This window comes from Azolla caroliniana, unplaced genomic scaffold (assembly GCF_043228905.1).
Source record: "Azolla caroliniana isolate FFs.n. ecotype wild unplaced genomic scaffold, voAzoCaro1.0.p SCAF_21, whole genome shotgun sequence".
In the NCBI taxonomy this organism is placed as follows: Eukaryota; Viridiplantae; Streptophyta; class Polypodiopsida; order Salviniales; family Salviniaceae; genus Azolla; species Azolla caroliniana.
The window spans coordinates 9,841,315-9,913,403 of record NW_028230456.1 but is presented as its reverse complement, the minus strand read 5'-3'; the positions used below and the strand labels follow the sequence as shown (position 1 = coordinate 9,913,403).

Here is a 72,089-nt window from a genome sequence, read left to right as displayed (position 1 = left end):
CTCATCCGCCACGACCACAGGGCTGATCCATTGTCGTGTACAACATCTTGTTGTTGGTGTGCGTGCTTGTTGATGCACCCACGTGGTTCTCTTCTACTAGGAGCATCGATTGTAAGTCAAAAAATGAGGGTGTATTCTCCCTTGTATAGACTGTTGTCTAGACTGTTCCAAACTTCGACGGCAAGCCCTCGAGATAGACCTGAACCATCTCATCTTCCTCGACGATGACGTTGATAGAGGCAAATGAGTCACAGATCTCTTTGATCTAGGCCATATAGTTGCAGCTTCTGGGCCATGGTGCTTGCGGCAAAGACCTTCAACTTTCCCCAAGCTTCCTTCGGCATCTTGGCATCCCGGATATGGCTCAACAACTAATCGCTGATACTAGACGCAAAGCAGTACATAACTTTGTTTGCTCCCTGTTCCCAAGTCAGGACGTCCCTGTGTGCCGCATCAAGTGTTGTATCGTTAGCTTTGTCGACATAACTCCAGTAACCATGCTCGAGCAGTTACTAGTGCATCTTGTACAACCAAGATGCGTAGTTGGATCTATCGAGTTTCTCCGTCGAGAGCAAGCTAGCCATTCCTTGGTCCATATTTTTCTTCTGTCTATTCTTTACCAGGTATAGGGTTTGTCTTCAAAAAATGCTTGTAACACGTTCGCGTTGACAAGTGGAAGGATTGCGCATTCCACTTGTAGAATCTTCTTGAAACTATCCAAATACACCCTCTCTACAAAAATTGGATGCACTAGTATCACATGTTCCACAACTTGATTAGAATTTGCAAATATAAAAAAACATGATAGGTCTACGAGTGGAGATCATTAGAAATCATGCAAGTTTCGACGTGTTGATAAGTTAATGTAGGCATAATAAAGTTCAACAATGGCTCAATATGTCACTAAGGTGCGACATGGGAAACACTAAGTTAAAGATTTATATTAATTTGGTAAGTTTTACAAAAATATGAGGTGTACTTGTAACCATACTAATAAAATGAGTTATAATTTATACTTTGACCCATACGTGCATGTATATAATTGTGGACAATGTAGGATAGTGCACTTTAGGATAATGTGATTGGAATAACTAACTTATTAAAGTATTCAATACTTGTATTTAAAGTTGATCTCATCTATTCCTTAGTTTGTTCGTATGGGATCAAACCATATGTATATAATTGTGGACAATGTAAGACAGTGAACTTTAGGATAATGTGGTGGAAATAACAAACCTATTAAGGCTTTCATACTTGTATTTAAAATTGATCTACTCTATTGCTTAGGTGATTCACACGGGATCAAAATCCGAACGATAACGCTAGTGGAACTACAAGTGTATGAAAACATGCGGATAACACTAGTGGAACCATTATCAACACTCTACACAATCTAAGCAGCAATGGCATAGAAACATAATAGTTTTAACAATACAAGACAAAGATCCATAATAACAACATGGACAGTCATGGCAACAATTCTACGACCATGTTATGTTAAGGTAAACTTGGACCAAAATCAGCCTCAATTTTAACTAATTCATGTTTCTCCATAAATTTGGTAGTCAGCTATGCACACGGTGAAACCAGTGTCATAAGTCTGCTAACCAAGTATATAAAAATAAAATTGAAAAATATAGAAGATTATAAAGAATAGAATCCACCAAGTAAAACCCAAAATTTGTATTAATAATGTGAAATCCAAACAAATTGTTAGAGTCTATTACATAGCAATCAAATCGTCAATGTTATTTTCTTCATCATCCTGTATAGAAGTCTCTTCGGCTATACGTGCATTGGCTTCCCCTGTTAGCCGAGCCAATGAAATATCTTTTTTAAGCTCATCATCAAGCTCTATTACCTCCCCCGGTTCCCCGGCTAATGGAGGAATAGGCTCTCGTGAAGCAGGTTGAAACCTTTCTGTATCCGCGAGGTTCTTTGCACCGACCTCCTCGTCCTGGTCAGGGCACTCGAGTTCCTGTATAAAATAGGAACTTTATACAGGAGCTCGATACGTCGTATCGAGTCCATGTATAAAACACAAACATAATGCAGGAGCTCGATACACTGTCGCGTTGTTACACGCATGCGTATAGAACGAGGCGGGACCACGGGGGTCTTGGACCAAGGGATAACCGATCAAGGGTAGCAGCAAGGAAGACAACAGTCGTGCTTCCACACACACACACACACACACACACAGATACACAGAAACCGCAACCGAATGAAACAACGGAATTGAGACGAATGCGTATATGTATATATATATTCTGATGGAAAGGGGGTTACAATCGGTAGGCTAGTGAGTGACAAATCTCCTACGCCTACGCACACGCACACAGAAGAGCGAGATGGAGACTCTACCGGAAGCACTCGGGCATTCCGCGGAGCAGATTTAGCCTCCCGAAAACCTGCACAGGGCAAATACAGAGAAAGACGGAGGAGAAGAGCTCAGTCCTTGTTCGACAGCACTTCGTCCTCGACTTCACAATCCCTTTTACAATTCCTCTACCTCTCTTTTATAGCCCAAGGAGGGAGGCCATTACAACTTGTTCCATCATCTTTATTCTCTGTCCTTCCGGACAGAGATATGCCTCGATTTCCCACCTATCAAATCCGTGCGACCTAGGATATTCACATCAGCCGACTTAAATATGTACATTACAACAAAACTTGTGCCCACATGTAAGGGCCGGTTCACGCACATCATTCTCCGATTCCGCCTAAGGACGGTTTTCTCCACAACATCCACCCCCACCTAACCGCGCATCCACTGGTATGCGTCAAAATAGACACTTGCCGGAGAACACCGGCCTGCGCTTACCCTTCGTCGTCCGGATCGCCAATCGCTCCGAACCGGTCATCCTCGCTATCCAAGTCGTCCGGGTCCGGTTCATCGTCGTGCCGCTTTTTGAACACTTTGATCCTTTTCCTCGTCATCCTCGTCCCGTCAAGCTCCACGAGATGGTATGTCCCGTTATCGTTGGCGCTTGTCACCACGTATGGCCCAAACCACCTCCTTGCGAACTTCCGCATCGCCTTCTACTGGTTGTCAAGGCTGCTCTCATATACCAGAACCCAGTCGCCTTCATCGATTTTCTTCGGCCTTAGTCAGTGAGTCTGGTCAAATCGCCCCTTGTTCTTTACCCTCGCGGCCCGCAACTTTTCCGTGGCTCGTTCCACATCCTCCGGTCTTCGCTAGAGCTGTCGGATCCGCACCGCTAACATTTCCTACCGGGTCATCTCGTCTCTCTAGTCCACCGTGGCCCATGAGGAGATCGTTCGCTCCATTGGCATGACCGGCTTCTGCCCGTACATTAGCTCCGCCGGTCGGCCCACAACACATAGGGTAAGAGCCGCGGTCAGTTTCCGACTTGGCCTCCACATGCCCGCACTAACGCTTTGACGATCGGCCCATGTCCGCATTCCACCTTCCCATTCGCCTCCGGATTGTACGCCGTGATGAGCGAGAGTTTAACCCCTAGCCGGTCAAACAACTCTTCAATCTCTTGTGCGTCCAATTCTCCACGGTCGGCTACGATTGTTACCGATTAGGAACACAGTCTACGGTCAATCCTTCGACCTAGACCTCCAAGCGATTGTGGGACAACGAACGGTGGCGTTTGTGCGTAGTACGTAGGGGGATGTTCCCCATAACCTAGCAGCGTATAAGGGAGACGGCTACAACCAAACTCCTTAGCAATGGCTACACGCTCACGTTTCTTACTTCTACACTCTCAGGTATTACAGAGACATATTAGATTAGTTGTAGCTATACACAGATATCAGAGATGATAGAATTCTATTTCGATACGCTTCTTTACATTCCAAAATTTACATGCTACCTCTATCCGAGGTTTTCTGCCCTTTATATACACAGGGTCTTTTAGTCGTTCACGCGGGAAGCGTGAACCGTTACATGCATTACAATCTTATACTATTCCCTATTCCTGCGCTCTTGTCCGTCAGTTACTATTCCGACGGACAACACCTGGCATTTCTTCTTTCTCATCCTGACGGGCCCCGCGTTGCCAAATGCCGTCACTTCCTTTGTGATATAAAATTCCTTCTACTAGGCAGAAGTTACAGCTTCAGACGGCTAATCGTTTTTTCTCGTCCGTGCGTAATTGTGGTGGAGGCAGTCCCGTAGTAAAAAAGTATGTCATTTCCATAAGCCACCGGTCCGGACAGGTCGATTCCGTTCTTTCTGCTAGTGCTACTACCCGTAGGATGTCGGCGTCCGGAAAATCGTCATCATCCTTCTGTACTATTTCTCAATTATCGAGTCTGCTCAAAAAATCTGCCACTGCATGTTGCGTCCCCGGCCGGTGCTGAATTACAAAATCGAATTCTTGAAGCAACAGCATCCATCGCGCCAATTTACCTGTCAGGGCTTGTTTCTCCACCAAATACAACAGTGCCGAATGATCCACGTGGAACGTGAATTTCCTCCCTAGTAAATAATGCTGGAATTTTATTGATGCTATAGATCATCCCTAACGCCTCCCGCTACGTTGTGGAATAGTTATGCTCTACTGTTGATAATTTGCGACTAGCGTAGTACACTGGCCGGTACCAGTTTGGTTCGGTGAGCTGCATTAGCGCACTCCCTATTGCTATGTCCGAGGCGTCTACGAACACGTGGAATGGCTTCGCCCAAATTGGTCGTTGTACGACGGGGGACTATGTGAGCATTATCTTAAGCGCCTCATAGGCCTTGTCCTCCATTGCGGTCCATTGGAAGGGAGTCCAATGGACGGCAGCATGTAACAGCGTGGCGAAGTCCGCCAAATAGCGTATCATCCGACTATGCCATCGTATTTGTCCTAAAAACCGGTTGAGTGATTTCGTGTTTGTTGGAGTTTTAGCTTGCGTAATCGCGGAGATCTTGTTTGGATCGACCGCTATTCCATCCTTGCTGACTATATGGCCTAGCAGAGTCCCGTTGGTCACGCCAGAGGCACATTTCGCAGGATTTAAGCTTAAGTGTGCGGTGCGGCAACGTTCCAGGCACAGTTGCAGATGTGTAAAATGGTCGATTGTTTTCCCATATATCGCAAAGTCGTCTAAAAAAACTTGCATGAACGCCGGAATATATTCCCCAAAGATCTCCGTAATTTTCCGTTGAAATGTTGCCAGCGCCGTTTTTAGCCCGAACATCATGACGACTGCTACATAGACTCCCCAGTCCGTGAGAAATGTCGTCTTCTCTTGGTCATCGGGATGCATGCGTACCTGGTTATACCCACTGAAGCCATCTAAAAAACTGTACATCTCATGTCCTGCGACGACGTCCAGTACACTATCGGTGAATGGTAAAGGGAATGCGTCCATAATGGTTACGACGTTTAATTTTCGGTAATCCATGCATACCCGTATTTTGCCGTTTTTCTTTGGAACGACTACTATTGGACTTAACCATGTGGCTTGTTTAATTGGCCGTATGAATCCCGCCTTTAGGAGTTTGTCAATTTCTTTCTTTATGCGGGTCACGTAGTTCAGGTTCATGCGGTAGCGGCACTGCTGGACGGGTTTTGCGTCGGTTGCTAAATTGAACTTATGTTCATAGAACTTGGGATCTAACCCCTTCATGTCCTCATGAGCCCAAGCGAACACATATTTATATTTCTTGAGTAGTTCGATCATCATGTCTCTCTGGTCCGGCCTTAATTCCTTTGCGATGGAGAGGAAACGGGATTTTAACTCCGTACCCACGTTTACTTCTTCCAGGGCGGAGGCGGTGACTCGTCATGAAATTTCCATTTCCCTCTCGAATGTCGCCCGTGCTCTGCTTAGTTCCAATATGGACTCCGGATTTGGTTCGTAAGACTTGTCGTGGAGAATAGTGGTCGTGGCATATTCTGCCGCAATTGCGATGACGTCGATTTTAGACAGCGGAATGATCCGAGGGTGCTCGTCTAGGGATGGCTCTAATTCTGCATCCTCCACCCCAGCCACCATATTTATATCTTCTGCTTATAATGGTGTTATACCCTTGGATTGTGTCATGCTTTCTTCCGTAGGTACGCAAACCTTAGTGCGTCCGTGTCGGAAACTGATACACTTGTGTTGCCAGCTCTGCTTGATATTTGTTGCCCGAAGCCACGGTCTACCCAGAAGCACGGGGTATGCCCCTGGGGCGTCCAGGGCGAGGACTACCACCGAGATGTCGAAGCGATGTCTGCCCACGATAATGCCTATCTTGCATATCAACCCCAATGGTCGTACTGAGCGGGTATCCGCCATATGGAGCCAGAATGGGCAACCCTCCCATTCTGAAATGCCTAACTGCTCGCATGTTTTCGCGCTAATTACATTAACCCCCAAGCCGCCATCGATTACGCATCCTGGGATTTCCTGTCCGTGTAATCAATGTAATAGCCGGGTTGTGGTGATCCACTACAGACGGTCCGTCGCTAACGTCCGTAAGGTTCGTAGCGACGCTCACCCCAGGTATGCCTGTCACCCGTTCTTCCATGGTCTGGCGGAAGCGTGGGACTAGCTGCAGCAGCTTCTCCATGGTTAACGTTATCTCGCAGCCTGCTAATGCTTGCCAAATGGGATCCGGGGCCGGTCCTTCGTCCTCCACTCGCTCCATCGTCTTCGCGGACTCCTTCCGCATGCGCTCTGTATTGGTCAAGTTTGCTTTTTCCACCCATGCTTGGGCTTCTCGTCTTATCTCATCTTGCGCGGCCCAATCAGCCGTTTTTTTTTTGCTGGCGTGGCGTGACTTGCTGCACTTTCGCCGTAATCGTATTGACGGCGGGCCCCTTGCCCTTGCGTGCTGGGCATTGCATGGCATAATGTCCGGGCTGCTAACAAACAAAACAATGGATGCTCGATTGGCCCTTCTCGGCTCCTAGTGGTGTGTGCCAATCCCCTGGTGCGACTTGCTCCTCACGGTTCGGCCTCGTTTGTAGAAACGCACTCGATGGTTGTTGTTGGTCCCGGCGTGGTTCTTGGTGTCGCTCATTTCCCGAGCTTTTGTCGTATCGCCGGTGGTCTCGATATTGTTGCTGCTTCCCACGATAACCATTGAAGCCGCCACGTTTGTTTGTCGGCCGGTGATTCTCATAGCATCGGCCCCCTTTAGCATAATTCGGGGAACCACGGTAATCCTCATCCTCGAGTTCGTCTTCCTCGGAATCGTTGTGATTCCGGCGATTCCGGTAGTGGGGGTCGTCACGTGGGTTGCGATCCACATACCGTGGTGACCGTCTTGCCTCCTTTGTTCAGTACGGGGGGGACGTTGTGTGTCCATGCTGCGTACTGTGGGAGCGGCTCTGTTCAGCATATTGTCTTCGCACTGTTCGACCGTGTGAACCTTCGAGTGGCAGATTGGGCAGTGGATTCGCATGTTGCACTCCACTACGGAATGCCCCGAGTTCAAGCAAATTGTGCACTGGATTGCTTGACGAAATTGTCATTCCTCGTCTTGGGGTAACGCTTGTCATAAGGAGGACATTGAAAACCTTTCCTCCTCCTCGTCCAACTCAAGCTATAATGCTCGTTCAATGACCCTATCCGCCGTTTCCCCTTTCATGCTATTGTTGTTGAGCGTTGTCCGTATGGGTTGGCGTAATGCTGCCAGAAATGTCTCTCGAGCCTCGTCCTCCGCGGGGCTCCGTTCTCGCTTCTGCCGTAAATTTTGGAAACATAAGCTGAAGTCTGCGATTGTCTCGGTCGGTAGTTGCTTAATTGTGTTGTGGAACCCTCCGATGGAAGAACCGCAAAAAGGCGGATTGCAACTGATCGAAGGTCGTGATTGCTGGCAAATCCATATGTGAATGCCAAAATGCCGCTTGCCCATCCAATGTTAACCCGAACTCCGTCATTTTAGACTAGTGCGCTACCGCCTCAGAAAGGCTCTGCACCATGTGATTTGCATTCCAGACATTGAGGAACATGTGAATATGGGTTGCGGCATCGGTTTCACCGATAAAGCGGGGATAGGCAAAGGCCATGCTGGGGGCTACGATAGGTCGGGAAAGACCACAATGTTGTTGTGGTGAGCGTGCTCCCCGCATATCATCGAGGTATTTGGAGAGCGAAAAATCACCTTTGTGATCACAATAGGTAGTATTGAGGTCGCTGAGGCGAGGCTTTTGCCGTGCGCATTCCTTTGCCTGGCATGTGATGGACCTTGTGATTGGCCGGTCTTGTCGTGTTGGTTCTCTGGGGCGTCTGCGGCTAAACATCCATTCGTCGTTGTTCGTTTGTGAGAAGACACAGATCAGCAAGCGTGCCAAAAGTGTTACCGATTAGGAACACGGTTTGCGGTCAGTCCTTCGACCTAGACCTCCAAGTGACTGTGAGACAACGAACAGCAGCGTTTGTGCATAGTACGTAGGGGGATGTTACCTGTAACCTTGCAGCGTATAAGGGAGATGGCTACAACCAAACTCCTTAGTAGTGGCTACATGCTCACGTTTCTTACTTCTACACTCTCAGGTATTACAGACACACAATAGATTAGCTGTAGCTATACACAGATATCAGAGAAGATAGAATTCTATTACGATACGCTTCTTTACATTCCAAAATTTACACGCTACCTCTATCCGAGGTTTTCTGCCCTTTATATACACAAGGTCTTTTAGCCGTTCACGCGGGAAGCGTGAACCGTTACATGCGTTACAATCTTATACTATTCCCTATTCCTGCGCTCTTGTCCGTCGGTTACTATTCCGGCGGACAACAACGATCTTTCCTACGCACCCGTACCGGCATACCACTTCTTCGATCATAAATCGGCACACGGCCATAGTCGTTTTGTTCAGCAACACTCGGCCTTCCACCTGGTTCGTCAGGTCCTCTCGAGCCAGCACCAAATATCGCATCTGCCCTAGCCCCATCGGCATCATCATCAGATCCACCATCCACTTGAAGTGGACGGTCAGCGGGTAGGTCGGGTGGAGCTCGTCCCGATGTTGAACTATGGAGTGCATCTAACAGCTTTCGCAAGACGTCACGAACCGATGCACGTCCCGGTATAGTACCGGCCACCAATACTTCCCGTTCAGCTTCTCGAATGTGACCCACATCCTGTAGTGTCCGGCCTAGGGACTCTCGTGGTACGCCGCCAGCAGTTCCACCTGTTCCTCTTTCTTCGCCACAACCCGGACCGGGATGCCGTTTCTCTTCTTTGGGTGCTTCCATATGCACCCATCCTATAGGAAGAATCGGTACGCTTTCTTCTGAATTTGGTTAGTCTCTTCCTTCGTCCACGCCACGTCCGGTGTCATTGTCTTCAGGAACCCGCCGATCTGGAGCCACTCCTCGTCGTACTTGCTCTCGTCGAACTTGTCAAGCGCCGGAGTTCTCCCCTTCCTTCTTGTTGTGTAAGCCGTCTCAAAGAAGTCCACGCCGACTTCTTCGTCCTCTGAAACCATGTCGTCCTCATCATCGAATCTCGCCCTGGAAAGCATGTCGGCCATGGCATTGTCCTTTCTAGAAATGTGTCCTATTTCGGGATTCAGGGACTTGATGTACACTATCCACCTAAGTATTGCCAAGTCCGGTGTCGCGCATCCGGAAACCATATCGAGAATCGGTAGGCAGTCCGTCTCAATTATCACCTCCGTCCTGATCAGGTAGTGTTGGTCGGCCTTGACAGCCGAAATGATACCCTAGAGTTCGCGTTTAATCTGGGTGTACCCTCTGTAGGGAATGAACAAGGCCGTCAGTGCGGAAGAGATCACACAGTATGAATCTGTGAGGAAGAAATAACTACGTATGACAGAGGCAAGAACAAAATACGTACAGAGAGAGAGAGAGAGAGAGAGAGAGGCACAAAGAATATATCTATATTCATAAAGGGGCAACCGTTACAACAATGAACAACCAACCTTTACAAAAGGTTACAAAGTCACTTTATATAGTGACTCACTTAGGGCAACTGCCAATTATGTTATTTACAGAAATAGCCCGAACTTGGGCTCTCTAAGAGGATAGTGTTAATACGTCCATTATACATTTGTATTCGACACTCCCCCGTAATGGGCGTATACATGGGTTATCTAAAAAATACAGGTATAGGCATAAGTTCTCGGACAGGTCGCTTTTGTTCGAATCGGCATAATCCGTAGACAGAAGACCGAACTGGTCGGGTCCTAAAAGCTGAAGCCGATCGTCAATGAACCGATGTCTATTGTCCGAAACCATCCTGCACTATGTCCGGCTTCAGCCGAAACGTGTGCGCCAGCCGACCGAGCCATAAAGCTTCTTTCGCTGCGTCGGAGGCAGCTACATATTCTGCTTCAGTCATTGAGGTGGTTGTGCACTCCTGAAGTTTCGACTTCCACGAGATTGCTCCATTGCCGAATTTAAAGCAATATCCGGTTGTTGACTTGCGACTGTCCACACAACCGGCGAAGTCCGAGTCGGTGTAACCGGCTACGCCTGAAGTTGAGTTCGGACCGAAAAGGATGTCGTGGTCTTTTGTGCCAGCTAAATATCTGAACACATGCTTGACTGCGTTCTAGTGAGATCGGTCGGGATTGTACATAAATCTGCTGATGACTCCTACGGCGTGAGAAATATCAGGTCGTGTCGCGACCATTGCGTACATCAGAGAGCCTACTGCCGGTGCATACGGTACCAACTTCATGTCTTCCCCCTCCGGACCGGATGTCGGGTAGTCTCGCTGAGAAAGCCGAAGATGAATGGGGAGCGGGGTCGAAGTAGATTTGGCCGATTGCATGTTGAAGCATTCCAAGACACGTCCGATGTAGTCAGTTTGAGATAGAAAAAGCTGTCTTTTGGCGCGATTCCGACTAATCGCAGATTTTAGCCGAGAACTTCAATGGCAAACTTCAATCGCAGTTTCCGAACGAGTTCGGTGAGCTCTCCGGTATGCCGACCGGAGAGTAGCATGTCGTCCACGTAGATGATGAGGAAGACGGGAGAACCGTCTTGAGCTGTTTTGGTGAAGAGGCAGTGGTCCTCATCGCTCTTGGCGAAGCCGACCGACTGGATGAAATCGTCGAACTTCTTGTACCACTGTCGGGGTGCCTGTTTCAGGCCATAAAGACTCTTCCTAAGTCGGCAGACTAGATGTTCCTGACCGGTGGCCACAAAGCCTTTCGGTTGCTCCATGTAGATTTCCTCCTTTAGATCACCGTGGAGGAATGTCGTTTTCACATCTAGCTGAATCAGCTCCAAATTGTCGGCAACCACAACACCGAGCATGAAACGAAGGGTTGTCATTTTCACCACTGGTGCAAAGATTTCGTCGAAGTCGACACCATATTCCTGTCGAAATCCCTTCGCAACTAATCTGGCCTTGTACTTTGGGGTGGTCGAGTCGGACGTCTCCTTTAGTCTATAGACCCACTTGCAAGGAAGAGCACGTCGATTCTTCGGTAAGTCGACCAGATCCCAAGTCTTGTTGGCGCAGATGGAGTGCATTTCCGACTCCATTGCCAGATGCCAGGTGGCTGAATAGGCAGCTGCCGATGCTTCTTCGTAGGACGTCGGTTCGCCGACGTCGGTGAAGAAAATTCCGGGAGAGTACCTCTCCGGAGGTTGCACAGTCTCTCGGATCTTCGAGGTATGACTGGACTGGTCGCACCGGTTGTCGATGTCGGATGGTCGGAAGCCAAGACATTCTGTGGATTCGGTGCGAGAGAGGTCGGTTACCCGTGAAACTGATCTCACGTTGTGTGTTGGGCCGTCATGAAGGGTTGGCACTTCGGAAAATATTACCCTTCGGACTTCAATAGGCCTTTTGGCCGTTTTGTGCATAGTTGACTCGTTAAACACGACGTCCAAACTTCGGAGGATTTGCCTGTGCTCGGGGTCCCAGAGTCGGTATCCGATCTCGCCGTCGGGTCCATACCCGAGGAAAACACATTTCCTTGATCTCGGTTTGAGTTTTCGGCGGTCGTCTTTCGGTATGAGGGCGTATGCCTCGCAACCGAAAATCCTGAGCTTATCATAATTCGACTTTCTGCAAGTCCATATTTCCTGAGGTATCTTAAGTCCTAGAGGTCTACTTGGCGACATATTGATTATGTGTACTGCCGTGAGTAGAGCCTCTGCCCAGAAGCCATCCGACAGTCCGGAGTGTTGGAGCATGGATACAACGCGTTCTTGAATCGTCCGATTCATGAGTTCTGCGATTCCGTTCTGCTCTGGACTATATGGTGCCGTATATTCACGTCTAATGCCGCGTTCTCGGCAAAATTTGATGAATTCATCAGATTTGAACTCACCTCCATTGTCGGTTCGGAGACACTTCAGTTTCCGACCGGTCTGGCTTTCGACCATTGCGAGCCAATCTGAGAAGATCAAGAATACCCGATCTTTGGTTCTGATGGGGTAGGCCCACACCTTCCGAGTCGAGTCGTCAATGAAACTGACGAAGTACGAGGCACCACCGAGTGACTGATGTGGCATCGGGCCACAGACGTCCGAATGGACCAAATCGAGCGGGCTCAACTCTCTTGGTGTTGATGTCGGGTGTGATGCGGCTACCTGTTTGCCGTACTGGCAATGCTCGCAAAACTGATGGTCCGAGAAGGAGAGTTTCGGGATGTATCCGGCTCTGGATAGGTGCGTGATGTTGGCCTTGCTGAGGTGTCCAAGTTGTCCATGCCATAAGGATGACACAGGGATATCTACCAGAAATAAGTCACCCTCTCTGAGTGTGACATACAAAGGGTACAATGAGTGTACCTTTGGTCCTCTAGCAAGCAGGAGGTTCCCTCTGTGGAGTGTCCACCCTCCTAATGAGAAACCAGCACGGATGCCAGCTTCATGAAGTTGTCCGACTGAGATCAAGGGTCATGAGAGCTCAGGAACGTGTTGGACGTTGTGTAGTATGAGTGTAGAGCCACCCGGAAGGTTGAGCTCTACGGTGCCGATTCCGATGATAGCACAGTGCTGCGAATTTCCGACCCGAACTGAGTCGGAGTACTGGTCCGAATATTGACGAAATTGTGATCGGTGAGGTGTCACGTGATACGACGCGCCCGAGTCCAGAAGCCATATGCTCGATTCCTCAGTCGTAAGCAGAACTTCTGATTCAACTGGATTCTCTATGGACAATATGTTCGGGTCGGTCGTTAATATCTCGGCTGAAGAGCCGACGTGGTTGACTTCCTCATGCTGGTTACTCCTCTGATCAGCTCTCTGAGCTTTGACTGTCCTTGACTTGAGTACCCGACAGTCGGCCTTGATGTGTCCCAGTTTCTTGCAGTAGTTGCAGATTCGGGTTTCCCGGGACTTGCTGCGGCTTCGTTGATTTGTAGGCGGTCGGGAAGAGCTTCTTCCCCGGTTGTTCGATCGGTCGGTCGAACCTTGTACTACATAGGCTTCTTCTGCTGAGTCTTTGGTGAAAGACTTTCTCCGAGCTACTTCAGTCAGGATTGCACTTGTGACTTTGGAGTACTTGATGGTAGTCGTAGAAGCGTTGCACACAGTTGTAACGAAGGTTTCCCAAGAGGAGGGGAGATTGCTCATGAGTATCATTGCTCTGATACCAAATGTAGGGAATGAACAAGGCCGTCAATGCGGAAGAGATCACACAGTATGAATCTGTGAGGAAGAAATACCTACGTATGAGAGAGGCAAGAACAAAATACGTACACAGAGAGAGACAGAGAGAGGCACAAAGAATATATCTATATTCATAAAGGGGCAACCGTTACAACAATGAACAACCAACCTTTACAAAAGGTTACAAAGTCACTTTATATAGTGACTCACTTAGGGCAACTGCCCTTTATGTTATTTACAAAAATAGCCTAAACTTGGGCTCTCTAAGAGGATAGTGTGAATACGTCCATTATACATTTGTATTCGACACCCTCGTTGTATTCGGCTAGCTGGAACTAATCGTAGCCCGAGTACAAATCACCGACTGAGTAAATTGACCTTCCGACAAAGGCCTCCATGAACTCGTCTATGGTCGGTCAGATTCCTGCGTTCCGAATGGTCACCTTGTTGACCGGTTGTAGGTCCTGAATGAAGCGCAATATGTCGTTCTTCTTGGGCACGGTAAACCACCGATTAGAATACGGGGCACTCGACGGTTCGAGGATGCCCATATCCACCTTCTGTTTCAACAACTCCATCAGCTTCGAGATGTGAGCTTTGGGTACTGGAATCGGTTTGAGATTCCACGGTACATGCGGTATCGTGAAGATCACCATTGGTTCCACAATCGTCGGGTCGGGTCTACGCACCCGATCTCCTCCGGCGAGAATGCGAAGGCCTTTCTGTGCCTCCTGAGCATTCTCTGAAACCGGTCCTGCTCCGCCGGCAGTAGAAAGCCACCCCCACCGACCTTGAGCTCTCGTAGCATTATGTTGGTGAATTGGTGTCCTATGCCAACCGGATCTCGTAAACTTGGGTCTGACGCGACCCCTTTCATCCGTAACTCACTGCCCTCCGGCAAGGGTGCTACGACTGGCGTGACCTTCCGGTCCACATTCTTGTACTTCGTATCCACTTGGGCCATCCGATCCGACTCGAGTCCTCTTCCGAAGTAGGCTATGACTTTGTACATCTTTTCCGAACATACCGGAATCGTCTAGTCTTCACTAAGGCCCTCTCCGAACATCTTCCGTAACTTCCCCAAGGTGTCATCAAGAGAGACCGTTGTCGTAGTGTATTTCGTACACTACATGAAAAACTTATAAAGTAACGTTTTAGTAAATATGAAGAAATAGAAGAAAATGTCAAAATAAATAATACATGCATAGGGCAAGATTCGAACCCTGCACCTCCATGATAATAATTTGAAACCTTACCATTACACTATCATTTCATTAGTGTTAAAATAGAAGTCCCACATAGAAAGGTAAGTTCACCTAAGATAAACTTTAGTTAAAAGAAAAACGCATGCTAAAAGAAAAAAGCTACGCATGCACATCTAGCGCACATGAACGCTATAGTCGATAAAAAACGCACAAGTTAGAAAAAGCATGATCACTTTAGATAAAGCATATAGTCTATCTATAGGAAAAGCATGGAGTCTATAGTTAGGGGAAAAGCATGGATTACTAAGACTCCCTCATCACTACATAAGGATGGGGAGCACAATGTAAGGGTGTGTGAAATATTTGGGAAATTGGATATATTTCCTAAAACACCAATTAATATAATCGTGGGATTCACGAAGTTTTATATAATCTATCTCTTCCAATCTATGATAAATTGTTATTAGGATTCTAAATATTAATAAATCTAATAATCTATACGTGTGGGATTCACAAGTTTCTATCTCTCTTTCTAATAATCTATACATAACTATAAACTTATCTCAAATTCTTCCTCCTCCGTGGGATTCACGAAAATAATATAATCTATACTTGTGGGATTCATAAGTTTCTTATATCTTTCTTTCAATCTAAATACATATTCTTATCTAAATACTGATTAATAAAATATATTATACTTGTGGGATTCGCAAGTTTATAATAATCTATTCATAATTAAAATCGTCTCAAATTCTTCCTCTACCTAGTCCAAAACCCCAACGGATCCCACACGACTCACACAAACGATCTAGTGTCAAAAGGCACGACACCGCCTCCACGGCTCCGTTGATTTCCTCTTCGGGGGCGAGGACTCCACATGCCCTGAGTAGCTCTTCTGCCTGCTTCTTCTCCCGGTCAATGACACTGGCTATTGTACAACCTCCGTTGTCGGAGAACCAAAACTTCCTACCTATGTTACAGGTTCTTCTACCTACTATACCGGTGTGGGGTTTTTCAGTAGTGTCCGGACTATCGCGTCCCCACGCCTTGATAGCCCTCTCTAAAAATCCCTTCGGCTTTCGCCACCGAGGGTCTCGCGGTTACGCTCGTGGTTCGGTCGTACCGTCAGAAACTGAATGGAGTGACGCCCATCTTGGCTTTTGACTCGGGCATACACCGAACCGTTGTCCATCACCTTCGTCTCCATGCGCGCCGCCGTGATGTACGGTTCTTCGAGTATCACCAAATGCGAGGACGTCTCCTGCACGAAGAAGTGTTGATCGATCTCAACATCGCCGATTTTCACTCGTACATTGGGATAGGCTCCGTGTAGCTCCTCCATGACGTGTGTTGCTGCCCGTATCTTCCACCCGTGCTTGGTGTTCATCGGCCACTTTCCCTTCTTGCGAGGACATCTCTTGCACGAAGAAGTGTTGATCGATCTCGACATCACCAATTTTCACTCGTACATTCGGGCAGGCTCCGTGTAGCTCCTCCGTGGCGCGCGTTGCTGCCCGTATCTTCCACCCATGCTTGGTGTTGATCGGCCACTTTCCCTTCTTGTAGAAGTCCATGGACATCAAGTTGATCTCCGAACCGTGGTCTACCAACGCCACAACCAGCTCCTGGACATCCCCGATCCGAACAGGGGTTTCCGTAGTGTCCCTAGCCCAATGTAGCCTCGAGTAGTGGCTTTCCGCCAACTCGTCCTCCAGGACCATGTCTTCTAGGTGCGTCGTTCGCACCTCCATCGGCTTCTCCGGCTTCGGCTCTGTTGTCGTGTGAATCTTCTCACACTATGTAAAAATAATAATAATAATAAAATAAGTACTTTATATTAGCTTAATGGCATGTTATAGAAGATGGATGTTTGAGAAGATAGGGAAAATAGAACTATTATTTATCCCACATAGATAGGAAACTTAAGGCCCTAGCTATATAAGCACCTTGAGACCCTCATTTTCATTTGTGCTAAGAGAACTTTGGCCACTTTGTCTTGATGGATGATGGTGGCCAAGTTCCCAAAAACCGAAACCAGTCGGTAAGCAAAACCAGAAACTGATCGGTAAGCAAAACTGAAACCGGTCGGTAAGCAAAACCGGAAACCGGCTGGTAAGTAATCCGGAACCGGCCAATAAGCAATCTAGAACTGGCCGGTAAGCAATCCGGAACCGGCCAATAAGCAAATTGGAACCAGCGAAATCGGCAATTGGATGGTGTCGAAAATCGGGCGGATTCAACAATCGGCAATGATCGAGACGAACAAATGATAGGATCATGTGGCTAATTAAAGTGAAGTGAAGAAAACTTAAGTAAAGGTTGTGTGGTTCACCCCCACCAAACCTGCACATCCACCGGTATGTGCCAATTTTGGTGAGGCTCCAATTTTGATTACTTTACTTTTTTATCGATGTACCCGAATCGCCATTGCCATCCGATCCACCATATTCTTCGTTCTGTCTTTGCATTTCCATGACCGGTTGTGATGGCTCTCTTTGCTCCTCTTGACAATAATGCTTCACTCCTTACGCATGTGCCACCTTCATCTCGGCCATCTCCTTGGTCATCTAATTTTCTCTTATCATTCTTTCTTGTTCCATGCATGTCTTTCAAAAGCCTTATCGAAATACTATTCTTGAGTACTCTAACAATTCGTTCTTTAGCGGCATGCTCTCCTCTAGGTGCTTAAGTGACCACACTGCATGTTTCTCACTTTGTCCACTTTCTTGGTATACTCTTGTTGTGGAATTGACCATGACTTCTACGCTAGTATTATCCTTGTTAGATTTTGTGATCACATCTTTCGTATCCGCTTGGCCTACTTGGCCCACATCTTTGCTTTTTGAGGTTTGCTTGGTCTCTTTGTCACACACATTTGCTTTTGTCTTCATGCTTTGCTTGACCTCTTTGTTGCACACATGGACTTTCGTCATTTTGCTTTGCTTTACTTCCTTGTTGCACACATTGGCTTTAACCTCTTCTTCCTTGATAACCATTTTAATCGGTTTTGGTTCCATTATAAGATTCTCTTTGGCCTCGAGTTTCACCTTTAATTTCTCATATGCCTCCTTTATGAACACCTCTATGTCGAGTAACATCGAACCTTCCCTCTTCAAGCTATCTTCTTTAGGTGGTAGTTTATTGTTGCTTCTTGTACTCCTTTCACCATCCGTCATGGGTTGTGTTGTTGCCGATGAGAATCTTGTCTTCCTCTTATCGTGAAGTCGACATACTCTTTCTACTTTAGTCCAATCTTCTATGAGGCCATTTGCACCATCGTCATCCTCAAGTCGGATTTCAATGGCATTCCTTTCATTCCGATTGATTGACTTCACAAACGTTAGGACTTTTTCCACCCCCACCAATCTTTGATCCCGCTTAGAGAGTTGTGCAAAGCGACACTCGAACTCAACGAAAGCATGCATGGCACTTTGGTGGGTCTTTATGATGATACCCATTGGTCGAACTCATATAGTTTACATCTCTTCGGCTCTTTGTATCTATATGCCTCCATGAGATATCCTCCTACCGCCTCGATTCACGTCGGGTTCAACAAAGATGTCGCGAAAATACGACGAGGACATGTGAACTTGAGGCAGGACCTCGGGGCCTCCGATCGGAAGATATCAGATTCGTATGATTATATTAAACAATTAATACAAAATGAGAAAGATTCACAAATTTTATTAATAAAGGGAAAGAAAGATTACAATCAATCTCAAGATTGAGATTACAAAAAGTTTAGTTAATGGAGATTACTAGAGTAATAGATAAGAGGAAATTAAGATATGGATTCTATAGAAAATTAGGGTTTTTAGCTTTGATAAGAGATTATGGTTTATGAGTTCAATAGCTTCCGTATGGAAAATTAGGGTTTATGAGATATATGGCTTCGATAAGATAAGAGAGCTAAGAAGGAAAAGAAAAATATAAATATGGAGAGAGTGTATATGAGTGTAGGAAAAAAAAAATGGAATATATATGGAGTTCCCTGTTGATCATATGCCTCTCCACTTTTTGTTGCATGGCCTCTAATTTTAGTTGCATAGTTTTTCTTTCAGTTGCATGGCTTTTTAGTTACATCTATTTTTAGTTGCACGGCTTTTTCTTTTAGTTGCATGCGACTGTCCACACGACCTTTACTTTAGTTTTCTTCACTTCACTTTAATTAGCCACATGATCCTATCATCTGTTCGTCTCGATCGTCGCCAGTTGTCGGATCCACCCGGTTTCCAACACCATCCAATTGTCGATTTCGCCAGTTCCGATTTGCTTACCAGCCGATTCCGGATTGCTTACCGACCAGTTCTGGATTGCTTACCGACCGGTTCTAGATTGCTTACCGACCAGTTCCAGATTGCTTTCCGGCCTGTTTCGGTTTGCTTTCCGGTTTAGGTTTGCTTACCGACCAAGTTCCGGTTTTGCTTACCGGCCTGTTTTCGGTTTTGCTTACCGGCCGGGTTCCCGTTTTGCTTACCGACCGGTTCCCGTTTTGCTTACCGACCGGTTCCCGTTTTGCTTATTGGCTGGTTCCAGTTTTTGGGAACTTGGCCACCATCATCCATCAAGACAAAGTGGTCAAAGTGCTCTTAGCACAAATGAAAATGAGGGTCTCAAGGTGCTTATATAGTCAGGGCCTTAAGTTTCCTATCTATGTGGGATAAATAATAGTTCTATTTTCCCTATATTCTCAAACATCCATCTTCTATAACATGCCATTAAGCTAATATAAAGTACTTATTTTATTATTATTATTTTTTTTACATAGTGTGAGAAGATTCACACAACATTCACCCCCACCAAACCTGCACATCCACCGGTATGTGCCAATTGTGTTATTGAGTTGCATCCTGTAAAAAGTAGTGTGCGGAAGCAAGTATGAAGACCGAACAGAAGGCAGATCAGGTTTAATGGAGAGCTTGAGCTTACGCAGTATACGCAGGAGAGACAGAGAGAGTGAGAGAGAGAAAACACAAGAACTATATTCAACAAACGTACTCAATCTTTATTCACCACTCTATACATATATGTGTTCAATGAACACTTTTATACAAGTCCTAGAAGGATTGACAGAAGTATTGACAGTACTTCAATGCTCATTGAGAGCTCCTACACTAACTCCTAAATATATTCCTCACGAAATATCTTTCCTAACGGCCTCCCGGTTTACGCACCGATCCGGCCCTACCTACGCACTGGTCTGCGTACCAGTTTACGCATTCGGCCTAACCGATCGGTCCCAACCGATCCGGTCCTCGGCTTCTTCTGCCGATCCGACCGATGTTGAGCTTGTCTCTCAACACTCCCCCTCAAGCTCAACTTGAGGCTCTTCGGGATCTTTGGGCTCACAGCTCCGGTTCCTCCTGGCTTCACGCCTCGCTTGCGCTCCTCGACCTGTTCGACTCCGCGCGCTTCGACCCTTCCGATCGGCTTTTTCTGCTCATGTGGCCCTTATCAGCTCTTCTGTTGTTGCGGTGTTGACGCTTCTCCTGCTGCCTTTTCTTCTGTTTGGGCCTCAGTTGATTCAGCGTATCTGAATCAAACATCTGAACCGACTCGGCTACCTCCGATCAGTTTTCGCTCTCGTCCAAGTTGGCTGTCTCCAACTTTTCTTCGGTCTTCTCGCCCTCGATGGCGTCATCTTCCCCATGCGTGGTTGGCTTCGGCTCTCTCCTTCGGTTGTTTCCCTTATGTCCGCTTCCGGATTTTTCCGCGGGTCCGCCCTCGGCTTCTTCAGCCGATCCGAAGTCGAACTCGACAACCGAGTCAACCGACTCGGTGTCGCGGTCTCTGCTCCTTTCTTATTGCCTTGCTTGGTCGTTCGGGACTGTCCTCCCCCTCAAGTTTGGCACGTCGAGGTGACGCAATCCAAGCGCACCTGAGAATTGCCGCAACTTGTCCAGACCAAGAGGCTTGGTGAAGATGTCGGCAGTCTGCCGATCCGTCGGAACATACTGAAGTTCGACTTCAACGGAAAGGACACGCTCACGGACGAAATGGTAGTGCACCTCAATGTGCTTGGTTTGTGTGTGGAAAACGGGGTTTTTCACGAGCTGGATGCTGCTGAGGTTGTCGTAGTAGATCGTCGTCGGATCTGACACCTCCTCTTGCAGGTCCCTAAGTAGCCGCTTCAACCATATGGCTTCGCATGTCGTGACAACCGCTCCTCGGTACTCAGCTTCAGTGCTCGACAGTGCAACTATCGGCTGCTTCTTACTGCTCCACGCGATCGCGGCACTCCCGAGGGAGAACGCGTATCCGGACGTGGATCAGTGATCGGCGGCGTTGCCAGCCCAATCAGCATCGGTGTAGCCGACTAACTGTGCGGCTACACCGGTCCGATATAGTAGTCCCCGGTCCTTAGTGTCGTTGACATACCGAAGTATGCATTGCACACACTGAAGGCACACACTGACTGATCACTCCGACCGGATAACTGAGGTCGGGTCGGGTGATGGTCAAGTATATGAGGCTTCCGACAATTTTTTGGAACCTCATCGGGTCGCATACCTTTCCCGTATCGGGACGAAGCTTGACGGTTTTGTCCAGAGGAGTCGAGACGGACTTACAGTCGGCCATCCCGAATTTGAAGAGCATTCTCAGCACGTAATGACGTTGGCTGATCAATATGCCTTCGGGGGTACGGATCACTTCGATCCCGAGGAAGTAATGAAGGTCCCCCAGATCCTTCATGTCGAACGATGCCGCAAGCTGGTGCTTCACGCGGTCGATTTCACCTAGGTCGGCGCCGGTGATGACCAAGTCATCAACATATAGTAAAATACTAACCGGTCCGAGTCGACCTTTCCGGATGAACAGGGAAGAGTCCGATTTTGACGTGACGAAGCCCATCCGACGCAGTTGTTGCGTGATCTTCGCGTTCCAGGCACGCGGGGCTTGCTTCAGTCCGTAAAGGGACTTCTTCAGTCGGCATATTGTCGAGGAGTTCGTTCCGGAGTGAAAACCGGGGGCTATACCATGTACACCTGTTCCTCAAGGTCACCTTGCAGGAACGCATTCTTTACATCCATCTTATGTAAGTGCCACCCCTTCACTGAGCAAAACACGGACGGTCGTCATTTTTGCGACCGGTGCAAACGTCTCATCGTAGTCGATGCCGTGTTTCTGCGCGTAGCCCTTTGCCACTAGCCGAGCCTTGTACCGGTTGACCGAGCCATCGGTGTTGTACTTGACGTAATCCAGGGAGAGAACACTGGGCAGCAGTGAAGTGGATACTTAGGTACCTGAAAGGCACCTCGGAGGTGTGCCTAAAGTATGGTGTCGGAAAACCTATGCTGGAAGGTTTTATCGATTCGGACATGTCTGGAGATACTGACTCAAGCCGATCCACGTCAGGGTATGTGATGACCTATGCAGGGCGAGCAATGTCGTGGCAGTCACAACTGTAGAAGTCTGTAGCCTTGTCGACTACAGAGGCAAAGTATATGAATGATCATTCATGTTTCATTCATTCCCCATAAGGGGTTAAATAGTACAAGAGGGCGTAGATACATAGGGGTGTAAGCCCCATTGAGCATTCATACTGGACACTCACTCACACCTCCTCGTATCCATCCACATGCACACACGTGTGTATGTGTTCACATACGTATAGACTCACAACTACATTTATGCCCCCTACACATACACAACAACATCATGATAACATTCGACCCTCGCTCATCACACTTGACTCTCCGTACATCTCGTACGGGGTAACACAATATGGCACGCTCGTGGGAAAGTGCATTGCACGTCGATCCCACATGCCTTGATGATGATATTTCTTCGACCGGAACTTCCATCGGTCCTTTCATTGATCGACTCCCTCGATCGAAGTGCTTGACTCGAACATCTTTGTCGGTCAGCAAATCTTCCGCGACACGAACATTCTCATTTTGTCGACTTACGAACTTCGTAAAATCATTCGGGTCGTCAAAAATATGTTGTATGTATGTGTGTTCTTCCTTTAATTTTTGTGTGGGTTGTCGTAGTCGATCACGTCCATTTCTTTAGGTGGATAAGTTTTTAAATTTAGGTATTTTTAGCCTCAAATTTTCTAAACGAATGACAATGCCCTTAGGTTTTGAAAACTGTATATGTACCCTTATGTTTTTATAAAATTATGTACCCTCAAGGTTTTTATAATTATATTCGATACCCCTATCTCCTTTTTCCCCCTCTCTTTTCTTTCTTTCTTCATTCCTTTTTTCTTTTCTGTTTTGCCTCTCCCGCTCTTTTCTGTCTGTCCATCTTTTTCCTGTCTCTCTTCTTTCTCTTCTTGTATGCGGATCTCGTCTTGTCTCTGTCAGAGACAGTTCTTGTTTCTCTCTCTTCTACGTCCTTCTCGTTCACGATCCCTTCTCCTTCTCCTTCTTCTTCTTCTTTTTCTTCTTCTTCTTCGCATTTCTCTTCTCTCTTCTTCTTCTACGACCACCACTATTTCTTCGTTGTGTGTCCATTGCTTGTTCTATGTCTGTCCATTGTTCAGCACATCCAATCACCGCCACTTCATCCGACAGCCTTCTTACAATCGGACCGCCGGTTCGGCCGCTCTAGCCATTGTCTGGCCGCTCCCTGTCGTCGTCTCTATCACCGTCTTTGTCCAAAATGTCTCTATTTCCGTCTCTAGCTCCATTGTCGTTGCCGTCTCCATCTATTGTCGTTGGCTGACTTCTCTATCGTCGTCAACGGCCTTGTTGGCCGAGGTTCATTGCTTGGCTGCTCTATTCGGTCTTCATACAGATGACGTTAGACTGCCGTTGTGGCCGTTGTTGTCCGGCCATTCAGGCTCTCCGGCTCCTATCCGGCCGCTCCCGACCATTCTATGCGCTCTGACTGTTGTCTGGTCAATTTGGCCGCTCCGACTGTTATCCGGCCAGTTTGGCCGCTCTTCATTTTCCGATCCGGTAGTCCTATTTGGCCCATTTCGACGTGTCTATAGCCGTTGCTCATCCGTCTCTGTTCGGGCCTATCTGGACACTCCGGCCGCTTCTCCATTTCTGTCCCATGTCGCCATTCTAGTTGTTATCGATCGTTCTTCCGCTCCTATCCGGCCACACCGGCTTCTCTTTTGCCATTGTGCGGCCACATTGGCCACTTTTGTGCATTCCGGTCGCTCATCCGGATGTCTGTCCGTTGTCTTTTGGTTGTGTGTCTGGTCCGTTTTCTCGGTCATCTGTCCGGTTCTTTCCTACCCGTTTTGTTTTGATATTGTGTAGTCAGTCGTCCATGTCTTTTGGGCATTGTCAGTTTATCTGGCCGTCAATGTCTCGTCAACGACAACGTCTCCTTCTCTGTCTACGTTGGCCCTTCTATGTTAACCAACTTTGGGTCTGGTTCCGATTCCGGTTCCGACTCTCTCTGTGTTGCTTCGTTTGGAACCATCTCTTGTGCATTCTCTTGCCAGCCTCCGCTCCACACACTGCGTCTTCCACTGCAGTCTCCGGGTGGGCTTCTCTTTCCGGTCGTGCTAGCGTCGGTTCCCTCTGCGTCGCTGTTTGTCTAGCCGTGCATCTTGCACCACGCATTCGAAACACAAACATTGTCGCTAACCTCTTTCGGAACCACGCACATTGACACATTGACTCGCACAAAACATTGTTTCCATTTCTTGTCCACTCGCACATACTTTCGCCGAACATTGTCGTCGTCATTTGCACGGTTCCGCCATTTCTTGCACTTAGTTGCTATGGCTTGCCCATCCGCGTATCATTCTTCGACTCCGTCTCCAAAGGGGGGTTGCCTTAGTGGTCGCCAAAAGGTGTTGTATGATTTTAGGGTTAGGGTTAAGGACGATGATAATCATGATAAAGATAGACATGGTGGTTATGATGATGATGGAGAGTATGGGATTGATGGCGAGAGAGATCATGTGCATTGAGAATCATTGCGGGGTGGGGGGTGGTGCGTAGAATGGCTCCACCCCCCTCCCAAGGGGATTCAACGTTGAGGGGGAGAGAGAGAGAAAGAGAGATGACAAGAGAGAGAGAGAAATGATCATTCATGGCATCAATAGTACAAGAGGGGGTAGATACATAGGGGTGTAAGCCCCATTGAGCATTCATACTGGACACTCACTCACACCTCCTCGTATCCATCCACATGCACACACGTGTGCATGTGTTCACATACATATAGACTCACAACTACATTTATGCCCCCTACACATACACAACAACATCATGATAACATTCGACCCTCGCTCATCACACTTGACTCTCCGTACATCTCGTACGGGGTAACACCTAGCCAAGAATGCGGCATACCACTCCCAGACCAAACACATACAGAGAAGGTATCACTAGTTGCGAGAGAGAGTCGAAGAAGGAGAGTTTTCCCTTGTGAAGATCCATACCAATGACAATGGATCTAACATGCTGACGAAGAACCTACCTATGGACAGACTCAGAGTCTGTCGACAAAATATAGGACTGACTGACTCTCCGTACATCTCGTACGGGGTAACACCTAGCCAAGAATGCGGCATACCACTCCCAGACCAAACACATACAGAGAAGGTATCACTAGTTGCGAGAGAGAGTCGAAGAAGGAGAGTTTTCCCTTGTGAAGATCCATACCAATGACAATGGATCTAACATGCTGACGAAGAACCTACCTATGGACAGACTCAGAGTCTGTCGACAAAATATAGGACTGACTGACTTCCTCCCTCAGGAGTGAAGGGGGAGTTTGTTGGGAATATGTCCCTCTAGTGGGAGGAAGAACCGACTGATCGGAAAGCCGATAGTCGATGACAGGGACGATCCGACTGTACGGAAAGCTGACAGTCGAAGAGTCGAAAACCAGTGAGTCGATTGTTTGAAGATTCGACTATTATTATTATAGTAATAATAATGATGATGATGTGCGGAAACAAGTCCCTCCAGATGGGAAAGAGAGAGGAGCCAAGTTGATGAGTGACGGTTGAGGCCGAAACCGGAATCGTGTAAATAGCCAACTCAGGTGACTATACTTGTAAATAGTCTAAGTGTATGCCCCATGAGGGCTACGTATGTAAATAGACAGAAAGTTGTGTAAGTATATATACAACTAGGGCAAACTTTATGAGTGTGCAGAAGTTGTTGTGTGCAGAACAGTAGAACGATAGAGAGTGAGTGAGAGAGAGTAGCATGAGCCGTGCCATAGATGTGTGTGTAACAGCAGACGCGAAGAGCCCTGTGCGGCTGATACACTCGACATAGTGTTGTAATCATCTTTGTATTGTATATCCACTATACTATAGTAAAGAATCTGTTCACCCGTGGCTTTTTTCATGTTTTAGGGTTTCCACGTAAATTTCTGTGTACATCTGTTTAGCTTGTCTTTCTGGCATTTTTCTTGTGATTCGTATTTCAGCACGTAGTTCGTTTATTGTGATCTAATCCACATCGATTTCTCGACAGTAGACTGGGTGCGTAAACCTGTACGCAAAATATGGTTGTGGCGGTGTTTAAACCAAGAGGCCATTAGAACGTTATTCCTCGTAAGGAATAGTTTTGGGAGTTAGTGTAGAATGCTCATTTATGAGTGGTCAAGTACTGGCAGTACTTCTGTTAGCCCGATAGTCAGGGCTTGTATAAAAGGTGCTCACTGAGCACGAAATATGTAGAGAGAATATACAGAGAATTATAATTTGAACATAGTTTTGTATTTCTACTCTCTCTCTCTCTCTCCCTCTCTTTCTCTGTGATTTTTGTGTTTCACCGAACTGTCGTACTTCCGAACCGTGTACTTTGTGTTCTTACGCATACGCTTCCATGCACATATTCTTTTACAGTCGGGAAATCGGATGATGAATTGTGGAGTTTTCTTGTTGGGTTCCTGATATACCTTATAAAATTGCCCGACGGTGAAACAGGCGCAGAAATTTGTCCTGCAGGGCTTGAAACATGGCGAAGCTACCCGGAAGATGCTTTGCATGCCATCTCGTCATGGGTCCTTCCAAGGTCATGCTGAATTCTACAATTTTTTATTGATCTACTTCTGCTTCCGTTAGTCGTTGTGAAACATGGTTGGCTTCTCATGTTTCAAAAAAGGTGTATACGTGTGCTTCCACATCGGGTTCATCTCTATATTTGGGGTACGTGTACAGCATGTTGTCATTGTCTACCGACCGTCCGGTGGTGGCGTAGGTACGCGATCGTCCTTCTTCTCTGATTTTCGGTCCGGTAGTGGCGTCTATATGCGATCGTCTGTCTTCTCTGATTGTCAGCCCAGTAGTGGCGTTTGTACGTGATTATTCTCTTTTTCCAGTTGTTGTTTTGGATTCTCCTCATGTGTTAGTGGTGTCAGTCTCATCATTTCCGACTCTGGTGTGTGCTCGGATCCATCTTCGTCTAGTTCGTTCGAGGTATCGTGACTGGAATGGTAGTTGGAGTGGACGTTGTTTTTCGTTGTCAGACTCCGACTCAAATGCTGAAAATGTTTCCGTGTCCCCAGCGCTTGTGGCTAGGGTTTGCAGTATCGATTCTATATCGCGCAGACTTCTCAAGCTGTTGCCTTCGTCTAAATGTCCCTGATTTTGCAACCAGACTATTTCCTCTACAACCCGTTGAATCTCTTTGGGAAAAGACTGATCCTGTCAGATCTCCTCTACCGCCTACCGGTAGGCCTCCTGCCTCCACAGTCTCTCGGCTAGTCTCCTCACTCGTTTGGCAATTGGGTTGTTTGTCGGTCTAGTCATCCATTCCTATCGTTCGCTACACTTTGCAGGAATCGTGGTCACCAAAATTGTGTTTACTCTGGGTTGGACTTAGCCTCAAACACAGGGTATCCATTCCGAAACACTTCACCAAAGCAGTGGTTAAGGGAGGGATGTTATCCGGCTATCCGGTTCTGATCCGACTAATTTCGGTTACTTCCGGATTGTTAAGACACGGCAGATTAGTTATAACATGCATAAGATTAACAATTGAAGCGCAGAATAGAAAGTACACAGAGACCCAATAGAATTAAAACCGAACACTAATCTCTTATTACTTCCGTTAATTAAAAACAATTACATCGATTTCGGACCCTTTTATAGACATCCGGTAGCAAATACAAAACAGTGCCTTACCAGTAGTGCCTACATTATTGGTTTTGAGGATGAACATTCTTCCATCCCGACGCCCTTGTGCGATGATCAGGCCTTCCTCCTCGATGAAGCATCCGTGGTGAGTAAATGAGACCTGCATTCCTTGATCCACAATCTGACCGACCAACACCAAGTTCTTGGTTATCGTCGATACATGCAGGGCGTTCCTCATGATTCCCTTCTAGCAGACATGAATCAGAGGGACATCTCCGATGTGCTCAATGGGATGTGGGGTGTCGTCTCTAGTTTCGACTACCCCTGCCTTCTCCGGCTTCTCTAGAAAGGAGAACCACTCTTTGGGCTTTGTCATGTGGTTTGAAGCTCCAGAGTCCACGTACCAAACTTCTTCCAACTTTGAGTCGGATGCAACCATTCAGTTGGCCTTATGCTTCATTACGAGGGTCGGTCCTAACCCGGCTGCCTCCGAGCCTCCGGCGAAGTGCGATTGGTGACGCCTATCTATGTCCCTCCGGCTTTGTCAGAATCAACCCTCTTCTTCCAGCACTCACTTTCTCTATGGCCCTTCCAGCCACAGTACCAATTGTCTATCGTGGCCTTTCCTTGCCGGCTCTCGGCGCCGCCTTGACTCCCCCTACTTTCGGAGGGTCCAGTACTACTATCGGCACCATCTTTGTGCCTCTAATTTTGCTCTTGTCGGCCGCTTGCATTTTGCGCCAATCCGCCTCGACCGCCATGTCCACGTGGCCTCTCAACCTCCATGTACAGCATCTTGTTGTATGTGTGCGTACTAATCGACGCACCTGCGTGGTTCTCCTCTACAAGGAGCATCAACTGTAAGTCGAAAAATGAGGGCGTATTCTCCCTTGTACAGACCACTATTCAGAATGCTTCGAACTTTGATGCCAGGCCCCTGAGACAAACCTGCACCATCTCATCCTCCTTAATGGTCACGTTGATAGAGGCAAGGGAGTCGTAGATCTCTTTAATCTGGGCCATGTAATCGGCCACCGACATGTCTTTTTGTCAGACGTTGCTCAACTCTTGTCATAGTTGCAGCTTTCGGGTCGTGGTGCTTGCGGCAAAGACCTTCTTCAGGTTTCCTCAAGCTTCCTTTGGCGTCTTGGCGTCCCGGATATGGCTAACCACTTGATCGCCAACACTGAACGCAAAGTACAACATCACCCTGCTTGTCGCTTGTTCCCAAGCCGAAAAGTCCCTGTGTGCCACATCAAGTGTTGTATCGTTAGCTCCGTCGACATAACTCCAGTAGCCATGCCCGAGCAAGTACCGGTGCATCTTGTACAACCAAGGTGCGCAGTTGGTTCTGTCGAGCTTCTCCATTGGGAGAGAGCTAGCCATTCCTCTGTCCATTCTTCCCTTCTTATTCTTTGCCAGGTGTTAGGGTTTGTCTATTGAAATCGTTTGTCGGTAACAGAGGTTCTCAACCCTTGCGCTTTGATACCATGTAAAAGTGAAAGTGTGGAAGCATAGATGAAACCAGCTAAGTTGGATAACAACAGAACACAAAGATGAAGGTTTAATGGAAGCTTAACATAGTATGTGGGAGAGATAGAGTTAGAGCAGAACAAAACTCAATTTTCAAATTACTCAAAAGACTCTATGTACCTACAACTGTGCTTTACAACACTATTTATACAAGTCCTTGAACGACTAACGAAAGTACTGACAAGTAATTTAATGCTTGTACAGAGCATCAAACACAGACTCCCAAAAATAGGCCTACGTACTAGGCTGTCATAGGCCTTTAACGGACTACTGGTTACAATATGATCTGGCTCCTGGTTCCAGACACCGATTTGGTTCTTCGTTCCGGACTCCGATTCGGCTTTGGTTTATTCAACCGATCTGGATCCGGTTGAGCTTGTCCGCTCAACAATTTGTAACGGTCACCTCTTGTACATATATAAACCCCACCCATGGGGCATAATGTAATAGAAGACGTTTCCCCTCTCATTTTCTATGTCTGTTTCTCTCTCCCTCTCTCTCTCTCTCCCTCATGCATAACCCCCTTGGGAGGGGGTTGGAGTTGTTCTTGGCTCCACCTCCACCCATAAACAACCATATGTCTCTATTTATAGGATTATTAGGAGTATTCCTGAAGTTTCTAGAATGTTCCAAAGTAATCTAGAATATACATGAATTTTTCCTAATGAAATAACAAATGAAAGTAATAATTTATGTATTACAATGGTTATCTTAATAGTATAGCCTTAACCTGTGTACCATAAGGTCACGGGTTCAATTCTTTTTGAGGCCATATCATGATAGATAGAGCGTGTTTTTATGCCGACCATAATAGGCAACCTCGTGTATTCAACCTTGGACAGAAGGTATTTCTACGTGTACCTCATAATTGTAAGACATTGTCTAAGCGAGCCCCACGGTTTTGTGGACCTTTTACAGTCCTCAAACACATTGGGTCATCAACCTAACATCTCACTCTTCTTGATGGTGTCAAAATCCATCCCGTTTTTCATGTAAGTCGTCTAAAAGAACTGCTTGGTTTTGGTGACAATACGGTTACAATTGAAACTCTAGTTACTTCTAAAGATTTAGCTTCTAAACCACATGTACCAAAGAGAATTCTCAATATTAAAATGAAAATTTTGTGTTCTAAAATAATCCTAGAATTTAACATTAAATGGATGCTACATGAGAACGAGAAAATACTCTTAAAACTCACTTCCCTAACTTTTCATTGCAAGAGTGCAATGTTGTAAAGAGGCATGACCATAAAGTATCCCTTGGTAAGTTATACCCTAGAATTTTACACACAAGGATAACGTGTGAGGGTTAACCAACTATGTAAAGAAGGGAGGATTTGCTTTTAATCCAAGGAATTGAGACAACCCATAAGGACCAAGTGTGAACTTGCCTACAGGCCTTAGGTCTAGCTATAAATATGAGGCCTAGCTACCCTCATTTAACACATCATTCGACTACGTCGAGACTCTAATCGTGTGGTGAAGAGACTCTTGTAGCGAGTGTGCCAGTACCAAGTACGACTCGATGCCACGGCGATGGTATGGGACGCCGATCAAGGCTCAAGTCCGTCTTGATCCCTTCACTCGGGGGTGGTCGGGTGGATCGGCACCTTTTTTTCTCTCTCTTCTCTTTATAACTATCTTATATTTCCTTATCTTATGCTTACATTAGGATTAAGCTCTAACACATTGGTTGTTAGCAAAGGCCAAGAAATGGATGTGGTGATAACAAACAAAAGGTTATTTGAAAGTAATGTGATTGTTGGAATTGCCTTGCTGAATATGTATATGAAATGTGGCTTCCTCGCAAAGGCACTCAATGTGTTCAAAACACTTCCATTACAGAATATAGTCTCTTGGACAACACTAATTTTAGGATATGTTGAAAATGGGTGCTTTCTCAATCCTTTAGCTTTGTTTTGCATCTTGAAAGTATGTGGACATACATTGGTTGTTAGCAAAGGCCAAAAAAAGGATGTGGTGATAACAAAGAAAGGGTTGCTTGAAAGTAACGTGATTGTTGGAACTTCCTTGCTGAATATGTATATGAAATGTGGCTTTCTCGCAGAGGCACTCAATGTGTTCAAAAGACTACCATTACATAATATAGTCTCTTGGACAATAGTGATTCCAAGATATGCTGAAAATGGGAGTGGGGAGGATGCTCTTATAATAATGGCACTCACGCATGCATTCAAAAGGTATATCTTTGAAGGTCGTGGCATTTGTTTGTGTCTTGAAAACATCTAGATGTATTCTAGCAGTAGAAAAAGGACAAGATGTGCACAACACTATTTGTAAACATGGTTTGGAACATGATCTTGTAATCAGTAATATGCTAATTGTAATGAATGCAAAATTTGGATTACTTGATATTGCTCAAGTAGTTTTTTACCATGTTTCAGATCGATCTATAGTCGCTTGGCTATACTGAATTTCACAATTGTGATACGGTATTGGATTGTTATAAATATAAAAAAATGCAACATGTTCGTATCTCTCCATCAATCATTAATTATATTTGCTACTTGAGATCATGTGGCACTAAAATATCCATAAATTATGGCCAAGAAGTACATATGGAGGTTGTGATGAAAGGGTTTGAAAAAGACCATCTTATAGGAAGCACCTTCATTGATATGTATGTTAAATGTGGTTGCTTGGCAACTACACAAAAAACATTTAGCACAATTATGGTTTCAGATATTGTCTCGTGCAATGCATTCATAAGAGGCTATATAGACCATGGATATGTCGAGGAGGTGTTGTATTATTTTTGAACAATTGCAAGATAAAGGAATCATTCATAGAAGCCATCCAAGAAGTGGTGGGTGCATGGAGCTTATGATAGTTGACGTAGAGTCATGAATGATAAATATTGAGCTCATTCATGTGACCTTCTTGACAACCAAGAGATGTCTATTGTAGAACTTTGTTGATTTCTTCTTTGACGAGGGTGGCATAATTGAGGATCATTCTACATCATGATTGTTGAACATGGGTGAACTCATTATTTAGGTGGATTATATGTTCGTAGAATCTAGGATCCATTAAACCCTTCATGTGCCTATAGGATTAGGCGAAGACATCACAATCATTGCTAATAAGATTTAGAAGTGCCTGAAGAGCGGCATGTTGAGGCCTTTTGGAGACTGTCTTCGGTTTTGGATCATTCTCCATGCTAAAGTTTACTTCTTCCAATTCAAAAATTGATTTCTTGATGTGGCATATGCAAAGGGACAAACTTGCAAAAAAATGGTAAGTTGTACAAAGGCTTGGCATTCTAGTTGAAGTAGTCAAGCAATAAAAACTCAGTGAGTTGTAATCATCTCCAACGAAGGGGCTTCTAGTTGAAAGTGGATAAGTGGTGATGTGAAAGTGTATTGTCATATACATTTTGTTGTGGCTAGGCATCCATGCAAAGATACGTACTAAACGAGAGGATTCGTTCTATTTGTGTGTGTGTGTGTGTGTGGAAGAGGTATATATATGTTACCCAATCAAGAATGAGACAAAAAATGGAGTTACATTCTATCAACTAATCTTACGACACCTTAAACGGTTTACTATGCCATAAGATCCTCATTTTTGTAGTAGGGATAACAATGTTTCTTATATTGTCATGTTATTTTAACATATACACTACTTTTAAGAAGAAAACAAAAAGAGGGATTAAGTATAGGCACATACATCTATATGTGTATGTGTGTAGAGATAGAGAGAGAGAGAGAGAGAGAGAAAGAAAGATCAATATTAGGGGGTAATACAGAAGATGTACACGTGTTAGCTTATGAAGAATGAGAAACGAAAATCGTACATGTGGATACCCACACACACACACACAAAGGAGAGAAAGACGAAGGGAAAGCGAGAGAGAGAGAGAGAGAGAGTGTGTGTGTGTGTGTGTGTGTGTGTGTGTCATGAAGAGATAAAGGGGGACATAGATGAGAACATATGGCTATATTATAAATAAGTGGTGGTGCATCATTGTGCAAGCATGGTATTGGTTTTGCAATAAAATAAATTTGGCATTGAATATTCAACATCCTCATAACACTTTTTAGCATCAAATAATTAACATAACAAACATCAAATGGTGACAAAAAGAATTACATAGTTTCATTGCATTTTTCGTCGGTGTGTATGACATCTTCTGGCATCTATACTGACATCTACATAAATTAACATGTTCAACAATGATAATAGTTTATTGAAAGATAGTGACATGTCAATTTCATATGCATTATGAGGTGATGAATAATAATATTACACGTTGCTAGATGACTTAGCCATCATCATATGCACATTTGTTATCACGTATTCTTATGAGTTATGTTGATTGTTATCCATGAATTATGCTTATATTTGTCGTACTAAAGATTATTCATGTACATGAGTATGAGAGATGTGAATTTGATCTTATTATAATTTCCATTTAGGTTTATTATTCTCAAGTTGTAAGCCTTAACGACGAAACTTCAATGTGAAGAGAATAACAACCTTTACCGAGCATAAAGTTATATTATGCCTAGATTAAACAAAACCTTATCTATGGTGATCTAAATCATTAGTTTCCAGCAATGGTCGTCCTCTCCTTTTCTTGAATCAATGGGCCTCCACATAAGATGAAACTATCGAGCGCCTTCTGTGGTTTGTATATAACATTCACAGCTGTAAAATTTTATAACTAATGGAAGGGGTTTTTTGTTTTGGAAAAAAAAAATCATTACTTCCCCATCTTTTTGGAAGAACACATCCAAATAAGCGTATTGATGGATATTTATTTGGTGACCAAGTTGGTGGTAAGCTTTGGAACCCATTTTGGTGAGTTATGGAAATCTATCATTTGTGGTTTTGTGAGGTGTATGTCCCATCTATGGACCCCACCATGGCCCATGCACAACCAATGTATGACTCATCCATTCAAGATCCATTGAAGCCAATTCATTAGATTCGACCATGCTCCATTGGCACACCCACCTAAGAAACAATCCCATTTCCTGTTCATTAACGGTGAAGATTACGTCAATACTACACATGTTTGCATCCCGATAAGAAGAGAGTTTTGAAAAACACATGAAATTGTTAACAATTCTCTCCATGCCTAAAAATTGTCCTCTCCCATCTCAAAGTTTATAGCAAAAGAATTGTTGGGACATTGCACTTTAGCATGTTATATCTTGTTTTCTACCTTTGCATTGACATAGAAAGAAATCTACAATGCCATATGTATTTCTAGCACCAAAATATTAGTGTGCATTACCTCAAACCACAAACATGAAGATTTTTTTATCATGAAACTCATTATCCAAGACTTTGATACATAACCTAAAGGTTATAAAGTACAAACTTAACCATTTAAATATGAACATGTTTACAAACTTTGAGAATGTAGGCAAATAAATCTATAAACAAATGTTTATTAGATCAAATTGATGAAGATCTCATAACCAATTTGTTTTATGATGTATAAATGCAAATACTTTTGCATTGTGTTGTCGCATGTAGTGTCATGTATGCTTTATATACATATATGTATATATGTAAGAAACAAACTCCCTTGAAAACTCATTCGACAATCTTGAACTTTGGGAGGTTTGTTTTTGGTTTTTGTTTTCCATCACTTTTCCTACTTCACTCGAACCAAAAAAAAAGAAAATTTATTGGTTTTGTACAAATAGTAAGTATAGAAGCATGAAATACTACAAGCTCTTAAAGATGTTTGAAGTTGAATGGATATGGAAGCTAAAGAAACTCATGTAGAAGCCCATGGGCATGAAAGGTAAAAAGTAAAAAACCCACTGTGTATAAACATTTCAATAGTAATAGGCATTTTTTGGGCATTTAAATTTACTTCTAAAGACCCAACAATGTTTTCATTGCATTGAGTTGAAAACCTTTGCTCTTGCTTGTAAATGTACTATATAAAGTGGACATCTTGACATCAGTTCCCATCTTTAGAAGGTGGATTCATCCCACTCTTGATGTATTGAAATGTCCTTATATTTATTGATGAGCATCACTAACTCGTCTTTCTCTTTCAAGCAATGACGTGTGAATTGTTCTTTTTCAAGTGACTTACGGAGATCAATAACAACTTTGCTTTTTCTATGATGCATGCATTCTATCTCAATGTTCTTAGTTCCAAAGTACTCATGGTTTGAATTGGTACATGTAAATGAAGTGATTGGAAAATTGACAAAATTGTCCTATATGTGCATATTACAAACATGAATAATGTAGCAAATGATTTATGGCTAGAGCATGTCCATGCTTGTAGGCTCTTCTTTCTTGTTGTGTTCATTATACAAATAAACACGCAAAATGGTGGTAGTGGAATGCTTGAAATTGTTCCAAATCACCCATCTTCTCCCTAGATAAGAAAAACCACAATCGTCCTTTATCAATTGAACTATGTGCATGTAGAATGAAGGAAAAATGTACGTCATGAGTCACCTAGAGCAATGATGGTACGAGGACTCTTAAACTATACTATGCACTACACCCATGCTTGTATTGCTTTCTCTAAATATTGATGCTCAATTCCTTGCAACCCTTGTTAATCATTAGACTAGAAACGTTACCATTTTCATTCTCCAATAGTAAAGCAAACACCTACCACCATTTCACACACTACATTGCACAAAAATAGGAAATATGATAAGTCATGACATTATATGAAAAACGATAAAAAATCTACGAAGCGCAATGATTACACAACAATCATAATAAGTTTTTCCCATCACCAAGTTATGGACGAGAAACCTTGACCTTATTGGGCAATCTTATCCAAGGGCTTGAACCAAATACTTCCATAAAATGAATAACTATCTACTTATAACTTCTATGTTTATTAAAAAGGAGTGGTAAGTTGAGGCATCTTTCACGCGGTAAAGCATATGTCTATAGTATATACAATGCATTGAGTGCATATCTACATCTAATTACATGTGTTGATGCTACACCAAAACGACAAACTAGTTTCATAGACCTTGAAGAGTTCATAAATAGGGGTGTTTTGAGTTATTTTATACCATTTGTCCAATTTTTGACTAATCCAATATTAATCACAAGAACCTATATTTGTATGATTGTTGTTTGTTGTTTACCTATGGGATATAAAAGTTTAATCTAAAAATAACATGAATACCTCCTTGTATATTATATGCGGTTCTAATATCAATTATAAACGCAATTTTCGATAATATCAAAACAACCCCCTAGTCAAACTATTGAAAGGCATAGAGAGCTTTCTCTTCAACCAAAAATGTAAAAAGTAAAGTTAAGGCAACTTTATTAGCATATTTTAAGGAACCAAATTCTAGAGTAACTTAATCACAATGTAAGCTAACTATAATTGGAGCTAGCTAATCAGATTATCATGGAACTTACTTAGGCCCATGTAATTAGATTACAATGCAACCTAAGTAAAAAATGTTAAGTCACATCACCATGCAACTTGATAGTATCAAACTAATGAGAACGGATGCAAACTTAATCATATGCATTCTTTCTTGCTTTTGCTTGGAGTTCCACCATTCACCTTTACTTTTTTCCCTTTTTACTAAGTGACGAGAGAGTATCCATTACTCGATTACTCTTCTTGTGGTTTAACAAGGGGTAGTTTTGATATTACGGAGAATAATGAGAGTAAAATGGGCATCACTCCATATAGAAGGATGGTATTTATGATATTTTCCCTAGTTTAATTGCTGGTAATAATATTATAAATATAGTTATACATCTTATCTATCTCATATGGGATTTTCAAAATGAACATCTGTAATTAATGCAATCCATTGTCACAATTGTTTCCTCTGTTGTTGATTGATTCAATTGTCAAATCTCGAAAATGGATGCAATTTTGTAACTTTATTGAGCAAATGAGATGTGATACAAAAAGGTATTGACTCGGATGACCATAATGAATAGTTGGTGCCCTTTACCTTTGAAAAGTAATGCAAGGACAAGAAGATACATTTACGCCTTTTGGACAAAAGTAGATCATGGTATGGAGACACCAGTGTGTAAATCACTAGAGATATCCATTTATTGACCTGACTTTGAACATATCACTAGAACTATTGGTTTAACCTTTAAATCTCTTGGGAATGTAATTTTTTAATACGACTAGAACTTTAAATCATCACTAAACAAGTTCATTATGTGCCCAATGCATTGGCGATCATCTAAGTATATTTATTCTCAATTGTTGTCACTGTCGAGATATTGGCGTTGATCGTGTTTCACTAAGTGCATACTTTTATACCTACTCATTGACATGTTCATTGTATGTTTGGATGAAATCCATTTGGGTAGGCATGTTCCATAATCAACCATTGATCATGTGTGCTACATAGCCAAAGGCACACAAATGAACAACATTGAGATAGTAAATCAATGCATATTGATAGTTGGTTGTCCTAGAAGGCCACCTCAAAATTTCTAGAATATATTGGGATGTTCTTTGTTTTCAAAACTACTAATGGGTAGTTCCAATCTCCTCCAATTAAGTATCATCACATGTCTCTAAAATATCAAAATATACAAAGGTATGTTCCAAATTGATTGATTTGTACTGACTCTACTGTGCAACCAAACTTGTTAGTAAACTAGGCCTCCAACATTCCACACACAGCCTAGTTGATGTTATGCCGTATTTTAGATCATCTAGACGTCCTCGATGTTAGCCAATACAGAAAACAAGTAGGGGAAAAAACCCACCCTAGGACCTAGACTCTAGGTTCAAGGAATAGCCTAGATTTGTGTCTTTCATACACATCATAAACATGGTTTTATTTGATTGTTACTATTTCATCTTTTCAAGTTTGATCTTTGGAATGTGAAGGATCATTTATTAAAGCCTTTTAGATGTACAAAACACAACTATAAATAGATACATGCATTATATTTCTGGAGCATACAAGACCTCAATCAGTGGGAGAGGACAAGAGTTGGCCAAGGAGAAGACAAAGAGAAATGTGTAGAGAGTGCATGCATGAGAAACGTATTGCCCAAATAAATTTTTCCATGTGTAGGTACATTTTGAATGTCTAGACATTAAAGATCTTTGGCATATTAATCATGAGAAGTGTGAATTGTGATGCAGGACCTACAAAATACATTCAAGGCCAACACATTCTCTCGGTAACTTTGGTCTATTCACTATGGTGAGAAGAAGCTCCATCAAATATTTTAATTCAAATAGTGAAGCCTAGTAATTGTATGATCAAATAGTACGGAGAAACCAAAGTTGGAACCTCCATGGTAAGAACATGTAATTAATTGGATAGAGCCTTGGGGATATGGATTGGTTCAAATTTATGGACATAATGATGTCAATTAAAATAGATTCTTACATTGCAAGTGATTTGTCAATAAATAAATTCATGGGTTTTCTATTCAATTTGTGCCATTATTGAGTTCACGGCTTCGTCTTTAGCCAAACTTAGCTTGACGTGTGGAAATTTCTCCCATCCTTGGTTGCGTTGCATCCTTGTAGGTTACATGGGTCACTAACTAATTCATATTTTGTCAATTAACGAGGAGTACAGTAAATAGTAGGCTCGTAAACTATAATGATAGAACCTTACAATTCTGAGGTCATGTCAAGAAAGTAGGAAGGCTTGTCTCCATATATATATATATATATATATTACACATGATTATGCGAATGTATTGTCTCTTAGAAAAAGAGGATTTGAAACTTTTGTTTGGAGACTCGGAGAATTCCCAATTTAAACACTCTCCGACACTAAAAAATAATTCGTTACAAAATGCAGACTATACACACAATTCGTGCATTTGCGAAAATCAGGCTAGTGTGAATGGCAAGCATCGAACAGTTGATCGTGTATGCCCATTTTTGCAAGCTATACACGATAGAGTGAACATCAAACGCCATCGACGAGATCGTGCACTCAGTAGTGATCAAAGAAGGAAGAGAGGAAAGGGGTGAACTCTGAAGCCGAAGTTTAGGGTCTAGGAATATGTCCCCATGTTGCAAAACAAACAAATGGCAAGCTATATATATAATGCGGAATGCGGACAAGTGAGAGATAATAATGTACGCGAGTATATATGTATTAAAGAAGGTGGAAAGGGCGAACGCCTCATGGCTCGGGTAGATAACATATGTACATACATAGTGTGGAGGAGAAGCAATAAAAGAGGTTAAAAAAAAAAGAGGCACCAAATGCTCACAAGTTGTATGTATAGTTTGTGATAGATAGAGATAGATATATCAAGTGTGAAACCACCCTCCTTGCCTCCTTCACACAATCTCTAGTAGGTATGATACATATTGATATTAGTATACATTTCACACAAACAGTCACTCACTCACTCTCTCTCTGTCTTTCTCTCTCTTCCCCTGTTCCAACTAGCCCCCCCCCCCCCCCCTACTCTTTCTCTCTCCTCCCCTGTTTCACACTCAGAGAAGATCAAAAGGAAGGGAACCCCCCTTTTATGATGATGATGAATCGATGATGATGGAAATGTAGCTAGGTCCTGCCTCCACAAATTGGATTCCCTTATTATTATTATTATGATGATGATGATGATGATGAAATTGTAGCTAGGTCCTGCTTGCCTGCACAACTTGGATCCTCACTCAGAGAATGAACAATTTCCATGGATTCAACCAATTCTGTAGCAAGCACCCGCACCACATGTCTGTGGGTGTGTGCGGGAGCTGTGTGAGGGAGAGGCTCGCCTCCCTCATCGACTCCATCGACTCCTTACCTCCTCCACCTCCACCTCCACCTCCACCTGATCCACCATTGGTGCCCAATCTTCCATTAGCAGAAGAACATGAAGAACATGAAGAAGAAGAAGAAGAAGAAGAAGAAGAAGAAGAAGAGAAGGAAGGGGATCCTCCTCCACATTCTGGCCATGGCTTCCATGACATGTTGGCTTCCCTGCCCCATCTTAAGCTCACACCCCGTGCCAAAAAGGACCCCCTCAATCATCATCATCATCATCATCATCATCATCATAGTCATTATAATTCAGTCCACCACAATGTAAGTAATGCCACATTATCTAGCAGAGATGTAGCAGAGAAGTGCCAGAGAAAGAAGACCAGCACCAGCACCAGCACCACGGGCGCGGCCGCTACGATGATGATGGCGATGATGAGGGCGCCGAGCTCCCGAGGGAGCTTCGCGTCCGAATCTGAGCTAAACATAGAGACCTCTTCTTCAGCTACTCACAATACTCCTCATGTGGGCAATTATTTAACAGCTACACCTTCCCATGCCCTTGTGAATCATGTCAACAAGAAAAGCTCTAATTCATGGTTCTCTTCCATTAGCCATGTGCCCACTAAGCCTAAGCTCCTGAAGAAGCCCATTCACAGTGATAGGGACTCTGAGCAATTAGTGAAGGTTATGAAGTCTCCTGCCCCTCCTCCTCCTCCTCCTCCACATCATTCATGGATCTTATACTCTACCTCTAACACAAAGGCTCAACAACAACAGCCAGAGCAAGCAATAATTGGTAGCAAAAGGGTAAATCATCATCACAAGGCAGATCTAGAATCCATATCAGAAACCAACCACCTCAACATTAGCGTTGCTAATCCACTTACACATCATCACAACAGCAACAGCAACAGCAACAGCAACAGCAACGGCAACAGCAGTAATTCCTCTTCATGGCTGTTATCTCTGTTTAACCGACGAAAGAGCTCTAGATCTAGCTCTAACCGGCACACGAATGGCGCGGGTGGGGCCGACGTTAACGTTAACATTAACATCAACATTAACAAGGTGCGAGGCGAGGAAATCGATAGAAGTGACGGATCGAGAGTAACTCCCGACCACCACCACCACCATGAATCGCCATCATTCCTAGCCAATATGGAGAATGTTGTGATTGAAGGGATGATGAGCCCAGCTCCTAATAATAAGTGGGATGAATTGGTACAAGCCAAACAAGGTGTGGGCTACATTCCCAATGTGGCATATAACAAGGTACCAAAGAAGATGAGTGAGGACCATGTAAATGGTATCATGGAAGCAAGGGGCAGCAACAATAGCAACATGAGACTAGGAGGGGATGCATCCCCAGCAAGGTCAGAGGACATTTGTATAAGTAGGAATGTCACCAATGATGGCCATGAGCTACTACAGGGGATGCCACCTCATGGTCTACAAAGGTGTAAGTCTGTCCATGTCACTAGAGGTTCCAATAGCATTACTTTTGACTTGAAACAAGTTGCCTCCTCCCCAATGAACAACAACACTATCTTGCAACAACCTAGAGACCCCAAAGGACCCAATGTCCAACCTCACCACCTCCTTCACCCACACTTTAACATTCCCAATGATTACGAGGAATACAATGCTAGCACTGATGCCGAAATCCGGAATTTCCCTCGGTCACGTAGCTGGGGTCGGAGAGCTTGGAGTAGGACCCTATCCCCTTTGTGGGGCCTAAAGAACAACAACAATCGTAAGGTTGATGCGTCTGTCGACAACGAGACGCCCACAACGACTCGCAACCACCGACGACATCACCATCACCATCGTGGGTTTCATGATCATCCTCATCTTCATCCCCATCCAGGTTCTCTTACCCCTACCCACATCTTCAATTCTAAAAGTTCTAGTGGTGCCACTATTACTACTACTTCCACTAGTAGTAGTACTACTACTAGTAGCACTAGTGTTCCAAGCTCTACTACCTCTTACCTTAGCCCTTTGAGAAGAAACAATCTTTCACATGACACAAGAATACATTCGGCACAATGATCAAATGTTGCAATTTTGGTCATGTAATTCTCTCTGAGGAATACTACTGTAAGATTGGGAAAGCTCAACATGCATCATGATGTGTGAGAACATTCAAAGCATTTAATAAAAGAAAAAACAAGTTTGGAATTGTATTCCAATGAGCTTAAGAAGAGCAAAGAATCTTTGCTTTCCCAAAGATTTGGGTTGTACACCATACTACATTTAGTAGTCGTGTTTTCTCTCGCCTCAACTTCTGACTCTAAAACATTTTGGTTATTCAATTTCATCAAGTGTCAGAATAGATCGTATTTTAATTAGTGTATAGTCATTATCGACCGGTCTCATTATTGATACCGACTACCTAATGATGTGAAGCTCACAACCCCCCCCCCCCCCCCCCCCAAAATAAAAATAAAAATAAAAACCCATATATGGCATTAGATGATCTTACTCTCAATGCAATTTCTCTCACCCTCAATGCAAAACAATATGTACATTTTAAGCTTTTGCTTATATCCACATGGTTTTAAAGATGTCGATTGGTAACCTTGAAGAGGATGTAAATGTTAGTGAAAGAGTTAGTCTCCTTTGTATTTTATGACATTTGATGAATCCTATTATTCCAGAGGATATGGATTTCAATCAAGATCCACCATTATTGCCTTATTATTTTATGGACATGCATGATAATTGCTTGAATTTCATGGTTAATGTTTGAATGGAAAGTACCCCTTTACATGTGTCTTCAGGGTGTGACATCTTTTAGGGGGAAAAGGGCACCACACAAATTAAATGCATATGTAGGCCACTTCATGCCCACACAACCATCACTATTAGTATTAAACAAGTAATGAATTATGTGTACATGTGATGTTCATGTCAAGGAACATAACATAGAACATGATGGTAAGGGAATTCAAACCTATGTCCACAGTCACAAAATGATATGGATATCCATGGTTACTGCATAACCTTACAACAAGTAAAAGGATATGAACTTGATATACGCAAACTTTTTTCAATGTGTAATTGACTTTTTAATTATGACCATTACAGTCATCAATCACAATTCATCTTCCTTGAATGGACATGAAAAAGTATGTACATTGTAGACATTTTAAAGAAAGATTTAAGATCTCTATACAAATGGAACTAAAAAGGATCTTCACTTTATCTAGAAAGGTTGGTGTGTTGGTTCACACATTAAAAAACACGTAATGCCTTGTGTGTAGCACATATATCCATGCCATGCGAATAAACATTATTAATATTTCTTAGCAAATTCCCAAATTAAAGCTTATTATTTTATTTAATTGTTTACAAGCTCTATTTTAATGTTCAAGTGTAATTATCACTATATGATCTTCAACTATAATTTATGCCACAATCTTCTCTCTCTCTCTCTCTCTCTCTCTCACACACACACACACACACACACACACACACACACACACACACACACGCATTTGATTAGTTTGGTGACCCATTTTTCTAATATAGTTTAGCAAATCTATTGAGGTGAGTAATTTCATATCACACATTTTTCTAGTATAGTTTAGCAAAGCTATTGAGTATCAATAACTTCATATTGCACATTTTTCTAGCATAGTTTAGCAAAGCTATTGAGTATAAGTAACTTCATTCCTTGGACATGATTAATTGCACAACCATTGGTTGGTTGAAATTTCCTAGAACTGAAGTTATTAAAGGTGATTGTTAAATTATCATCTTGACAACAAGAATGTAGCTAATCACTTCAAATTATGACTTACATCAAGGCTTCACTTTATACTTTTATTATGTCATTGTATTGGAATAAAGTATTTCATCAAGTCATGCTAATTTAGGTTTAATCTTTGCTCAATGGCAAACGTGATTAGGACTTTGTACACTTGAATAAATATTTCTTTCTAGAACATTGAAGAATGATAAGAAAATAGAAGTAAGCTCCTTGTGTGGTTAAAGTACCATGAAGGAGCTATTTATTCTTATGTATACCTACTAAAAATGTTGATAATTTTTGGAGCGAGGTAATCATGGAACTTTGGGATCATCTCATCGCTTTCTTTCGCGGGTCATATGAACATATTCAAGGTGAAACAAACTCAACATCCAGGGCACAAGTAGCCTTCATTTTGAAATGGAGTGGAATGCTCCCCCATACGACATCCCTCAATTGTCCTTGGACTATAGAAGAATCCCTCTAGTTTAGAGTTAATCGAAGCCAGGGAGCTCTATATGAGGCATGGCCCTGTCACGAACACACCAAGCGCGGACTAGGACGGAGCACAGATGATGGGGCTATGAGCGATGGATGAACTTTGAGCTAGATGTGACGAGGCTAGGAACTCTAGATGTTGTGAGCGACATGAGGGCATGAAGACAGAAATCAAGATCAAGGAGACAAAGATGAAGCGAAACGAGAATACTAGATTGATGTGTCAATGACTGGCGTTGAATCCCTTAAAAGGGACCAAGGAGGTTACAAGTATTTGTTGAGCGGCAAGCTCAATCGAATCTGGATCGGCTGAATAAGCCCGAGCCGGATCGACATCCAGAAGGATGAGCCGGATTGGTGAGCCGGTGAGCTGGGGAGCCGGTTAGCTGGATCAAGCAGTAACCGGAAGCCAAGTAACAACTAGTCTACTAGGGAGTTAATATCTCGTAGTTAGTGTTAGACGCTCGTGTGAGCATTGAAGTACACCGTATTTCTGTCAGTCTGGATGGACATTCGCTTTCGCAAGAAGAAAACCTAACCTTTGTAAAGAACAAAAAAAAACAACAACAAATGGATAGAGGAATGGCTAGCTTGCTCCCGGTGGAGAAGCTCGACAGATCCAACTACGCATCTTGGTCATACAAGATGCACCAGTACCTGCTTGGGCATGGTTAATGGAGCTATGTCGACGGAGCTAACGACACAACACCTGATGCGGCACACAAGGACTTCCCGGTGTGGGAACAATCAGCAAGCAGAGTAATGTACTGCTTTGCGTCCAGTGTCGGAGACCAACTTCTGAGCCACGTCCGAGATGCCAAGACGCCGAAAGAGGCTTGGGGAAACCTGAAGAAGGTGTTCGCCACAAGCACTACAACCCGGAAGCTGCAACTCCGATAGGAGTTGAGCAATGTCCGGTAGAAGGACATGTCGATGGCTGATTACACGGCCCGAATCAAAGAGATCTGTGACTCGCTTGCCTCTATCAACGTCACAGTAGAGGAAGACGAGATGGTACAGGTCTGTCTTGGGGGCCTGGCGTCTAAGTTCCGAGCTTTTTGGACAACAATATGTACGAGGGAGAATACACCGTCATTTTTCGACTTACAGTCGTTGCTCCTTGTAGAGGAGAACCATGCCGGTGCGTCAACAAGTGCACCCACCGACAGCCGGATGCTATACACGGAGGTGGATCAGCCCCATGGGCGTGGTGGACAAGGCGGGTCGGCACACAATGGAGGCAACCGGCAAGGGCAAGACCGACACCACAGAGACCGTGCCGGCAGCAGTTCCGGGACCTCCACAACTAGGGGGAGTCAAGGTGGCGCCAGAGGCCGGCAAGACAAATCTGCCACGGAATGCTGGTACTGTGGCAAAAAGGGCCACAGAGAAAGTGAATGCTGGAAGAAGCGCGCCAATTTGGATAGATCTGGATCCGGCAAAATTGGTCGGGAGGACCGACAAAGCTTGCACTACGCGCAAGGATCGAAAGGATCCGGAACCGGGAAGACCGGTAAGGGGACAACCTTGGTGATGAAGCACGAGGCAAATTCGATGAAGAAGATCACTTCCAAATCGGAGGAAGTGTGGTACGTTGATTCCGGTGCATCAAATCACATGACGAACCACAAAGAGTGGTTCTCCTTCCTGGAGAAACCGGAACAACCGGGAGTTGTCGAAACCGGAGACGACACTCCTTACCCAATCGTGCATAGCGGTGAAGTCGAACTTCAGTATGTTCATACGGATCGGCAAGTTGCCGACATCTCACCAAACCGCTCGGATCGGACAAGTTGCAGCACTTCACTGAAATGCTTGGTGTTCACCATCTCGACGTGCCACACTTGAGGGGGAGAACGGGCAAAGACACCGGAACGGGTAAAGGCAAAGAGATTGTCGATTGTGCCGGTAAGGGAAGAACCGACAAAGGGGGAGACAAGAAGAAGAAAGGAGCCAAGTCGACAAAGGAAGTTGACACATCCGAACAAGTCGGAACAAGCGGCAGCGGAGGAAGAGTCAAGAAGGACAGAGCCGACCAAAAGAAGAAGGCCAAGACCCGGACATGGTCCGATGTGGTGAAGGGCCTGGAACCAGAAGATGAATCGGGAACAACTGATTCGGGCAAGACCTAGAATGAATCGGAGACAACCGATTCGGTTCTATAGAAGGATTTGGAAGAGCCGGATCAATTCAAGGCCAAGAGGACGAGATGGCAGCAAAAGTTGACGCCAACACGAAGGAATCGGCGGGTTGACAAGTGCCGAAGTCACAACAACGAGGGAGCTAATTTGGGCTTGTTGAGCAGACAACCCGACCAAGGAGGTCGTGATGCGCAGAAACATAAGGGCTGCGGCAAACGGGACCGGACCGGACGAGGAACGTGAGCGATGCAGAGTGACGCCAGAAGGAGCCAGGTGAAAGGACTGGATGCCATGGAGACTGACACTACGATCCGACCTCAAGTTGAGCTTGAGGGGGAGTGTTGAGCGGCAAGCTCAACCGGATCCGGATCGCCTGAATAAGCCTGAGCCGGATTGGCATCCAGAAGGATAAGCCGGATCGGTGAGCCGTTGAACTAGGGAGTCGGTTAGCTGGATCAAGCAATAACCGGAAGCCAAGCAACAACTAGTCTACTAGGGAGTTAATATCTCGTAGTTAGTGTCAGATGCTCGTGTGAGCATTGAAGTACACTGTACTTCTGTCAGTCCGGATGGACTTGTATAAAAGTGTTCACTGAACACATACGATGTACAGACTAAGTAGTTTTTTGAATTGAGTTTCTATGTGCTCTCTCTCTGTCTCTCCCGCGTACTGTTAAGCTCTCCATTAAACCTATTTTCTGTTTTCTGTTTTCTATTGCTTTTGCACTTGATTTGTTTCTACAATATTTATATTGTGAGTTGAAGTACATGCATTAGAATATTCTTGAGTATATTTTGGAGAATATTCTAGAACCCTCTAGAACTTTCTAAAAACTCCTAGAACGTGAATAGATAATCTATGAAGATATACATAACACCATTATGTAATTGGATGTGTTGGTTACCATATAACATTTGACTATAATACAAGAGGTCAAGAGTTCAAATCTTGACATAACTATTGTCATGTCTGTGACAGGCCCTTGTACATATGATGCCTCATGTAATTCTTCCTAGCTAAAAAGGAATGGAGAGTGTAGGTGATCTATTGTAGTGGAAGGAAACTCTGTGTGTTTGTCTTACAAACACACAGAGAGAGAACAAGAAGTTGTATTAGCGAGAAAACAATTACAACCATAGATTGACATATTCGCATTTGTTGGGTTTCCCATTCGAATACAAACGAATACGAATGTGTGGTCAAGTATTTGTTTAACTCAAAAGAAAAAAAAACTCAATCTTTTTTAATTTCACAAGATAAAAAAAACGGAACTTGACAATAAATAGGGATAATAAAAGAGGGACTTGGGGATTTGACACTACTAAATTTTTATAATAAATGTATAACTTATAAGTTATAAGTATTTGTTTTATTTTTAATAAATAAATAAAATAAAATAAAGGCTTATTAATTTCTCACTCTTTATTCCCTCAAAATTTATGGATATCTTTATTTTGACATTAAAATAGTACTTCAAACTAATCATATCTTCAAAGTTCATACTAATCATATTTGTATAATAAATATAAAAATATTAGTTTTTTAAAAATGAATTAATTGATTAATTAATTAAAATAAGTTTCATAAACTCTCTTGACACTATAATCTATTAATGAATCATTGTTTTTTTTTGGGTGAAATAAATTTATTTTAATAAATAGATAAATATTTTATATTTATTTTGCAAAACGAATGTTTTCTAATATTCTTGGGGCCATTTCGTATTCTCGAATATTGAGAATATTGCGCATGGAGAATATCATGAATATCACGCATGTGTCAATCTATAATTACAACCAAACGCTTTCTACTATTTACAAAACTAGCTTGAACCTAGTGTGTCCTATTGCTAGTGTGAAAGCCATTACATTGGAGAAGTTGGGTTTGACTCTCCCTTCAAACACAACTTCCAATAGACGGAAAGTCATCTTGCTGTTTGGCTCGTTTCAGATTTCCTCGGCTCTATGTCCGGATGATAGGTCGGGTCAGCTTCGACTGGTCGATTGATATATGTTCTCCTTCGTCCAACTACTTCATGCTCCTTGTTCGACTACCCTATCTATATTTATCTGCTTGTTCGATTGCTAAGTTCGGCTTCGTGCTTCGACTCCCCTTGGCCAGTTGTGTTGCTACTTCAACTACTCCTTTGGTTGATTTCGATCGATTGGTCGGCTGCTATTTGGTTGTTGCATTGTACTTGTCGGTTGTGTTGTACCAACCAAATAGCTGAGGTTGGGTCGGGTTATGGTAAGATAGATAAAGCTACTGACCAACTGACGATATTGAGTCGACTAACACTCTTTTGTTCCAGAGTCGGCATCGAGCTTTAGGTTTCGATCGAGAGGGGTTGACATAGGTTTGCACTTTGTCATCCTGAATAGGAATCGACAACAGTTCAATTTAGGCTTAACCGGTTTGGCCTTATCCAAGCCAAACCAGTTAAGCCTAAACCATTTTGGGGTTCTCAAACTTGAACCAAACCAAACCAGACTTATCCCTAAATTGGTTTGGTTTGTGAATTGGTTTTGGAAAAAAAAGCTTTAGAGGTGTGAAGAAACCCAAAAAACAGTAATACCAGTTCTACTCTTCTTCTCCTCATAACTCCCACCCCCTCGTGCTTACCACCGATGAGTCTGAATTCAACTCCAAGTCGCACCTCCACGACTCCCTCTCCGTAGACTACTACAATTGGTTAGCTGGCACCCACAAATCCCTTGCCTCCCACCACCCAAACCACGAGCCCCGAGGCTATGGCAACCTCTCACTCTTGGTAATCCAATCCTTCTCCAAATTTGACATGCCCCCCCATTCCCATCCTCCTCATCTTCCGTTGTAGATTACTACCGCCCGACCCTTGAGCACCTCCAATATAGTGAGCTCACGATGAGTGGGTCGATGTAACCCTTTCCAAACCCCAATATGTCCATTCTTGATTTCTATTGCCCATCCCTCAACCACCTTCATGTCGAGCTTGTTGCGTCCTAGGTCCTAGGTCCAACTCAAGAGAGAATTTGGAACTAAAATTTCGCCTATATGTACAATAAGAATGACATATATAACACCAAGAAGGAGGTTCTCGTGATTGTCCACTATGCTCCCTCTCCCTCTCTATCCCTCCCTCTCTCGTCGCTCAACAGTCTGTTGCCTATGGCCTCTTGTCAATCTCTCTCTCAACTTTCAAGTTCTTCCTTCTAACTTCTAACTGTCTAATTTCTAATATTCTAAACCCTAATTATTATTAAATCACATAAATGGCTTAAACGGTTTCAACCGGTTTGGAAAGGCTCAAGCTGAGCCGAGCTCAAACCGTTTAGGTAGGCTCAAGTCTAAACTGAGCCGCTAACCGCTAAATGGTTAAAAACCAGTTTAGGCTTGAGTCGAGCCGTTTTCAATCCCTAATCCCAAACTTGTATAGCAAGTTGAGGATGTAGTGCCATTGGGAGATCATGATCCCGACTAATATCTAAATTACTTCTATATCAAGGAAGTGATCGAGCTCCTACATGTCTTTCATTTTGAATCTACTAGACAGGAGGGATTTGACCTTATTGATGTCGGGTAGATTCTCTCCTCTAATGACCAGATCATCCACGTATAGGATGATGACAATTAGGCTGTCAAAATTCCTTCTTACGTAGAGAGAGTTGTCTGATTTCGACATTCGACAACCGATTTGGTGAAGATGCAGAGTAATCTTTGAATGCCAAGCATGTAGTTTTGTTTGAGTCCATACAACGACTTCTTGAGTCGACAGATTGTGGTTGGGTGGTTAGTCGATTTGAAACGGGATGGTTGAATCATGAAAACCTCCTCTTCTAATTTTCCTTGAAGAAAGGAATTCTTTACGTCCATTTGATGGAGGTGCCACCTTTTAACAGATGTGAGTGCAATGACTATCCGAACAATCATCATCTTTGCCACCGGGGCAAAGGTCTCCTTGTAATAGACCTTGCGCATTTGAGTGCATCCTTTTGCTATGAGTCGTGCTTTGTAGCGGTTTACTGAGCCTTCAACATTATATTTCACCTTGTAGATCCGCCGACTGCCGATCGTTTTCTTGTGTGATGAGTGGGGACGAGATTCCATGTCTCGTTCTTGCATAGCACATGCATCTCCTCTTTCATGGCTTCGACCCATCCTGGATCCTTGGCTACCTCGGAAAATATTTCCAGTTCTTGAACTGTCATCACCTTCATCATATAAAGGCATAATGATATGTCATGTAGTCATTGTGGCCGAATCGACTGATCATGTTTACCTCTTGGGTGGAGCAACGGAGTTGAATCTCATTTGTGGTAGCTATGACTTTCTTTACTCCATTCATCCACATAATCGGAGCATCCAGGCCGTCAAACTCACTATTGAGTGAGTGGGTCAATTCGTTGTTGTCTGGATCTTCATACTCCAGCATTTTGGTCTTCTCTTTGTCCATCTTCGAACTCCGCCGAGATGTGCTTCGGTTGCTCGAAGGCTCTTGTGACCCACTAAGCCTAGTCCTAATCGGGCTTTGTTCTACTATATGCCTCGGTCGACCGACGTCTTCTATCTCTTGTGTAAAAAATAAGATGCAGAACCTTATGTGAAATACAGAATCCAATCGATTATCTAGAATGCAATAGTTAGGTAAACACAGAGAATGGAGATACTCGGTGTGTGTGAGAGAAAGAAAGAAAGAAATATTAATGTCTTCTAAGGCCAAATTTGGCCCATGAGACAAATGGTTTACAACAAAAAATGGGATATTTACCCATTCATCGAAAGTAAAAAATAAAAATAAAAATAAGATAAAAGTAGAGTTTTAAGCTAAATAGTTTTAGTAAAATAACAAACATGTTCTACAATGAAAATGATGTTATACTAGGCCTAATTTCATTTCCATCCAAGTCTCTCAAAGAGAAGCGGGAGGTCAAAGGGTTTCGATGTGGATGTGGCCCGTAGTCCCAATGTAAAAGGTACCCCAACCATAGCTTCTAGTCGACGTAGCTCACGTTCCCTTATCTTCTTAATCTTTTCTACTCCATGTCGACTTGTTTTGAAGCCCAACATCCGAGGGCGTTTGGTTGTTCTTTGCATTCGTGCTTCCTCAAGAGAGAGGCCGAGTGGTGTAAGTGTATTGACATTCATCGTCCCCCCTTGTTCCTGAAAAATTACACTAGTTACATGTTTTTTTTTTTTTTCCATAAAAAATATGCTCCATTGGTATTAAAATTAACAATGCCAAAGGCAATCTACAAATTGTACATAATAGTTTCCACTCCATAAGTATATATCGTAAAAAAAGGGACCAAATAAAGATGGCATTTGTTATGGCCTCTAAAAAACATCATGTTGCAGCCAACATTGGCTGAATGTGATTCCACATATACTGAAGCTCTTTAGTATACCCCTATTCAACCTATAAACAAATTCCTGGTTGTCCAATAGCTGTTCCCGTTCCTTGGCCTTTAATTTTCCTTTGTGAATGTCCTTTTGTACCACTTAGGTAATACAAAACTGCTCTCTCCAATCAAGCCATTGAGGTAATCTGCTACTTCTTGGCCGTAGTCTTCTTCAAGCTGAAACTCAGAACAGCCATACATTGATTAGACCATAATCTCATCACAACCATGCTTCATTTAACCCACATCAGTCATGTCTCCGATTAACGTCATTGCCCAAAAACCCCAAAAATCTGTGATAAGAATAAAATCCGTCTAAAAATTCCTCACCCACTCGTGATGATTGGCTTCGACCCTCCCCACCATCTTCACTCATCCTCACCACAAATATTTCTTCCTTTAGTCGACATCAGCCATCTCACCGATTAACCTGGTTCCAATGTCCACGCATATCCTGTATAATCAACAAAAACTTAGGTTAAAACATGTCCTCACCCACTCCTGCACATTGGCTTCGACCCTCCCCACCATCTTCACTCATCCTTAACACAATAATTCTTCATTCAGTCGACATCAGCCATCTCACCAATTACCACGGTGGCAATGTCCACACATATCTGTATTGATCAACACAAAATTAATGTAAACATTTCCTCACCCACTCATTATAGTCGGCTTCACCCTCCCCACCATCTTCACTCATCCTTAACACAGAAATTCTTCATACAGTCGACATCAGCCATCTCACCAATTAACACGGTGGCAATGTCCACGCATATCCTGTATTGATCAACACAAAATTAGTGTAAACATTTTCTCACCCACTCGTTATAGTCGGCTTCACCCTCCCCACCATCTTCACTCAACCTTATCACTTTCACACAGAAAATTTCTTCGTTCAATCCACATCAACCGTCTAGCCAATTATCGTCATGACCAATGTCCACGAAAAAACCTGTATCAATAACAAAACAGTTAATCTCAAAGTTTCCTCACTCATGATAGATGGCTTCGACCCCCCCGCCATCTTCCCTCATCCTTATCACAAAACAAGAAATTCTTCATTCAGTCCACGTCAGCCCTCTTGCCGATTAATATCTTGCACTGTTGACGAAAAACCTGTATTAAAAACAAAAATTAGTGTAAAAATTCCCCACCCACTCACGATTGTCGACTATGACCCCGCCACCATACCCCATCCTTTTCTCTTACACATTCTTCCTTCTTTCCACATCAGCCCTCTCGTCGATTAGCTTGTTGCCAATGTCCGTGGAAAACCTGTATTTACAACACAAAAACAGTTTACACTTTCCTCACGCACTCATCCTAAACGGCTGTGTTCAATATAAATGGCGCTGGTGACGGAAACAACCATCGAGGTGGAACATAATTCCACTTTACATCTTCCCCTGTTGCATCCAAAAAAATAGGAATGGTTGACCAGACTCTTCTAAGTCGCTTTCTTTTCCGGTTAGGCCCATTTCCACAACCCTTATAGCTATCATATTCACCTTTAACTATATTTACCAATAATTCCCAGAAAGATTTAACTTGATCCACAACATTAGTATCTTCATCATTATATATTTTAGAACACCTTGCTTTCCAAATAATCCATAAGGCCAACGAGGAAATAACGTTCCAAACATAACACCTAGAAAAAAACTTGACTCCCTGCAAGGAGCTATTCGTAACGTACACCTGAAAACTTTTCACATGTAAAGTCAATGATGAATTATGATAATGATAAAAAACAGTTTCTTGATCCAACGTACCCCAAAAGATTGTACCCCACGTGAATTTAGTAGCCCTATACTTACGACTTAAAAGCCTAAGAATACGAGCCCAAAAACATTTGGCCGTAACACATTCCCAAAAAGCATGATGTAATGTCTCATATGCCCAGCCACACCTACCACATGATCGATCAGGTATTGTTCCCCTCAATAAAGCTCCTACTGGCAATGCATAATGAATCATTAACCATCGAAAGTGCAATACCTTGTTCATACATTTAAGCGACCAAAGGTGTTTCCAAAACTTCAACATATATGTAGATGAGACATTACCTTCCTCCCAATATTTTTTTCCTGCCGGAATTGACTCTATCTCATTTAACAAAAACTTCCTACCCAGTGACACAGAATATGCAAAAAATGGAAGAACTTTCTCTTTCGTACTATCAGACATTGGTAACTTCCAACCATAATCTAATGGATCCCACTGCAAATCAACAATTGGTCTAGAATTTAAAACCCATATATGAGATGAATACTTAGCAATTAGTGGATTAGGATCTATAAATATCTTTTTTCCCAACCTAGCTATTACTCTCACTGGCAGCTGCCTGGCAGAAGACACAATTGAAGACTCCTCCTCCACTACCAACAACCCACCATTATCGCAAACTTCATAAAAGTAAAGGCTACCATTTTGAGTATACAGACGAGCTCCTATTAGTATATTTAATCTCGAAAACATACCATACCAATTCAAACAATGACCAAAACTCAAAGTTGGTAATGTTACCTGATACACCGTTGACACTTGAGTTATCATAATGTTTGCCCCTCTGAAATTAGACACCCTACTCTTTTGGTCTTGCACTGAAGTCTGCAGGAAAGCAATCCAATCCGCAACCGTACGAGCTGGTCCATTATCCATTGCAGCCCAAGATAACCTGGGTCGTAAACCTAAGACACATGCCGCTTCATCAGTAAACAAAGGATTCCATAACAACGGCTGACGCATTAATTGATGATATGTTTTTGGTGGCAAAAAAACCAGCGCTCGACGAATACTTTCCCATGCCCTTAGAATGCCATTAAAAAAACTAAAGGACCCAACTGTCGATTTAGACAGCGGAAAATCTGAATTAAAGAACCATCTAAGACTATCACGCCAATTACCACCAACCGATGGTTTTAATTTATATAAATGACACATCCAAAACTTTTTCCATAACTCTTGTCCAGGCAATAAACACCTAACAACATGTTTAACAAGTAATGCTTTACTTTGCATGAAAGGATCAATCAAACCTAAACCTCCTTTATGTTTGGGTTGTATAAGAACCGACCAAGCTACCTTTGCTATAGTATTGTGTACCGTATCATTTCCCCAAATAAAATTCCGTACTAGACGTTGAACTCTAAGCATAATGGACCTAGAAAACAACCATGTAGAGGCTATATACCAAACAGATGATAAAAGCACAGAATTAGCAACAACTACACGTCCAGCTAAGGATAACCTTTCCTTCTTCCAATATATTAGCTTATTTCTTAATCTTACCAATAAGGGCGCAATCATATCATCTACCTTTATTCCTAACCCTACTCTACATCCTAGATACCTAATGGACTGTCCTTTCGGAATCCACGAGAAACCTGCGCTAGGCGCGTTAACTGGAGGGTTTCCCGAAGCCACCCAAAAACCTGATGACTTATCCCAATTGATCACTGCACCCGATGCATCTGCGAAGTCATCCACAGCTTTTTGAACCTGCACCAAATTAAATTGTGAGGCGTGAATATAAAGAGCTGTATCATCAGCAAACTCACTATCAACGCTAGCATCTGCAAATGGCAATGCTAGACCTTTTATATTAACCTGCTGAGAATTTAAATATATAGAAAACGCTTCAGATACTAATAAAAACAAAAAAGGAGCAAGTGGACATCCTTGTCTTACTGATCTTGAAATAGAGAAACGCCTACCAATATCCCCTGCAAATAAAACCGAACTATGTGCATTACGATATAATGCTGAAACTCCCCGTATCCAATTGTTTGGAAAACCCATCTTAAGCAAAGTCCCCTCCATGAAATTCCAGTCGACTCTGTCATAAGCTTTTTCGAAATCCAGAAATAACACTGCCAACTCTTGATTCTGTCCTTCAGCAAAAGCTACCATCTCCCAAAAAAGAATAATATTATCAAAAATACTTCGCTCTTGTATAAAACCTGTCTGAGAATCATGAATCAGTTCAGAAAGATAAGGTTGTAAACGTTTAGCTAACGTTTTGGCTAATATCTTATAAAGAATGTTTAACAAAGTAATTGGCCTCCAATGCCGAAGCTCCTCTAACTGACCACCGGCTTTGGGAATCATATAGATTAAACCATCATTCCATTCTTGGGGCATATATCCCGAATCTAAAACCTGTTGATAAGCTCTAGTTAGTCCCTCACCTATCAAATCCCAATATTGTAAATACCATTGGACACTCAACCCATCCAACCCAGGACAAACATCTTTTGCTAAGGACTTTGCTGCTTTAAAAACCTCTTGAGGACTTAGTGGTTGCAAAAGACGTTCGGAAAGTTGAACAGGCACTTTATGTTGAATTCTGGACCATATAATATCTCTTTTAGCTAAATCGCCAATAGAAAAGGATTGAGCCTTCAACAAATTATCATAATATTCAGAGGCTATTTGCCGCATCTGACTAGCATCATTGGTGAAAGAGCCATCTGGACATTTTAACTGGGAAATCCTAGCCGTAGACTTATGGAAATTATGCATTTTAAAAAACATTTTATTTACTTTATCTCCTGACTCTGCCCATTCAGATGCTATATTATGGTAAGTAAATTCTGCGGAAACCTTTTGTAATTCTAATATTTGGTTTCCTACTTGTATCACCCTAGACCTTATATAAGTCGAATACGGCCTTTTCTCTTGCAAATGTTGATGAATAGTACACTAGTTACATGTTGATGAATAGTAAAAGGGTTATGGTTAACACTTTGTAATTTATTCTCCCTATGTTGTTTTAGCTCTAAGATATACCTACCTAGTCTCTTTACATCATGGGTATCTAATAGTTTGGAGTGGGTGGGAGAGGGTCCTAATATGTCTTGGTATTCCGCCCGTATCTCAGCATAAGTTGGGCACTTGCATGTGAAGTGATACTCATCCTCTATCTCTATGTGGCATAATAACCTACATAGCCTTTCCTCTCTAGGGACTCTATTAGCCCGACCATTCTCAATCTCAAGTTGGTGAGATGATATCCCAAGTTGTCCAATGGCCACCCTTAGTGCATTCGATAAGAATATATCTAGATATATTGGTTGTGTAATAAAACCTAACTTAGAGAAGTGCAAGAAGTGTTCCTTATAGTACAACATTTTAGATGGGAGTGGCTCTCGTGGGGTGATCCATTTTAGAGAGAGAACAAACAAGCAAAATTTCTATTAGTAAAAATATTCAGTGAGCACTTTTTATACAATCCATGACAAGCGGGCTAACACAAGTACTATCAACACTTTAATGCTCATGAATGAGCTACTAACACTAACACCTATAATAGTACTATTTACTAAAATAGGAATATATGTCATAACGGCTTGCTAGCTCCTCGCCGATCTGGCCTAGTCGATCAGTCTCCCCTTTTGTTCAAGTGAGTACCCTACGAGGATACATTTCTCCGACTTAGGATCGAGCTTTTGTCGTTTATCGTCAGGAATATGTACAAAAGCAATTTTGCCGAATACCTTGAAATGGGATAAATTTGGCTTCTTCCCGAAAAACGTCTTGTGGAGTGTGACATTGTGCACTCTTGATGTTGTGCAACACCGATTCATGAGGTAGACAGTTGTGTTGCTGCTTCTGCCTAATACAACTCAGTAGCTTTTTCTTGTTCATCATTGCTCTTGCCACCTCCAATATGTGATGATTTTTCCTTTTGGCTATCCCATTTTACTGAGATGTGTGTTGGTAGATAAATTCTCATTGAATTCCTTCCTTTCGGAGATCGGCTGTAAATTCGTCCGAGAAGTACTCCTTTCCTCCGTCCAACCGAAAACATCTAACATGCTGACCTATTGCTTTTTCAACTTCATTTTTAAAGTAGCTATCTGATTTGGTCCCCATACGTTGGAGTGGACTATGTCCTAGACTCCTTTACTCACATTCCTCTCCTTCAGGAATGGATGTCGGTGTTGGTTGCCGAATTGGCAAGCTTCACAAACTCAAGTGCTTTCTTTTTCCAATGACGACTCCTTTCACCTTCATGTTCTGGAGCTTTGGATATTAATGTGGCCAATTCTCTTGTGCCACACTTTCAAGTCGGTGTTGACTTTGAGGCCTTTCGCGAACATGCCGACTTCACCTTATTCGTTTTAGCTCTAGGATGTATCTGCCTAATTTCTTTATATCTAGAGTGTCTAATAGTTTGGGGAGGGTAGGAGAGGAACCAAGTATGTCTTGGTATTTTGCCCTTATCTCGGCGTAGGTGGGACACTTGCATGTAAAGTGGTACTCATCCTCTATCTCTATGTGGCATAACCTACATATCCTTTCCTACCTAGGGACTCCATTAGTACGACCATTCTCAATCTCAAGTTGGTGAGATGATATTCTAAGTTGTCCAATGGCAACCCTTAGTGCATGTGGTAAGAATACATCTAGATATTTTGGCCGCGTAATAAAACCTAACTTAGAGAAGTACATGAAGTGTTCCTTATAGTAAAACATTTTAGATGTGAGTGGCTCTAGTGGGGCGATCCATTTATACCGAATGTAAATTTGCCATATTTCTTCGCATATTACTTTATTGCGGTCCTCATGAGAGATTAAAGTGTTATCAATCGTGTGGTTGTACTTAAGGGGAGGGAGGTTATTAATATCTAGACCGTTCGCAAGAAGCCAACTCACCATTATGCCATACCATGAGCTAGTATAGCCGGACTCATACAGTGATCGAGAGGCCTTAAAGGCTTGACGGGATATTCTATCATGTGGTTGGCAATGTATCCTGGGGATAAAGACTACAAGTTGAAAAGTGACTCTACTAACATCGGGGGTAAAGTGAACTCAGTCCTAATAATGTCATGTGGTACTGTCGATTTGCTTCAGAGTTGGCGTGATAACATTATCACTAATGGTCTCTCTAATTGCATCCACATGAAAGATGGTAGTCCTGGAGCCCAAACCACTGATGCATTCATGAGGGGGGAAGTCACTAATGAGTAAAAGAGCCACCCTTTAGTCCGTGGCTCTTGAAAGCATGCTTGATGGCATTGTCTCTCGAAGAGTGAGAGGGATGCATGTCCTCTCGTAAGTCTATCCTTCGCTACTTGTGTCATCGAAAACTTACCTGAGCGGGCACGGAAAGTGACTCCGAGATAGACATATGATCCAACCACCTCAACTGGGATATGGGAGATAGTTAGGTGACACTTAGCTCTAACTTGGGCCGATGTGTGGAAGATACGGAATTTAATTTTCCCTAGATTCACTGCCAATCCTCGTTGTGCGCAAAAGTCATCTAAGGCATTAAGGTGCCTTTGTAGATTGTGTTCAGACTCAGAGAGCAAAACTATGTCGTCTACATAGAGAAAGATGCGAACCTGTGTATCCCCAAGGACTACTCCGTTGCCACCCTTACAAGCAATAAAATCCGTGATCTCATCAATGTAGATCCCAAAAAGAGTTGGAGATAGGGGGCAACCTTGTTTTACACCAATAGCACTAGTGAAACAATTGGATAGGCCAGCTGGGCATCGAACACACCCGAACACTTGTTCGTATAGTGCTTAGATGGCCCAAACCATGTCATCTGGTATCCTCAAGCTTTTAAGCCTATCAAACAGCCGCTCTCTAGGGACCGCGTCAAAGGCTTTGCGGAAGTCCACAAAACAACAATATAATTTCGTCTTGCGAGCCTTAGTCTGTTCAATTAAGCATCTAAGTGTGAAGATATGTTCAATAGTGGAGAAGGCTCGTCTAAAGCCAACTTGTTTAGGTGCGCGAAGATTTAGGGTCTCCATATAATTGCTAAGCTTTGCCTCCATTATTGCACCATATAATTTAGCAAGGGCATGACCTATCATAATGGTCCTATATGTATTTGGGTCCATGGGGTCCCCCCATTTATGTATGGGGGCCATTGTGTTCAATGTCCATTGTTGTGGAAAACCCTCAGTGAGGGCACGATTGAAGATTAGAGTTAGCAAGGGAGCTAGGCACTCTCTCGCATATATGATGTGTTCTGCTCGCAATCTTGTGTGGTCCATGGACTTCCTATGTTGTAGTTTCTTTATGACCTTTGTGACCCTAGAGGTCGTGAAAAGTGTCCCCACGGTAGGTCGGGGTGTAGAAGGCATTGGAATGGGTGGTTGGTTTGGGATTTGGTAGAGTCTCTCTGTATATGTGTGCCAGGTTTCGGGATCTTTGATGGGTGTTTGTGGACTTGGTTCCTGTAATCTCTTCCATGCAGTGGCACAATCGCTACTCATGAGCATATGGTAGAGTTCCCAATATTGGAATGCCTCGCATGCTCGTCTCTTATGACGTGTCATCTTGCACATTTCTTTGCGAGTTTCTATTGGGATAATACTACTACTGAGTTGCGATATTGTAAGTTGTCTATGTAAGTTCCTACAATCCTCATCATACCATATCTTTTGTGGCATAGATCCTAATCTACCTTGATTGGAGTGTTTCGTATATTATGGGAAACTACTAACGGCTGCGGAGTGAAGGATGTGTGTGAGTTTCATACTAAGGTTCTCTATAGGTAGGGAGGGATCAAGGGATGAGAGATGGGCTTGAACATGTGGAGAGTATATGTCAGAGAGCTCATGTGTGAAATGTATTGTGGTGTGATGGCGTGGTTGACTAGATTTGGTGATGTGAGATATAACATTTAAGCTCGAAGTATAAGAAACCATGGTCCGCGCCAATAGGGCATGGGGTCACCCGGAAGGAGTTAATCATGTGGGTAGCTTCAGGGCGTCCTATTAGATAATCAACTGTGCTTTCCCCTCCTCCATGTGGGAAACACGTGAGCTCTTCCGAGCCTGGCCACTTGGCTAAACCATTATATATGGCCATCTGGTGCCGACTGCCGAGAGAGAGAGAGAGAGAGAGAGAGAGAGAACAATAAGCTGTATTAGCAAGAAAATAGTTACAACAAAAAATACATCCAATAGTAACTAGGTTACAAAAGAGTTGGTTTAAATACCAACTAACTTGGGTTTGACTCTAAACACTAACTAATGGGTAGCACATTATTTTGGGAAAAAAAATGTTGATAATTTTGTTTGCTAACTAATTTGAAGTAGGTGAAAATAGCCACTTGGGTGCATGGTAGTTCCACATAGGCCCTATAGAAAGAAAGAAAGAAAGATATATTAACGTCTTCTAAGGCCAAATTTGGCCCATGAGACAATTGGTTTACAACAAAAGAGTATTTATCCAGTCATCATAACTAAAATAAAATTAAGTAAAAAATAGAACTTAAACTAAAAGAGTTCTAGTAGTGTACAATATGTAGTATACTCGAAAGTGACTATACACTAAGCCTAATTTTATTTCCACCCAAGCCTCTCGAAAAGAAGTGGGGGGTCAAAGGGTCTTGATGTGGGTTCCAATGTAGAGAGTGCCCTAGCCATGGCTTCTAGGCGGTGTAGCTCACGTTCCCTTATTTTCAATATTGCTTCCACATCACGTCGAGTTGCTTTGAAACCCGGCACCCGAGGATGTCTGGTTCTTCTCTGGTTTTCTGCCTCATCAATGGAAAGGCCGAGTGGTGCAAGTGTGTCGACATTCGTTGTCTCCTCATGTTCTTGAAAAACTTCATTTGTTACATGTTCGTGATCATTAGCAACATTATTGTCAACATTTTGTAACTTATTCTCTCTGTGTTGTTTTAGCTCTAGAATGTATTTGCCTAATTTCTTTATATCTAGAGTATCTAATAGTTTGGGGAGGGTGGGAGACGAACCAAGTATGTCTTGGTATTTTGCCCTTATCTCGGCATAGGTTGGACACTTACATGTAAAGTGGTACTCATCCTCTATCTCTATGACATAACCTACATATCCTTTCCTCCCTAGGGACTCCACTAGTACGACCATTCTCAATCTCAAGTTGGTGAGATGATATTCTAAGTTGTTCAATGGCAACCCTTAGTGCATGTGGTAAGAATACATCTAGATATTTTGGCCGCGTGATAAAACCTAACTCAGAGAAGTGCATGAAGTGTTTCTTATAGTACAACATTTCAGATGGGAGTGGCTCTAGTGGGGTGATCCATTTACATTGAGTGTAAATTTGCCATATTTCTTGGCGTATTACTTTATTGCGGTCCTCATGAGAGATTAAAGTGTTATCACTCGTGTGGTTGTACCTAAGGGGAGGTAGGTTATTGATGTCTAGACCATTCGCAAGAAGCCAACTCACCATCATGCCATACCATGAGCTAGTATAGCCGGACTCATACAATGATCGAGACGCCTTAAAGGCTTGATGAGATATTCTATCATGTGGTTGGCTATGTATCCTATAAATGAAGACTACAAGTTGAAAAAGTGCCTCTACTAACATTGGGGGTAACGTGAACTCAGCCCTAATAATGTCATGTGGTACAGTCGATTTGCTTCGGAGTTGGCGTGATAGCATCATCACCAATGGTCTCTCTAATTGCGTCCACATGAAAGATGGTAATCCTGGAGCCCAAACCGCTGATGCATACATGTGGGAGGGGGTCACTAATGAGTCAAACAACCACCCTTTAGTCCGTGGCTCTTGAAAGTGTGCTTGGTGGCATTGTCTCTCTAGGAGTGAGAGGGATGCATGTCCTCTCGTGAGTCTATCCTTCGCTGCCTGTGTCATCGAAAATTTACCTGAGCGGGCACTAGAAGTGACTCCGAGATAGACGTATGATCCAACCACCTCGACTGGGCTATGGGAGATAGTTAGGTGACACTTAGCTCTAACTTGGGCCGATGTGTGGAAGATAAGGACTTTCGTTTTCCCTAGATTCATTACCAATCCTCGTTGTACACAAAAGTCATCTAAGGCATTAAGGTGCCTTTGTAGGTCGTGTTCGGATTCAGAGAGCAAAACTATGTCATCCGCATAGAGCAAGATACGAACCTGCGTATCCCCAAGGACCACTCCGGTGCCTCCCTCACGAGCAATAAAATCTGTGATCTCATCAATGTAGATCCCAAAAAGCGTCGGAGAAGGCTCGTCTAAAGCCAGCTTGTTCAGGTGCACGAAGGTTTAGGGTCTCCATATAGTCGCTAAGCTTTGATTCCATTACGACACCATATAACTTAGCAAGGGTATGGCCTATCATAATGGTCCTATATGTATTTGGGTCCATGGGGTCCCCCCCCCCCCTTTATGTATGGGGGCCACTGTATTCATAGTCCACTGTGGTGGAAAACCCTCCGCAAGGGCACGATTGAAGATTAGAGTTAGCAAGGGAGCTAGGCACTCTCTCGCATATATAATGTGTTCTGCTCGCAATCCTGTGTGGTCCATGGACTGCCTATGTTGTAATTTCTTTATGACCTTCACGACCCTAGAGGTCATGAAAAGTGTCCCCGTGGTAGGCCAGGGTGTGGAAGGCATTGGAATGGGTGGTTGGTTTGGGATTTGGTAAAGTCTCTCTGTATATGTGTGCCAAGTTTCGGGATCTTCGATGGGTGTTTGTGAACTTGGCTCCCGTAGTCTCTTCCATGCCGTGGCACAATCACTACTCATGAGCATATGGTAGAGTTCCCAGTATTGGGATGCCTCCCACGCTCATCTCTTATGACGTGCCATCTTACGCATTTCTTTGCGAGCTTGTATGGAGGTAATACTACCATTGAGTTGCGATACTGTAAGTTGTCTATGTAAGTCCCTACAATCCTCGTCATACCATTTATTATGTGGTATTGATCCTGATCTACCTTGATTTGAGTGTTTTGTATATGGGAAACTGCTAGCTGCTGCGGAGTGAAGGATGTGTGTGAGTTTTGTACTAAGGCCTGAACATGTTGAGAGTATATGTCAGAGAGCTCATGTGTGAAATGTATTGTGGTGTGATGGCATGGTTGACTAGACTTGGTGACCTTAGAGATATCACATTTTAGCTCGAAGTATAAGAAACTATGGTCTGCGCCAATAGGGCATGGGGCCACTCGGAAGGAGTTAATCATGTGGGTAACTTCAGGGCACCCTATTAGATAGTCAACTGTGCTTTCCCCTCCTCCATGTGGGAAACATGTGAGCTCTTCTGAGCCCGGCCACTTAGCTAAACCATTATATATGACCATCCGGTGCCGACTGCCAAGTTCGAGCAAATGATGTGGGAAACATGTGAGCTCTTCCGAACCCGGCCACTTAGCTAAACCATTATATATGACCATCCGGTGCCGACTGCCAAGTTCGAGCAAATGATGGCCAAAGCTCGTGGCGTCCGCACCTTGATCCTTTGATCTACGTGTGGTGCCTATGTCTAAAGGATCAACATTTACCATTTCTAGGTTTCTATTCATCTGAAATACTGTTCATTGTCTGGATTGGGTTCTCGCATTGAAGTCTCCTACAAGAAATACTTCTCCTTGGGAAGAAAATCGGATTATGTCATCCGATAGGGGTTCGTATGGAGAAGGCCCATGTGGCATTCCTTCATCGACTAATCTCGTCAAGCCACCAATATTATAACGGGATCCTTTAGGGGGAAAGTAACAAATGGCGAAAAATACTGCCTGGTCTTTGCTTGTGTAGACTTTCACCCACATAAAACGAGCTTCTGGGTCTATCTTCATTATTTCTATCCTATTATGTAGCTCTCTACGAAACAGTATCGCGACACCTCCAGATCCCCTAGTAGTGTGTCGACGTGAGGTTTGTCTAAAAGCGGACTCCCAACGGAATCCTTTGACCCGTGGGAGTCCTCTATTTGGGCTATGATGTGTTTCTACCAAGATCAGATACCTTTAGTATCTCCTCTAGGCGGCCGGGGTGTGCCCAGAGTGCGCCATTACAATTCCATAGGGTCATCCTAAGTGCATTTTCTGTCACATGGGCCACACGCCGTCAATTAGTAGTGCGATCATTTATGATCACTCGCCCGTCTCGGTAAAAGGCGCGATGGCCTTCTTTACGAGCTTGCATAACTCGTGGCATACAACTCTTGCGATGCTCAATTTGCATCTTAGTGAGGTCTTCATCGAGATAGATGGGGTTCCCATCCATTCCTCGAAGGATTGGTCTCTTCTTAAAGAAAGTGATTCTAGAGTCTAAGTCTTTAAATTGAAGGACCAAGACTCTCTTCCTAGTTGTGTCACGCCCGACCCTCCATGCTTTGGTGATAGGTAGGGCCTCTGTGTACCCTAACATTTTCCCAAGTGTTTGTGCGTCCTCATTTGGGGATGCACCTTCCTTGAGCCCAGTGACACGTACATTTAAGCGTCGGGCCTGACGCATTTTCTCTTCTTCAAGGGTGGTATTAACAATATTTTCATCTTTTATTTCATTTTTAATGTTTCTTTTAACCACATCTACCCAACCCGTTTTAGCTAACTCTATGTTATTATTAACTTCCTCTTTAACTTTTTTAATTTCGTCCTTTATATCCTCTATAGAGGATATTTCACCGTCTTCTCGAGATACCTCGATGTCCTTAAGTTGTTTTTTAAGGTCGGTGTTTTCTACTTTAAGTTGTTCTATTTCGGCCTTGAGGGCGTCTTTTTCCTCTCTATCTTTTTTCTTGTGGGTTTCGGTGTCTTTCACCCATTTTTTCATATCCATCTCTATTTTTGTTAAACGATTAAACATATCTAAAAAGTCCTCCTTACTTATAGCCTCGTCTTGTATATCCTTATGTTCCTTAGTCCGTCTAGACGTCATTGTGGTGTCAATAAGAAAAAAAGGTAAAATAAATGGGTTCGAGACTTAGCCGAGTTTGTGTGTATGTCGCAATCACATCGGCATTTTGTAGCACGCGACGAGCACACCAAAAGAACCCACCCACGAACTCGTCAAGAAAATGGCACTTCACAACGTCAAGAGAAAACGGAGAAGAAACACCCCGTGACAACGACGGTGACGGCGGCAGTCGTCAAACGACGGCAGCAGACGGCAGACGACAGACATCAGTAGACGGCTGTAGACGGCAGAAGACGGCTGCAGACGGTAGCAGACGGCGACGGCCGCAGACAACGGTAGTCGTCGGACGACGACAACAACAGACGACGGCGACGGCGACGACACTAACCGGCGACAACAACGGCAGAGAGAGCCATTATACAGAGATGAGGAAGCGAAAGAGAGAGAGAGAGCAGATGGCGACGGCTACAACGGCGGTAGACAGCGGCTGCAGACGACGGTGACGGCGACGGCGACGACAACGACAACAACGGCAGAGAGAGCCGTTACACAGAGAGAGAGAGAGTCGTTACACATAAACAATTTGACTATCATGGGAGAACCACCCATTTCAGCATAAACTTTGACATTGCCATTTTTGCTCCATCTGATTCCCCCTGAATCGATTTGTATAGTCTGTGCAACTATGCTACCACATCACCTCATGGCATGGGAGCTTGTGTTGCCGAAAACAAACTTGCAATGCCTAGTCCAAATGTGCTAGACCCATAACCATGCCACCATAAGCCATATCTCTTCAAAAGATTTAGAGTTCGTGCTAGGTCTTAACCCGCCACATTGGAACACGCTGCCACCCTACACTAGAAATCCATGTTCCTGTGGATTTAACTGTTCGGCCCATCCTTCCCCTTTTAACATTAGACCTTGTATCGAACCCACACAACTTTCCCATTCACACCAGAAGGTGCCATGATCCTAAAGCTTCTACACCAAATGTTAATCGTCTCTACACAATTCCAAGAAACAGTGAGATATCGATTCTAAAGCATGTCCACATAACTTGCATTCAACCTCACCAACAAGGGAACTCATCCACTCCCCTACAAGTACTGTCTTGTGGCTAAGAAGCCACATTCAAACCTTTATTTTTTATGGCGTATCCAATGCCCATAGTCTCCTCCAAAATGACTTCAGGAAGTCATCTGATATGCCTTTATCCTTCTAGCTATTGCGAGTTTGCACAACACCCATTGATTTAGAGCCAATGACTCGCCTTCCTAGCTTAGTACTATATGCAAAAAACTTTTTCGGTTTGTTCGTTTTTTGTTCCTACCATCATACCTCCAATGGATCCCACTCCAAATCCCGTAGGATTTTGTTTTAAAAAAACCATAGTCTATAATCATGATCAAGTTTCACAGGGTCAGGGTTTAACCTCTTTTTTCCTATTAAGCTTACTATTGTAGTCTTGTAAGTCTAGTCCTCCCTCATAGATCTTTTCTACACACACACACCCTTCTTAAATTCTCCATTGCATTTCTATTACAATCCTTAACTAGACTTGTTGAAGTTCTCTAGAGTTCACATATACGGTTGTATAATAAAGGATATGAACCATTTTTCTTTAAATCAATGAGTACAAGCATACACATAGATACACATACATAATGCAGACCCACATGATAGCTTGATACAAAATGGTAGGTGAATCCATGAGGAGTATGATACTCATCTAAAACCATGGGACATGTGCATTTTCTTCAGTAATACCTTGTACAATTACCCGGTTTATCAAGGTTGGTACCCTATACAACCACATCATAAATGAAATTGGCAACCTTGTGTCTGTGGGTGAGGACTATGAACATTCATAAGCTTGTAGGTGGTAATGGTGGAGGTTGAAACCTAGTATTCTTACATGAACACTCTTGGTTGAAACCTGGTGCATTCGTATTAAGCACACTTTGTTGGGAGGTATCCACATAAACCAGTACGGGTTCATTCCCCCAAGGCAAATTACAGATAATATTGCTAATGCCTATATTGGAATGGAGTATGCCAAATATACTAAAACAAGATGTATTGCTCATGCAAATTGACATTGAAAAGACCTTTGACACCATCCAATGGGATTTTGTGGCAACCACAATGGTGAAACTAGGATTTGGTCCGAAAATGTCTCAAGTAATCTATTGGCTTTATGGGTCTAGCACATCTTCATGCATTATTGAGGGTGAATTGATAGATTCATGGAGCTTAGCCAAATCAGTACGACAAGGTTGTCATGTAAGTGCATTGTTGTATGCAATCGCAACTCATTCACTACTATTGTACATGGATCATCTAGTATTAATTGGTCAACTTCATGGTTTGAAAATGAAAGAAGGACATGATTTCATGGCTCGGGCATATGCAGATGATACATCATTCCTATCACAAAACAATCCAAATGATATGAGGGTGATTATGGATGCCCTCAAATTGTATGGATTAGTTGTTGGATTGCATGTTAACTTCAACAAGTCCAAACTTCTACCCTTGACACCATATAGTTGGCATCAACTTTTGTGGCCAGGTCAAGTTGTTAGCCCAAATGAAATGGTTAGACATCTTGGTTATCCATTGCGATGGAAGGCAACAGGGAAAAGAAAGGCTGAATGGGTTTTGCAAAAAGTGAGACAAAAGCTAAGCTATTGGAATATTGCAACATGGTCACTCCATGTCAGATTGTGGATAGTGCAATCTATATTCATGGCTTACATGCAATAATACTTATTTATGATTGATTGGCCGAAACACATGATACAAAAGATTAACTCAGAAATCATAAGCAGTTTTTGGTGCTCTAAGCAGTCACATTGAGGTATACGACTCCTATCACTAGAGAAGATATGCACTCCATGATTGAGTGGAGGGCTAAATATTCTTAATTTGCATTTGCATATGTTGGCTAGAAAAGCTACTTTATTGCCAAAATTTGCTGAAAAAACATTGCCTTGGGCAAGAATGCTATCTGATATGTTTGATCGTTTGAAAACCAAGTCATTTGGCTCATGGGATACTAACCATGGGATGTAGTGTTTGGAAAGCTTGACGGGCACATCAAAGGCCGTCCGTTTAGCTCAAGCTTCTAAAGCACTGGAAGGAAGTATTGCACCACATAAAATGGAGAGGTAGGAATTTAGAATCAGGGAACTCTTTATGCCTCAAAAGCTTACATTGGAGTGCTATATTCCCACAGTCACTAGCTGAACAAGAGCCTAGGAAAGCTTATTTTTTAGCAAAGAAAGGGCTGAAACCAATTATAGATGTGGTAAATGACCAAGGTCACTTATTTCACTTCAATGACATGACATGTCGTTATAGTCTTGGGCCACATCATCGTGTTATCTAGAATCAAGTCATAGAGTTGGTACTTAGTACTTGTGCCACCTCTAGATGGAGATCGCAGGATCCAGGATTGGATGTTGCAAAAAGGTAATATTGTTATTCCAATGCATAACATTACAACACATTCAACGTATATGTTGTTGCAACCTGTCCCATGGTTTCACAAACATGCAAATGCATTATGGAACCTGCACAAAATGCAGTCCTAGTGGAAAAACAGGTTTACAAGCTTATGGAGCTCTGGTCTTCCACATAAGCAACGGGTATTCCTATGGACATGCCTATTGGGTGTGCTCCCAACTAGGTCGAATCTTCAAAAGAGATCGATAGCCTCACCGCATTGTGCATGATGTGGTGGACGTTTGGAAACAGTCCCACACTTATTATGGAATTGCTCATTCACTGCAACATTTGTACAAAGACTAAGTGCATCTATTTATCACAAATTTCCTGGCCGAAGGTTTGGTAAACACTTTTGGCTATTTGGACAAATTCCGTGCGCCCTATCCAACAATGCCTATTTTCTCCAATGGACACGATTTTGGGCACTATGGACCATTTGGATAGCTCGCAATAATAAGGTCTTTGATCGAAACCAACTACAGGAAGTTAGCTTCTTTAAGCAATCCCTCAGGCAATTTCTATTTGACTGTCTACAACTTAGAGACATCACACTGCAAATTTACAATCTTTACTTTGAGTGCTTCTAAGCTCTTTAGTTTCTAATCGACACTTGTATATTTTTCTTTATTCTTTGTGGGTTTTCACCTCACTTTAAGGTTTCCCACTAGTAATAAAAGTGTTCCTAAAAAAAAAAAAAAAAACCTGGTGCATGAAACAAGACCATCTCATAATATTCATCAAACTTGATGCTAATTTAAGTTAAGGTGGAACATATCTTAGGTCCTCTAATTCTTGATTGTTAGTCTCTCTCAAGGGGTAACTTGCTTCAATATTATTCTCTCGATTGTAAATAGTTAATAACGTGATGCAAGTAGCTTGAAAAGAGATTGAACCCTTACAAATAGTGGGTTTATCTAGCATTTCATTTATATTGTCCAATGATGTAGTGTGTGTGTAGGAGAAACGTATAAAGAATTTAGAGAAGAGAAGAAATTAATGAAGATATACTAACATCTACTAGATGACCAACTATTGACCCTTGAGACAAAATTACCACCTTTATACTAAAAACTTAAAAGATCTAGGTGTCCTAGAGATCTGTTGAATGATCTTAATGCATGAGATGAGTTTTACAATTGGTAACAACCATCAAGATTGTTTTCAAAGCATGAATTGCACATAGTTATTGTGCATAGGATGAGTGTTGGAGGGGGATATTGTGTTTTAGTTGGTGTAATGCACGTGTGCGCGCGCACACACACACACACACACACTCTCTCTCTCTCTTAATGGCTCCATAAGTAATAAATATTTAGCTATCTATTGGTTCTTGCATGCTCAACTTTAAAAAAGGCATATGTTACTTCTAGATGTAGTTAATTTTTCATAAGAGGATTTCCTTTTTGTCTTGTTGGATACATTGTCACACCAAGAATCAAGGTTGAATTCCTCAAGTTTTGATGTTAAAGTCAACATGATATAATATTCCAAAAATTAACTAATATCATATCATGTATGCTTATCATGAAGGCATGCTAACTTAGCAACTTGACAATAAAAAGTAAATTCACTTGTCATTAGATTTGATACACTACATTTAAAAATAATAAATCATTGTCTCATTGTTATTGTTTTGGTGGAAACATAAGAATAAAGACTCCATATTCAAGGTTTTGCAAACATATTCATGGTTAGTGTTTTTGTGGAAACATAGGAATAGAGACTCCATATTCAAGGTTTGTATATATCTTTATATCAATTACATTACAATTTAGATTTCCAAGGTAGATGCATCAATGAAGGAAATGATTCATGTGCATAACAAACCTATATTTGATTTTTTTTTTCTTATTACAAGAATAGTGAATATTTTATATATAAAAAGAAGAATAGTGAATGTTTTTTTTTTTCTCTTCAATACCATTTCATTATCTCACAAATGAAAACATGCCTATAAATTTGTATGGTTTGTATACAAGAAGTATTTTCAAAGAAGGAAATAAATGTAGACAATAATTACTTTCTAGGATAATATATGTATAGGGACTAAATCAAAACTACTCTTCAAATTTCATTATTTTCGAAAACATCTTGGCCACCCCCCAAAAGAGAGAAAAGGAAAAAATTGACCATATAATTGCCCAAAAAGTATAGATTGATAGAATGCTATGAAATGATCATGTAATTACTTGTTAAAAGGCTGACAAAGGGTAATTTTGGGAAATAATGAAAACTCAAGGGCATTTGAGAAGGTAGAGAAAACTTTGGATACCTTAGAAGTTATTCCCTAATATTTGTTATTTCTTCGTCATATATATTATTATGAGAAGGATATAGATTGGTAAATAAATATTTTCTCTCAGATCCCTCTAGGATACCATATTGTTCCTTTCCAGCATTTAAAGGACTTCTTGCAATGTTAAATACAAAACTATTTGTTTATTTAAACCTTCAAAGTATTTAACATTTTGGCCATTCTTTTATAACTAATGGAAGGAGTTTTTTTTTGGGCAAAAAGAAAAAACATTTTGGCCATTCACTTTACTTTTTTATAAAAATAACATCATCAAGTTTGGTGGCATTCAAGTGTTTATCCTTACTATTTTGGAAGTGTATTTAAATCAATATGTTAGTACTACAAGATTGTGATGAGCTATAATTCTATAATATTTGTCCACAATCTCATCAAAGCACACTGTCGTTGTGATTATTAAGTTGCACAACGACTTCACTTACTAATATATAAATGTGTACTAAGTTTTGTTTAAATGGATTTGATGTCATTGGAAATTGAGTTTCGTTTAACAAAAACAATGTGATGGTCTAGAACTGAAGTTGTAAACTCCAAGATATCTAAAAATACGTACTTCCAACTAACTATGGTTCACTTGAACTTTGTACAATTTCACAACTTACGAAGTTTTGACCCTAGATCCATGACGTGAGGGGAGAAAGGTAAGTATAGTATTATACTTAGAGACTCTTCACCTTTTGAGTAGATTATACTAACCAAGCAGGGGTCTTATGACTTTTGTAATATGTTCATACAAAATATTGATGAGAAATGATCTCTATTTATTTCTATAATGTCTGAAATTTTAACACATCATATCATGGCTAGACATTGTTGTTAAAAAGGGTAATATGTGTTTGTGTGTGCACATACCCCACCAATGAAGTTGTACCATATATTGGAGGTCTTACTATCAAATTAGTGACAAGACTCAAAGTA

General features: G+C 42.8%; 2 protein-coding genes across 2 annotated transcripts; both read left to right on the top strand.

The window, feature by feature from the left end:
• The first annotated feature begins 30,962 nt into the window (after window positions 1–30,962).
• On the top strand, window positions 30,963–31,683 carry LOC147850605 (putative pentatricopeptide repeat-containing protein At3g05240). The gene is made up of 2 exons (XM_087336276.1): window positions 30,963–31,450; window positions 31,500–31,683. The coding sequence occupies exons 1-2, from the start codon at window positions 30,963–30,965 to the stop codon at window positions 31,681–31,683; spliced, it is 672 nt and encodes a 223-aa protein (XP_087192402.1).
• Window positions 31,684–39,775: 8,092 nt separating this feature from the next.
• Window positions 39,776–42,272, top strand: LOC147850604 (uncharacterized). The gene has a single exon (XM_087336545.1). The coding sequence runs from the start codon at window positions 39,869–39,871 to the stop codon at window positions 42,002–42,004; it is 2,136 nt and encodes a 711-aa protein (XP_087192671.1). The 5' UTR covers window positions 39,776–39,868; the 3' UTR covers window positions 42,005–42,272.
• Window positions 42,273–72,089: the final 29,817 nt, after the last annotated feature.

What these genes read in the sequence shown, in the direction of transcription:
- LOC147850604 (XM_087336545.1), top strand. Translation starts at nt 39,869, where the DNA reads ATGAACAATTTCCATGGATTCAACCAATTCTGTAGCAAGCACCCGCAC.
- LOC147850605 (XM_087336276.1), top strand. Translation starts at nt 30,963, where the DNA reads ATGGATGTGGTGATAACAAACAAAAGGTTATTTGAAAGTAATGTGATT. An exon ending in CTCACGCATGCATTCAAAAG is followed by an intron (nt 31,451 to 31,499) that starts GTATATCTTTGA and finishes GAAAACATCTAG; the next exon opens with ATGTATTCTAGCAGTAGAAA.